The sequence below is a fragment of the Lemur catta genome, chromosome 5, assembly GCF_020740605.2.
Source record: "Lemur catta isolate mLemCat1 chromosome 5, mLemCat1.pri, whole genome shotgun sequence".
NCBI classification, from domain to species: domain Eukaryota; kingdom Metazoa; phylum Chordata; class Mammalia; order Primates; family Lemuridae; genus Lemur; species Lemur catta.
In genome coordinates, this window is record NC_059132.1 from 63,149,660 (window position 1) to 63,218,080 (window position 68,421).

The following is a 68,421-nucleotide window of genomic DNA, read 5'->3' on the forward strand; positions in this document are numbered from 1 at the left end:
ATTCCCGTTCAGATATATATTTCCATGAAAATAGGTAGTAAAGATGTCAGCCTTAGATTGTGGTAAAGTCAAAAGAGATTATACAAATTGAGTTCAATGATGAATGAGAAATAAAGTACCTTTTTGTAGACTAAGGTTTGACCCCCACTGTTTTATTAAATAACATTTGTTCAACAATTGGAAACAGTGTCTACTCCTGCTCAAGTCCTTTGGGAATTAACAGTCTAATGAGATTAGTGATGGATGAATTAGCAGCCATAGAAAAGCACTTTAGACTGGCTATCCCTCAGAGTGACTTTGGGTATAGGAATTGTTATAAATTATTGAAAGTATACAAACAACTGAAGCATGTTCATTGTACTAACATACTTCAGTAAAAGGAATAAAATAAGAACATGTCACTTGCTCTGATTCTACGGGCAATAAGCCACCTCCTCATCTGAAACTTAGCTAAGTGATTGTATCCACCAGGAAAACAGCTGTATGGAGTCTTGATTAGCTGGTCACTGGACCTCCTTTCACTATAAATTGGTGCCCTGGTTTATACATCATAGACATGTAAATTTGATTATGGTGATTCAGTTCTTTAATGTGATCATTCAGGTCAAATCAATCAAATCACATCTCTTCACATGCAAATCTGAAGTCCAAGTCCAGACCCCAAGTCACTAGGACAGCCAGCCACCACAGCCAGCCACCCAGAATCTTTCCACCCACCACCTGGCAGCATGGAAGAGGCCAGAAGGCAGAGAAACAAGTAACCCTTCCCCAGATCCCTTGTAACTTGTGTTGAGAAAAGTTAAACTTAAAAACAAGGCAAATATATTTCTTCATATCCCTCCAAGCTGTATTAGAGAATTGTCTAAAATGGCCTTTTATGGGTCATCTGATGCTATAAGGCAACACTAGACAATAACATAGACTGAATCATACGTAATTTTTAATTGTCTACTAGTCATATTTGAAAAAATAAAAAGAAAGAGGTGAAATCAATTTTAATGATATGTTTTATTTAACTTAATATACCTAAAATATTATCACTTCAACATGTAATCAATATTTTTAAAAATGAGATTGTTTACATTCTTTTTCTAATTGGTAAATTTTCAAAATATGGTGTGTTTTTTATACTTGTAGAACATTTTGATTCAGACTAGCTGCATCCCAAGTGCTCAATAACCACATGTAGCTAATAGCTACCACAATGGACAGCATAGCTCTAAGTAAAAATAACTTTGACTTAATATTTACTTTTCATTGAGCCCAGATTATGTAAAGTTAGATGTTCACTTATAGAAGATTAATAAATTAATAAGGCTTTGGCCTAGTAAAGATGCAAATAAATTATTTCCAGTAGACAAAAATAAACCCTTATGATTGTATTGCCTAACAGGACATTAACCAATTTTGTATCTGGTTTTTCAGTCTTCTAGCATTTGCTTTCCCTAAATACCTATTTTATTCTCATCCTCCTTTGACCTAATTTGTCATCCCTCATTAAGAGATTAAATCATATTTTGATCCATACACAAGCTTGCTACATACAGTACTTGTATGCCAGTCATATTTTTACTTTTTGCAAATTATACTGTGATACTTGGTTGGTCAGTTTGTCCTAAGAGCTCTGAATTAGAATCTTTAGGAGCCATTCTGAAAATCAGAAGACACAAAATTTTTGACCATCAACTCTCAAGCAACCTGAGATCTGGTAGGTATACCATGGAGTCTCAGATTTTGAAATGAGATTGAACAAGCCTTTGAACAACAAAAACATCTATTAAAATGAACTCCAGGGGAAAGTTCAGATTAAGGATGTGATTATCCCACTCCACATTGATGGCCTCAATTGGAGTAGGAAGATAGCCGCCAACAAATTGATGAGACAGTTAGTAAATATTGCAATGCAATATATGTATCTTGTATTTGTATACATCATGACTAGTATAGGTTGGCTAATTTTGTTTCATGCTTCACTCTTTAGACTCTGGAAACCCTAGTGGACAAAATTAAATATGTAGAGCAGAATGTCAAGTTCAAAAGGCATTAACAAAACTGGTGAGGGGGAGTCTCAAACAGCAAGACACACTCAAAGGAGACTAAGAGGAGTTGTTGGGACAAGTGTAAGGAGCAGGGCTCACCATTGAGTTTTCTTTCACTCCCTCCACCTACCATGCCAGAGATTTCTATCAGTGTTTGGAGGCAGCTAAACTAATCTTAATTAACTCTGTATAGGCCCCAACTTTGAATGATTAAAACCTGTTTTTTCCTGACTCACCAATGGATGAGGCTAATAACAGCCAGCCCTGTTGGTAGTGCCTGCCTCAAAGAATGTGAAGTGTCAGTGCTGCTGTCCATATGAGACCAAAAATATATAGGGCAGCCTGAGAAGAACTACACAAGAAGGGACTTCAGGAGATTTGCAGCCTAAATAAGATCATAGGCCCTCCAGTCTGTCGCCTCGCTTCAGCCCCACAAACTATGTTTAGAAATAATGCAGAGCAACATTTTTTGTTCTTTCTTCAATCTTTGTAGGCAAATGGCCAATAATTAGGACATTAAAACTGAGCCTAAATGTTTTCCCACCTCAAGGGCTGAAACCAAAGTTGCTGCATCTTTATTCCCTGACATACCCTGATGGAAAACATAGTTGCACATACATTAGTTCAATAAATACAGAGAAAATGTTGCAAAAGGAATAATACATTGCAAAACATATTTACCTAATATTGAAAGTGCCATTAGAATCATATACATGATGCAGCAAACTAGGTCATTAATAGCCATGTTATTCTTCAAGCTTGCTTTTGAATGACTTTAAACTGTTTCAAACAGTCAAATCTACCTTCAAAAAATAAGAATTTGTCAATTATGAGAATATACACATTTTTACACCTTCCCAGTCTAGGCCTATAATGATAAGCAATTATAAAGCACAAGATACAAATATTTATTAGGCAATAGCCTTAATCAGAATTAAGTACATGGTCTCACACAATGACTATTTTGGAGGAAACATGGAAATATAAATTTTAATAGATTTGTTAATAGATATTATTTTGTTATTCCTAGTCCTTCACTATGCTGTGCTTTTCACATACTTACTGAGCACTTGTTAAGCACAGGACACCAGGAGAGAAAATAAAAACAAAGATCAACCAAACAGTGTGTTCTCTTAAGAACTTATGCCTGGTAGGACTGACATAGACAAGCATAACTATCACATGGTGTGAAAAATCTGACAGGAAAAACACAGCCACCGAGAAAACAGAAGAGTAAGAAAACAAAAATATTAATGTGCTGGCAAAACCTCTGCCTTCAAGTACTTACCAATCCAGGTGGGAAAATAAGATATAAGAGTTTAGAACAGTGGTTCTTAAGCTTTTAGATTTCAGGACTTCCTTAGACTCCTAAAAGTTAGCAGACTGTCCAAAAATCTTTTGTTAATGTAGATTGTATCCATACATATTTACCACTTTGGAAAATGAAGCTGAACACTAAATGATGTAATAATTTAGATGAATAATCATGTATTTATAACCTTTAAAAATATTACAAAATTAATTGTATGTATTTATAATTGTATAGAATTTATATGTATGTATATAAAAATATAAGTTTACATGTAACTATTATATATTTATGTATTTGTATACTATATATTTATATACGTTTTATATAGATTTACATATGTAAATGTCAACTCCAGAGTTTCCCATTCCCTAGCTTATTCAAAACCCTGGCAGTTCTGCACTAATCTGAAACTTGTAAGGCTGCCTGCAGGTGGAGAACACAGCTGAGCTGGTGGTGCAGAGGACTGGAAAAATAGCAGCTTTGAAGCAGGAAACCTTGATTTTAATCCTAGTATTTCCACTCATCAGCTAGGTAACTCTGCCAAGTTTCCTCTCTGTAAAATGGGAATAACATTCACCTCCCACAGGAATATAGTGGAGTTTAAGTTATTAATAGAAAATATGCATACAGTTTCTGGGACTGAGGTGAGTACACAGTACCTTTCATTTGAGCTTTATTTCCATTAGATCTTTTCAGTATGAGAACCTCCTGTTTTTTGAGGATCTATTCCCACATTAGTGTCCTGGGGGCTCATTCTTTGTCCATCACTCAAGCTCGTGAAAACACACAATGGGAAAGGATTATGGTGACACTTACATAATCACCCAATCGCTGCCTACTGGATCCCAGGTGTGCATACTTTTGATGGCAGCCAAGTGTGACTGGCCAATACATAAGGACTATGGTATTCCATCACACGCATTTTTTACTACTGAATTCATCTCAACCGGCTCAAGTCAAACAAACCTTTTGATTGGGACCAAATTCTTACTATGTTTGCTTACCTAAGTATTTGTAACTATGTTTCAGTTGATGTATAGATTGCTTATACTTTTCATGGTTAACTGTAGCACTGATATTTTCCTCAAAATTTGACAAAATAATCCAGGAAAAATATGAGGCAGCTTAGTATATTAGTCAACATACTAATTTGACTGCCTTGAAAGCTGGAATGTCTGAATTCAAATTCAATTTTGCCATTTACCAGCTGTGTACACTTGGACAAGTTAATTAACCTCTGTATGCCTCAGTTTTCTCATATGTAAAGTGACAATAATAAGACTACTTCTTTCATAGGTTGTTAATGAGGATTAATGAGTTAATATTTAAATAGTTCTTAGAACAGCCTCTGGAATATTTTAAGTGCAAAAAATATGTTTGTTGAATTAATAATAATTGTTTCAAAATATTGTATATATAATCTTGTGTGTAAATTGGTGGTTTCTGAAACTGTTGTTTTTAAAGTGTCAATAACACCGTTAAAGATAATATTTAACTGAACCTTTCCTGTGCACCAGGCATTATATATGCACTGTTTTCATTCCGGCTACCAACATCCTATGAGATACCTACCATTGCAGTCATTATCATTCCACCAATAAGGAAATGGAGATAGAGAATTCGTACTTCTCCAAGATAGCGTTGCACACTGATTATAAATCATGTATCCTAAACACACAAATATTAAAACACCAACTGAACTAAAGTCAAACAAGATAAGGCTTTTTAATTTCTATCTGTAAAATGCATAAAATTAAAATATACCCCCGACTGTTAACTACTTATTAATACATTTAGTAAGTTTTGGGGGGAGGCGTTTTCACCTCTGCAAATACATCCTGCATCAACCAATCTCACACCTTACCCCTCAGAATCACAGGCATTTATAATATGTCTGGCTATTTTTCTGGTGGACACCAGATGGCGCTCCAAACTAGGAACTCTTATTTTTGAAGAGGCTCATGTTCCTATTTCTCCTGGCCTGGAGGTAATTTTTAACCTCTAGTTATACACTTAGTTTTCTGTCTCTTTCGGTGGACAGAAATTATTATCCTTCTTTGACAGATAATAATTACGAGGCACTGAGAAGCCATGAGACTGCAGTGATTTCATAGGCAAGCAAGAACATGGAACAAATTAAGTGCCATAGACTCTTGTCTAAGTGGTCTACGAAAATCATATTGGCTGATTCATTTATGCCACAAAGAATTAATCAACACTCAATAAGCCCAACACTGTGCTGACTTCAGAGGACAAGAAAGTAAATAAGACAGGCTCTACCTTCATGGTGCAGGTTGGGAAACAAGGACCTAGAAGAAGTTATGTAATAATGGCTGTGAAAAAAAGGTCAGAGTGGATATGAAAAGGAAGAATAATCAATTTTACCTGGGGGTGGAGGTTAAAAATAGAGTTTTTAAAGGGAAACATCAAAAATATTACATTAGTTCTTTTCATTTTTAAAATAAAATGACCACAGTGAGGAGGATAACAGAAGAAAATACTGCTGCACTAATATTGTAACACTGGAACTAGCTATTTCTTGATGGGGAGAAAAGTGATGAAATTCCTGATTAAGGTATATCAATAATGATGGAGATCATAGTAATAATAATAAACTTTTTAATCATTATATGCCAATAAGATACAGAGAATCAAGGGGTTTGTGACTTTACAATGTGCCTGGGATCAACTCAATATCTTGATTGTAACCCACATGCCCTTAAACACACCCTCCCCAAACAAGACCCTGAAAAACAGACTGCACTAAATGGAGATTGTATAAAAACCCAACAGAAAAAGCCCCCCCCCCATTGTTTCTTTATCTGTGAATGCAAAACATAAATTAATGAAATTGAAAACATCCAATTGCTAACAAGCACTTTCAAAGAGTTTTGGGTAGAGAATTAAACATAAAGGTTTTTTTTAAAAAAACTTTCAAAGTTTTCAAGACTAGCAGAACTGCTGAAAGATAACAAACAAAAAGTATATTTGTTTTGGCTTTAATGCTTCCCTGTCCAAGAGCATTTACAACGTAGGATGTTGTTTGTCCTGGTGGACACAAGATGGCGCTCCAAACCAAAACTCTCGGTAGTGGGACAGCTACTGACCAAGGCTGCCTAACGAATCATTAACTTTTGAGTTGACGTTGTATTACTTACCTAGTAGATTTCAAAAGTCATTCACATACAGAGTCTTTTGATGGTCAGAAATGATTATTACCCACAATTGACGATGACAGTATTGGGAAGCTGTGCTACTGCAGTACGGGCCCAGAGCAATCAATTACAGAGGCTTGCTCCCAGGAACTTTAGAGTTAATGTTATTTCTAAAGAGAAATAAATTGTCAAATTGACAGGATGCTCATGTGGGTCTATTCGTTCACTTCCCCAAACAATTATTAAGCAGAGGAAATTATAATGACCTTCATAGTGTGTACTGATTACAATAAAAGGGAAAGAATGGACAGTGATGTGTGATGTCTGCCGGTATAGGGTAGAGACCAAAAGAGGAAATGGTTAATTTTACCAAGTAATGGGAGTAGACATAGTTTCATGGAAAAGCCACTTCAATTGTGTCTTAAATGAGAGTAACAAATTAAGTGTAAGTACTTGTAGGGGCCAAGAGAAAACTTCCCCTTCACTCTCTGAAGTTTTGCTGAAAATCACTGACAAGAGGAAGATTAAAGGAGAAAAGGCATACAAGTTTATTAAAGTGTATATGGCAGCCTTCAGAATGAAGACCCAAGACACAAGAAGAACTGCCCATTTTTGCGCTTAGGTTCAACAAAATATGGATATCCACGTAGAAATGTAATTTGATCTAATGCTAACAGACTGAGTGGGGAAACCCAGCAAGGCCTGCCTATAGATTCTTCTTGGCCTCTCTGAGCATGCATTCCTTCCTTCTGGGGATGGGGCATGACCCTCTCTGGAATGGGGGTCTTATGATCTACAGTCAAACAAGGCAGTTCAGAGAATGTCTTTATGGTCAATCTTTAGTTAGAAAGGCAGAGGGAAAGTTAGAGTAATATTTTTACGTTTTGTGGCTGGCTTTGGGGAAAAGGGATTCTGATTTCTGTGACTTACCTTGGGAAGCAGGAATTCTAGTTAGTATGGGTATCCTCAAGGAAGAGTGGCACTGAGTTACAAGAGGGTAGGAGAAGGTCAGAGAAAAACTGTCTTTTGAGTGCTTCTAGATATTGTGAGGACTGCTTTGCACCTCTTCAGAGATGCCTTGTACATCCTTGGTTAAGTCATAACCTTGGTTTATAAAAGTTTTATCTTAGCTATAGCTTTATCTACTGGAAAAATCTACATGGCTATGTCAATGGAGTTTTATCCCTGGAAGATGGGATTGCAGGTGCTTTTTGCTTGTTTGGTTTCAGTTTTTCTCTCATAAACACATACTGAGTTTATAAATCAATTGTTATAATTAGAAGTATGCACAAAATCCATGGCAAACAGATAAATGATGTACATTTTAATACCAGTTGGAAGTTTTAGTGAGATATAGTTTGAGCTGCAGCTGCAAGGGTAAGAACTGAAATGCCATGGGCATGAAACTCACAGAAGGGAATGGAAGTTGATTTATTGGATTCTAGCCTTTCTCTGCCCAGCCCTTAATACTCCACAGATAAAATGAGAAACTGAAGGAACAATGATGTTCAAGTTTTATCGTGCATTGGATAACCTGGAATCTATAGGTAGGCTCCACTCCTACTGGTTGTATTTCAGTAGATTTGAAATTGGGCCTGGGAATTTGTATTTGTAACATGTTCCAGGGCGACGCTAACGCTCCTGGTCTGGGGAACACAATTTGAGATTTCTTCCTTTAAAGGATTCAATTCCCAGCCTCTTCCAGGTTTCTAGCGCTTCGCAGGTTGGCACAAGCCCACAGCAGGTAGGTGCGCAGACTCAATGTGTCTACAGGACAACAGAAGTTGCAATGCCTGGCCTAGGTGCTCCACTGAACTCGGAGCATCACTTTGGGAAAATTTAATCTGCATCATGACCACCACTGCTTTTCCTCTCATCTTTTCTGGCCCCATATGGAGCAAAGCCCTTTCAGAGTAGGGAATGGGTGAATTGCTGGCTGGAACCCCTTGCCCTCTTCCCACCCGCTCCAGATACCCTACTCCACTAGGACCTCATCTTAACCAGTTATATCGTCAATGACCTTATTCCAAATAGGGTCATATTCATAGGTACTGAGGGTTGGGACAATATATCTTTTTGGGAGATACAGTCCATCCCACAAATGAGTGGAAAAGGATGATTAACAAGTGGAATGTGGAAACAGTGTTTTGCATCGACATAGTGCCCACGCAATGTCTTTCTTCAACACATATTCATCACCCTATTCTGTATTAGGTTTATAAGGGAAACTAGCTCTTCAACCAACTAGCTCTTCAAAACTAGCTCTTTTTGAGGTGTGGATAAAATTTCCTTACTTCTGTTTTACAGATGGGGTGATCCACCTCAGTTCTTAACCTATGAACATAGCCTGTGCCAGTTCCCTTGATGCAGGGGCCTGTAAACTGACCTCCTCTCTAAGTGTACATGGAAACTTGAGTCCCCGCTAATATGGCCTAATTCTCATTCTGACATCCTCAGGAGTCATTTGGTGTCATGTCCAGTGTACCACCCTTTGTAAGTGTTGAATTCCAGTATTTCTGTGTGCTTGGAGCAGAAGGTGGGACCAGGGTCAAGTGACTCAATATTGGGTCAAAGGTTTCTTCCTCATCAGCTTAGTTAACTCTTTAGACCTGGAATTGTAACTTCCTACTTGCTCTCTTCATTCACCTTTAGACCATTTGCCCTCAGGTTTCCACTAAACTGTCTACGGTTGAAATCTAGGGTCTCTTAATGTCCAAATACAATGAGCAAATTTCAGATTGCATCTGACTTCATTTCTCTGCAGCTTTTGGTACAATAACTACTCTATGGTTTTCAGAATGTGGTTGATCATTTCTTTTTTGTTTATATGTCAACTGTTTATCCTTCTCTTGCCTGTCAACTGTTGGCAGGGACAAGAGTTCTGTTTTTGGCTAAAAAAAACCTCAAAAAGCTAAAATGCATTTGTTTCATATAAAAATCTAAAAACATACACAAAAATAGAATAGAATAAGTAGATCATAAAATTCATATGGAAATTCAACATACCCAGTATATCCAATAAAATCTTGAAAAAATATAACAAACTTAAGGAATCACACTTCTTGATTTCAGCTTACTATAAAGCTACAGTAATCAGGACAGTGTAGTCCTGACATAAAGATGGAAATATAGATCAATAGATTAAAATAGAGAGTCTAGACATAAATCCTTACATTTACAATCAATTGATTTTTGATAAGAGTTCCAAAACAATTCAATAAGGAAAGAATAGTCTTCTCAAAAATGGTTGTGTGACAACTGAATAATCACATGAAAAAGAATAAAGTTGGGCCCCTACTTCACACAATATATTAGTCAGAAGCTGGAGAACCAGGTAAGCCAGTGGTGAATTCCATCTGAGTCCAGAGGCCTGAGAAAGGGATGGAGGAGTCTGCTGGTGTTAAGTCCTGGAGCCCAAAGGCCTAAGAACCAGGAGTTCCAGTGGCTAAAGGCATCATAAGATAGATGTCCCAGCTCAAGAGGAAAGAGTAAATTTGCCCTTCCTGTGCTTTTTTGCTCTGTCTAAGGCCCTCATAGGATTGGATGATGCCTGCCCACATTTGCTGAGGGTGATCTTCTTTACTCAGTCTACTAATTCAAATTCTAATCTGTTTTGGAAACACCATCACAGACACACCCAGAAATAATATTTTACCAGCTGTCTGGGCATCCCTTAGCCCAGTCAAGTTGACACATAAAGTTAACCATCATATATACACAAAAAATTAACTTGAAATGGGTCAAAGACCTATATGTAAAAACTAAAACTATAAAACTCTTAAAAGAAATCATAGGCGTAAATCTTTGTGACCTTGGATTTGGCCTTTAGATATGACACCAAAACCATAAGTAACCAAAGAAAAAATAGGTAAATTGGATTTCATTAAAATTAAAAATATTGGCCGGGCGTGGTGGCTCACACCTGTAATCCTAGCACTCTCGGAGGCCCAGGCGGGTGGATTGCTCGAGGTCAGGAGTTTGAGACCAGCCTGAGCAAGAGCGAGACCCCTGTCTCTACTAAAAATAGAAAGAAATGATTTGGACAGCTAAAAGTATATAGAGAAAAAAACAAATTAGCCGGGCATGGTGGCACGTGCCTGTAGTCCCAGCTACTCGGGAGGCTGAGGCAGAAGGATTGCTTAAGCCCAGGAGTCTGAGGATGCTGTGAGCTAGGCTGATGCCAAGGCACTCTAGCCAGGGCAAAAGAGCAAGACTCTGTCTCAAAAAAAAAAAAAAAAAAAAAATTAAAAATATCTATGCTTCAAAGGACACCACTGAAAAAGTAAAAATATAACCCAATGAATTGAAGGAAATATTTCCATATCACATCTTGGATATGAGACTTATATCTAGAAAACACAAAGAACACATACAACTCAACAATAAAAGACAAAAACACAAATTTAAAAAAATGAGCAAAGGATTTGAATGGCCATTTCTCTGAAGGAGACTTACAAATGACCAACAAGCAGGTGAAAGAAAAGCTCAATATCACTGGTCATCAGGGAAATGGAAATCCAAACCACAATGAGACACTACTTCACACTCACTAGGATGATTAGGATTATAAAGATGGACAATGAGAGGTGTTGGAAAGGCAAAAACTTAGAGAAATCAGAACACCCTTACCCTGCTGATGGGAGGTTAAAATGCTATAGTTAACTTGGAAAACAGTATGGCAGTTCCTCTAAAGGTCAAATAGAGTTACCATAAGACCCAGCAAATCCACTCCAGATGTACACCGAAGAGAAATCAAAACATAAGTCCACACAAAAACGTATCCATGAATGTTTATAGCAGCATTATTCCCATTAGCCAAAAAATGGAAACAACCCAAATGTCCATCAGCTGATGAATGGATAAATAAAATGTGTTGTGGTATATCCTTACAACAGATATTATTGGTCTATAAAAAGCATTCATGAAGACGTTATGCTAAATGAGAGAAGTCAGTTGCCAAAAAAAGCTATATATTGTATGACTATGTATATGAAATATTCAGAATAGAAAGAAAGTAGATTAGTGATTGTGGAGGGCTGGGGAGGAGGGAGGATGGAGGGATGTGGGGAGCAATGACTAAAGGGTACAGGGTTTCTTTAGGGGGAGATGGAAATTGTTCTAAAATTGTGGTAATTGTTGCGTACCTCTGTAAATACAACTAAAACCCATTGATTTTTACATTTTAAATAGATGAACTGTATGGCATGTGAATTATATCTCAATAAACCTGTGACCACACACACACGCATACACACACAGAATAGTACAGTCATCAATCCCAATCTACCAGCTACCAATATTAAACATTTTTCCAATCTTATTCCATCTACATGCTTGTGTTAAGAGAGCTCCATTTTTAAGTTTTATTTTTCTTGAATTGTCAAAATTTACTACATGCTTAGAAAGGTATTGCTTGCTGAATTTGTTAGATAGATATTTAAAGGTTTGGGGCACTCAGATGTAACAAAGTTGTTAAATATGGTTTGAAATGTCTAAGGCAGTAATTCTCAAACTTTGTTGGAGGAAAGGGAAGCTTTTAAAATCCCAATGTCCAGCTGTCACCCCATGCCAATTAAATCAGAATGTCTGAGGAAGGCAAGAGAAGCAGGGCTTCAGTATGTTTAATGACACTCCAGGTAATTCCAACGTGCTGTAAAGTTTGTGAAACACTTGTCAGGTAATTCATTTACGTAAATTGTGAAAAGTGTTTCAGTAGGATCTATTATAATTTATTAATCTAATGATTTAATTAATTTCTAATCAAATAACAAAATGAAAAATCATATTTCTAAATCAAATAACAAAATCAGCAGGTTGGACTAAGCTTGAGATAAAAGTTTCAAAATGTACAATTGGCCAGGTGCGGTGGCTCATGCCCATAATCCCAGCACCTTTGGGAGGCAGAGGCAGGAAGATTACTTAAGGCCAGGAGTTTGAGACCAGCCTGAGCATAGTGAGACTCTGTTTCTACAAAAAATAATTAAAGAAAAAAAAATTAACCGGGCATGGTGGCATGTATTTGTAGTCCCAGCAACTCCAGAGGCTGAGGCAGGAGGATCCTTTGAGCCCAGGAGCTTGAGCTTGCAGTGAGCTATGATGTCGCCGCTGCATTCCAGGCTGGGCAACAGAGCGAGACTTTGTCTCAAAAAAAAAAAAAATGTATAATTGAATTTTGAAATTATTTAATATTTAGATCAGAAAATTGTGAAATATACTTTCCCCAATCAGCAACACCTCCTCAAGACTTAGAAACCAGGGGGACAGCTGGATCACTGTTTCACAAGCAGGTAACCTCTGCTGCAGAAGAGAGAAAATTCAAGTTCAGGAGACCCATTTCTTTTCACCAGTGCCCCAGAAAGAGATCTCAATCGCCAGGGAGTTTTATTGCGCATCCCCGGAGCCTCAGCAATGGCTCCAGGGTAACTTCTTGATCCCTCTCTGTTTCCCCGCCCCAGCAAGGAGGCGGGGACGCGCCGGGACTGGAGGTCCGAACCGGGAAAATGGGCCCGCGAGCGAGGCCAGCGCTTCTCCTCCTGATGTTCTTGCGGACCGCGGTCCCGCAGGGGCGACAGCTGCGTGAGTCCGAGGGCTGCGGGCCAGCTAAGGGCACGGCGGGGGAGGAAAAACCGAAACTAGCTTTCCTTAGCGTTTGGGAGTTTTCTAACTTTGGAGGACTTGTTCGGCCGCATCCGCAGTCCCTTCTCCCGACTTTCCAGAGCCCGGGAGGGGACGCTGCAGACGGGGTGCCCAGCGCCAGGGCCTGCCCACTCCCCCGAGCCCCCCTGTCCCCGCTCTTCCGAGTGACATGTGGAGCCACCCACTCCCTCCCCGAACCGTGACGCTTTTAAATAAATCTAATAGTTAATCACTTGAGCTGAGCTGAGCCTGGGGCTCTTTTGATTCCGATCTCGTTTTTGTTGCTGTTTTTTCTAAAGTCCGCTGTGCGGTTTTTTCCCCGGTTATCTCCAAACAGGAAGTTCTCACTGAGGGCGACCTGGGCCCGGCGCCCCCGGCGCAGCCTGAGCTAACCCGCAGCGGGACCGCGCGGTTTCCGCCTCCGCACGAGTCTCCCGGGCCGTGGGGCTGTGGACTGGGGTTGGGGTCTGAATTCTTCCCACCCCACCCCCTTTTGGCGAGGTGGCGGCCGCTGGGGCTGGGAGGCTGCTGAGAGAGGCCTACCTTGGGCCTTTCCCGACTCTTGGCGATTGTTCTTTTGACTGGAAAATTAAGTATATATTGTTTTTGAACCTTTGAACGGAACATAACAGTTCTCTTTTTCAGCCAGGCTTTGCTGACTTTGCAATGTGCTGTATAATTAACGGGCCTTTCTAAAGGATCCCAAAGTAATGATAACATTTAAGCAATGAAGTCAGTTTTAAATCACATTCATATGTGTGGTTTTATGTGACTCTCACTAGGCATTAGGAGGTAGGAGCTCTTAATAGGTTTATTTTACTAGTGGTTAACTGGCCCTCAGGTTAAGCAACTTTTTTTTTTTTTACAAAGAAGGTAAACAATCTGGTTTTCTGGTGTTAAATCAAATTCTACCACTGCTTCTGATCTTAGCTGACAGTGATTTTGCCCTGCAGTCCAGCACAGCGCTCTGCGATTTACATGCATTATCACAGTGGCCTGCATACTAGTAAGTGTTCTATGGTACACTGGACTTTGGTGGCAGAGCCCATGTCTCCATGTCACAGCTGTGATTTTCAGACATCACACTGTGTTAGAGGCTGAATAATAAAATTTGATGTTGAACAGAAATAGTCATTGTTCACAAGTGTAGAATGAGCCCAGCCATGTGCTGCACTGTTCTAGGCCCTGGGGGAGAGAGCAGGGAATCAAGTCTTTGCCCTCTGATATTTCGAATGCTAATGGGAGAGACGACAATAAACAAATGAGCAGAAAGATATACAATGTCAGGTAGTGATGGGTGCTGTGAAGACACGTGAAGCAGGGAGGTCAGGGCAAGCCTCTGTCTGATGCTGAATAGAGACCCGAAGGAAATAAAGGTGATGCTGACTGGGGGCCCACTTCCCATGCAACTGAGTGGGCCTGCCAAGTTGGGTTGAAGCAGGTTTTCTCAAAACTGCTGACGTTTTTTTTTATTGGTTGGGGGAAGGTGGGGGCTGTTGCGTGCATTGCAGGATGTCTAGCATCATCCCTGCCCCCTACTCAGGAGCAGCACTCCTTCAATTGTGACAATCAAAAATGTCCCCTGGAAGACAAAAGGTCCTAGTTAAGAGCCGTGAGGTTGAAAGAAGAGCAAGGAGTGTCAGGGCTGGAGGCAGAGAAGCAGATAAGGAGCTCAGAAGAGGAGTCACAAGCCAGGCCATGTGGGGCCTATAGGCTATGGTGTGGATTCTAGCCAAGGAGTGACATGATCTGCCACAGGTTTTAAAGAATGCTCTGGCTGCTATGTGGAAAACAGAATGAAAGGAGCAGCACTAAAAGCAGGGAACCCAGCCAGAGTGCTGTTACTCTAGTGCAGGCAAGAGGTAATGGAGTGGGCTGGGTGGGAGGAGAAGAGGGGGTGAGAAATGTTTGCATTCTGGATATATTTTGAAGGCAGTTCCTAAAGGATTCTGTGTTGTGTGAGAGAAGAGTCAAAATCGGCACTGTTAATTCTTTAATTTTAATTTTATTTTATTGGCCTGAGCAATGGGCTGATTGGTGATGCCATTCCAGAGATGGTGAAGGCAGAGGAAAGAGCAGTTTGCAGGGAAATCAGCTGCCTGGGTTTGGACATGTTAAGTTTGAATTCCAGTCAGGTATCTAAGCGTTGATGTCATATAGGCAGTTGGCTGTAGGAGTCTAGAGTTCAGGGCCAGAATTAAAAATCTAAGAGCCGTTGTTTATTCATTCTTCCAACAAGTATTTCTGAAGCACCTACTACGTGCCAGGTACTGTTCTAGGCACGGTATGCATTTCTGAACGCCCTTATTGTATAACTGAGGTAATGGAGGGCTCCCTCTGTGTGTGCTTGGGAACTGTTGTGACACTGAAAAGTTGCCCTGAGCTATTTATCAGCAGATCCTCCAGCATTTCACAGGAACATTTGCACATGAAAAGGTTTAGAGATGAAGTGGTAAAAAAGACACGAGCAAATTCCTCAGAACTTGGATCTAATTTGCTCTGAGCACAAACTCCTGAGCTCAACTACCATGGCTAGAGACGCCTTAGGATTTTCTGGAGTCTGTCCATTCCAGGGGAAACTGCTTGAACGAGTCAAGGTCTGGGGCAGCAAAGGGGTGGAAGCCACATGTGGCAGAGGGAGGTACACAAGGAGAGAGCATCCACGACTGTCATATGATGGAAGACAGGACTGTATCTCGCTTTTCACAGGGTGAGGACCAGACACAGCTGTTGGTATGAGGTGATTTCAGTGTGTGGCGCCTCTGCCTTCCAATCCCCTTGCTATGTGTGGCGAAGGCCTGTTGCTATCTCTCCAGGTTCGCACTCTCTGCACTACCTCTTCATGGGTGCCTCAGAGCTGGACTTTGGGCCTTCCCTGTTTGAGGCTTTGGGCTACGTGGATGACCAGCTGTTCGTGTACTATGATCATGAGAGTCGACGAGCAGAGCCCCGAGCCCCGTGGGTCTGGAATAGAACCTCAAGCCAACTGTGGCTGCAGCTGAGTCAAAGCCTCAAAGGGTGGGATCACATGTTCACTGTTGACTTCTGGACTATCATGGACAACGATAACCACAGCAAAGGTACGTGGAGAGGGGGCCTCACCTTCATGAGGTCATTGGAGCTTTTTACCACCTCAGGGCTGCATCTTGAGGGAGAGAGCTGGAAGTCTCAGGTCTGGGGGGCAGGGAAGAGGGGAGACATTTGCTTCCTGAGATCGTTTGGTCCTTGAGGATGGTGGAAACAGGGACCTACTCCTTTGGTTTCGGTAACAAGGCTGGGGGTGTTTCCAGAGTCCCATACCCTGCAGGTGATCCTGGGCTGTGAGATGCAAGAGGACAACAGCACCAGGGGCTTCTGGAAGTATGGGTATGATGGGCAGGACCACCTCGAATTCTGCCCTGAGATGCTGAATTGGAGAGCAGCAGAGCCCAGGGCTCAGGCCACCAAGCTGGAGTGGGAAGTGCACAAGATTCGGGCCAAGCAGAACAGGGTGTACCTGGAGAGGGACTGCCTTGAGCAGCTGCGGCAGTTGCTGGAGCTGGGGAGAGGTGTTCTGGACCAGCAAGGTATGGTGGAAACACCCTTCTGCACCCACACTCTAGTGGCAGAGTGAGGAGGATACAAGGCATGGGATCTCTGGCTGTGGTTTCAGAGGTGGCTGAGGTTGTGTGACTCTCCAAGTTCTGGGAAGGGACTTTGCCAATCCTAGGGTCTCCACCTTATAATTGAGATGTATGACACAGCCGTGAGTCATGGTTTTAATTTTTTTCTCCATGCATATGGCCAAAGAGGAAGTATCTATGGCCTTTTTTCTATTTAACCAACAATCCCATGTGTACTTATACATGTTAGGAATTCAGAGGTGTCAACTGTCACATGAATACCAAGATGAGGAAATGCAAGTGAGGTCACCCATCAGAGTAGCAGATTCCTTTAGGTTAAAGTTTTCTTTCACAGAACATAGCAATAATCACTGAAGCTGGCTCTCTTGCAAAGCCCCTTCTCACAAGAAGAATACCTACTAGGTTGAACCAGGTGAAATTGATAGTTTGTATTCAATCATTTTTGAGGCACATAAAAGGCAATTTCATCTGTCAGAACAGAGAACATGGGTAACAGAAATGCATATTTACTTAATGGACAAGAGAACAGGCTGACATGACTGTGACTGTGTTCCATGTGACACTGCATCAGAGCCCAGTCTTGGAATGAGTTTTAGGACACAAAATGGTATGTGTCTCTCCTGCAGCTTGTTTTTTTTTTTAGGGGGGGAAAGGGTATTTCCTTCCTCCAACCCGTAGAAGGAAGTGAAAGTTCCAGTCTTCCTGGCAAGGGTAAAAATATCCCTTCTCCTCATCCTTCCTCTTTTCTGTCCAGTGCCTCCTTTGGTGAAGGTGACTCATCATGTGACCTCTGCAGCGACCACTCTTCGGTGTCGGGCTTTGAACTTCTACCCCCAGAACATCACCATGAAGTGGCTAAGGGACAGGCAGCCACTGGATGCCAAGGAGGTTGAGCCTGAGGACGTACTGCCTAATGGGGATGGGACCTACCAGGGCTGGGTAGCCTTGGCTGTGCCCCCTGGGGAAGAGCACAGATACACTTGCCAGGTGGAGCACCCAGGCCTGGACCAGCCCCTCATTGCCACCTGGGGTATGTGACAGATGAGAGCCAAGAGCTGAGAAAATCTGTTGTGGGTAAAATGGGAAGGTGTGGGAGATAGGGGGAGAGGGCCCTGGGGGATCAACATGGCAGTGAGAGGAGGGTCTGCTCTTTGCTGGGGATTGGGCTGGGGGTGGCAGTCACAGGCTTTAACTTGCTTTCACTGTTTTAGAGCCCTTGCCATCTGACACCTTGGTCATTGGAGTCATCAGTGGGATTGCTGTTTGTGTCATTATTTTGTTTATTGGAGCTTTGTTCAGAATCTTAAGGAAGAGGCAGGCTTCAAGTGAGTAGAAACAAGGAGGAAGTTAGTACTTCTGCACCGAGGATACAGCTGTCCTCCTGCAAGAAGTGGAGCAGAGGGAGGGCAGAAGGGATTTGGTACCCAAGGGAAGGTTTCTTCTCTCTTATTTTCTTTGGGGACACTAGCACCTTCCTGGGAGCAGGAAAGGAATTAATGGTTTTTCTCAAATTGAAAGTTCCTAATTCAACAAACGTCTTTTGAGCACCTATTATTTTGCAAGTGCTGTTTAAGGTAGTGCAGGAGCTTTGCGGTTGAGAAAGTCACTGTTGCTATTCTCAGAACCCAAATCTAGTAGGGAATGAAGTCGGTGACAAGTAGATGCAGTTAAACAAGACCGTCTGAGGTCTTAAGGCAAGTAGGAAGCAGATACTTTGGGGTGTCAAAGGAAGGAATGATCATGTTCAGGTAGGGGTCAAGAAAGGCTTCTGATTATTGAAGGAGAAGTAGGATTTCTTCAGGTGAGGTTGAGGATGAGGGGAGGTCTACACAGGTAGAACAACCATGCCAAGTGAGAGAGTATTAGGCATATTGGGAGGTTAGAAGTAATTACTGTACCTTGTCCTGACTTTGTATACCTGTCACCACCAATTCTGCGTTTCTACCCCTTGAACATCTGTGGTGTAGGGAAAAGAGAGGCAGACAGAAGCCAGGGTATGTAGGGTCCTGGGGACTTTTGGGACATTATGTTATGATCACTGGGGATTCAATGAAGGGACATAAGCAAAAAGGGACACGGTCTCCCTTGTGTGCTGAATGGGTTGTTAGGAGGTGAGATGGGAGGTGAGGAGACCAGTTATCGGGTCAATAAGCAATTCCAGATGAAAGATAAATCCTATAGTGCTCCAGGATGGGAGTGGTCAAAGTTGAGATGGGTGAATGAGGAAGGTGAGGGACAGGGAAGAGGCAAGATGATACCTAGGTTTGTGATGCCTCTCTCCTGGGTCTCTTGTTTTCACAGGAGAAGCCATGGAGGACTATGTCCTAGCTGAATGTGATTGATGTGCAGCCTGAAGACTCATTGTGGGGAGGAGAAAAAACTAGAGACTCAAAGAGGGCCACACTTGTGGAGCTCTTCATGTTCAGGACAGAGTTGGACCTAACAGAGAGAAACTGCATGAAGAACTCTCTGCTTTTAGCCTTCCCCTTCATTTTCTCAAAAAGATTTCCTCATTTAGGTTTTTGAGTTCCTGCATGCCAGTGACCCCAGCTGTGACCTCTGCCCCAGAGCTGTCTCTCATGCATCTCAAACTGCGTATAGAGGCTTCCTTCATTTCCTCTGTCACCTCTGACCCATACGCCTATCTCATCTCCTACCTCTGGAAGAGGGCTGCTTAAATCTTGAGGACTCACAATTCATTTTAACATATGAAAAACATATGAGAAACATATGAGAAACACTATGAACCTTCTTCCCCCTGGGACATGCACAATCATATCCCTACCAGAATTTTGCACACATATCCAGGCATTTCCTGGACTCGTTCAACTTTCCTTTGAATCCTTTCTTTCTGTTATCCGGTAACTCATCTGTCACCAAGCCTTGGGGACTCTTCCATCAAAGTGTGATCTGGGTCATGGTGCAGATGTGAAGTCTGTGGACTGCACGACCTTTCCTAGAAAAGGCATCATGCATGTTTGTGTCTATTATGATGGGTGTTTTAGCAGGTGGGAGGAAAGTGTCTTGAAGGGCCTTGGGGAGGGGTGTCTTTTGCTAATTTGCACGGAGATGTCATATAGGCTTTCAAAGATTAATGATGCCTACATTTGCAATGCTGCTCTAGTATGCCAGACTGGAAGCACCATGATAATTTTCCAACTGGTCTCTGCTGACCCTCTCTTCTTGTTCCAATAATGAAAATCATGATAAAGATGGTGGTAATAATGATAATGTGGCTAATACTTATTAAAAATAAAAGCACTCAGTTGGTGCCAGATTCTGTTTGAAGCACCTACTTACATGCCTTACTACATGGTAGGTACTATTATCTCCATTTTTTTCTTTTTTCTTTGATGGAGAAAGTGAAGTACAGAGCATCTCATAACTTGCGGGGGATAGAGACAGGTTTCAAACTCAGTCATTCTTGCTGTTTGATCCATCTCACACCCCATTGCATTTTGGTGGTTTAGATGCACGGAGTAAATGGAGAGGGACGGAGATGGCTATGGAGATGGCTCTTCTCTTGTCTCATTGTGCTTCTCAGTGAGCTCGAAACAAATGAAGGGAAACAGCAGAAAATGAGCTACTGATCCTCAGATGCCATGTTTTCTTTCGAAGTCCCTGTGGGAAGGACCTGGAATGTGGCTCCTTTTCTCCTCTCTTGCTCTCTCTGGCATCTATATCTTCGGCCCCCACACAAGGACAGTGATTGGTGGGGACACTTAGTGGCTGTACTGAGCTTTAGACACAGTGTCCTCACTCAGTGCTTCCTGAGTGGTATTTCCCTCAATGAACTGGAGCAACCTGTCTCATTTTGAGATGGTTAAAACAGAAGCCACCAAATGGCTTGAAGGATGCCCAGGCATCATCTTGCTGGGATCACTGGGATTCTGGTTCTAATCTCCAATTGTGCACATTCAAAAAAATTCATCTAACCCAGCTACTCAGGAATTACTGGATACTGGGAAAGAGATTAATCTGACCGTGTTCAAAAGTCACATACATATATCTCCAGAGGGCACGCATTTACTTTATGCTACTACATATATTTGGCTGCAGAGCTGTGGTATAAGCACTCTGTCTTGGAGGGCAGATGCCCCTCAGGAGACCAAGTACAGCTCAGAAATTTGTTTTGTAGATACTGAATTTGGGTGAAGAGATTTCAACATTTTTTTTAATTAGCCAGTGATCAGCTTTATTAACAACTTGTATATTACCTGTTAGTATTATTGCCGCATTAAAATATATAAAATTAACAAATACATATATTTTAATAAATGTATAATTTTGTTGTGTGCTGCATGATTTTACTGATGTTCTCATCTATCTTATGTGTATACTTTAATCTGTCATTTTGAGAATATTTGTATTGCTTCTAATATTCTTACATTTTGTTTTATGGAATATTTTCATTGAAATGTGGTAGCTGAATTAATTGTTTTTCTTCACTGTAGGGACCTTATCGTCTAAGTTATAAGAAATTGGCTATTTTAACTCCAAACCGTGCTGGAAACACACTAACAAGTTCTTCCTCTCTAAATATCATCCTATATTCAAAGTGGACTTCCCAAAGGCTTCACTTGCTCTTCTACCTCATGAAGGATATGTTAACAATTAATTAGGTAACAGTTTGTTTTATATTGGTTTTATTTCACATGGGCTGAAATTTCAAGAAACACCCTGGTCTTCACAGTAATATATTTACTAAGCACCGGCAACTGTGGCCTGTTAATTTTATTGTTAAATAAAATTATAAATCATCATTCTTTCAATGTTTTTAAGCTTAATTTCTAATATTCTTAGCTTAATCTTTCTGTGTTCATTAATTCTTGAGGCCAACTACATTTGAAAACTCGAAGACCTGAATTTTAAATTCTGTATTTTATTTCCCCTTTGGCAAAACCACTCAGAGACAAAGCATGGTAGTAAGGAGAAGGGTGACACCTGGTGGTCATGGGTGGATGCAGCACAGCTGTCACGTGACCGGAGAGAGCCAAGGCTGGAGGTCTTCCTGAGGGTAACCGGCTGGACAAGGATGGTACCCTGGAAACCCCTGGTAGAGAAAAGCTGCTGAAAATTTGAGAAGACAAACAAGAAACTGCTTACCAGCTATTTGAATCATAGGCCACTGTTGAGCTGCCTGAACGGGGAACAGAACAAAAGGAAAACCAATAACTTTAGTAATCTTTGAGCCAAGTACAGCAGGTGACTAAGGCCTGCTAGGAGGAACAGGCCAAAATTCTTGTTATGCTACGTTATAATAATGTCATCTTAGGGTGCTGTGTATACTTTGTGTATTATAAAACATTCTTCATGGACACACACAGATTTAAAAACTAAGCATTTTCTCTAAAATGCCAAAATTTTTTATATGCTATCATTTTTAAACTACCATTTTTTTCTTAACCACACTCTGATTTAATAATGACTAGCACTCAGGCATGCATGGCTTTCAACATTGAAGATTTCCACATGGAGGCCGGTATTTGTAATTTTGATTCTCTTTATAGACTTTGGGTCATAATGTGTTCTTTTCCCTTTTGCATCAATGATTAACTTCTACACTCTAACATGTAGAATATTAAGACAATAAAGTATTTTATTAGAAAACCTGGGCTGCCTTGACATCCTGTGTACATTTGTCACTTGGTGTGGTGTGCATTCTGGTATCACAAGCATTCTCTTTCTGAGTAATCATTTAAGGTGTGGAAGAGATACATATGATGTGTTTTGAATAGATATTTCTGTATCTTCTATTTCTTGGCTGGATGAATTTGCATACTGAAGGTCTTTGGTGTAAATATTTTTCTCAAACTAATTTTTTCAGCTGATTATTATTAAATACTTACTAGATGTTAGGCTCTGTTCTATATCTTAATTTAATTCCTCCAAAGAATCCTGTGAGGCAGGAATTATTGTTATGTTATTGCCCTTATTTTGTTGTTATGAAAATCAAGGGACAGTGAGTTTAGTTAACTTGCTAGAGGTTACACAGGTGAACATGGTTGTGCTGGATTTTTATTCCAGCCATTCTGGCTCAGAGTCAAGTTCATAACCACTATACAATCTTATATTTGGGTCAAGAAAATACATGGTGTGGCATTATTACCATATTGTTGATATACTACTTGAAAAATATTTATTCTGCTGCCTGGTAGTAGCACCCATGATGTTTTCTGTAGGCTCCCTGTTATTTTTTCCTAAATATTTTGAAACATTTCTAAGGTGTGTTTTTAAATTTCAGAATGTTTTGTTTGGTTCATGCACACATTTTCAACTATTGAAATTCTCTTTACCATTCAGGGAGAAATTTGGGGATGGGTAGCTTGAAGCATCTCCAAATCATTTTATCCACTAGATTTGAGTACAAAATATTGTTCTAATTATTTTTTAAAGAACAAATTCTGGCTTTTGATCTGAAGATTCTAAAAAGAATTTTGGGGTCTTCAATCCACTCCTTGTGGGTTAAATATGATAAGTACCAATATTTGTATAAATTTCAGTGCAAGTGTTACTAGTTAACTTTATGAGTTAAGTAAATATCCTGAGTTTGTTTCTTAAACTGAGTTACCACAATGGCACTTTCATAAAACAATAATAGCCAACTTCATTACTGCCAAAAGAGTTTTACTTTGTATATGAAAACATCTGTTTTAAATATGGGTCTTTGTGTAAGTTTCAGTTCACAATTTCATCAATAAAACAAATGTAAAATACTTTGTATTTTCTGTGTGCAATTAGGAAAGTATTCAAGGGAATTCTGAAAATCAAATTTAGTTACCACCATGTTTAGAAAAATTTTGAACCAAATGTTTAAGAAAGGATAATGTTAGAATTCTCTGTCCAAATAACTTTTTTTAAAATAGGTCAAAATATATTAAGAGGGGTTGTGGAGACTGCCTACACAAGGACAGCAAGCCTAGCAAGTGCAAATGAAAAAACCTTTTAATAAAAGAGTTTAGACTGAAAAGGAAAAGCAGGAACATTTTCCTACAAGAGTAAGGAGTGGACGTAAGAAAAATATGCAGAGACATAGGATATGTGCTGTGGAACCAAAAAGGTTCAAATGGCAATTACAGTTCAGGAAAATTCAGGAAAAGTGAATAAGAAAATAAATATTCCTAACCAGAGTATAGGCTAGGTTGCTGAAAAAGAGAAATTCAGTGAATCCTTAGATGGGAGTGAGATAAATCTGTTATTGGCTAGAGAAGCTGTTTGCCCAAGACCAGGAGTGGTGTCCCCAAATGCCTGGAGATAACTGTTGGGATGTTATAAAGCTCCAGTCCAAGTTGGCTGGCACTGTACTTATGCATTCTCTCAACTGTAATATAGTACGAAAGTATCTCTACTCTGGGAGTTCTTTACTTTGTACTAAAGGAATTATACACTTAAAAGTGATGGCATGTGTTAAACGGACTGCTTGTGGTTCTCAGTGTTGGCAAGGTATTATTATTAGAATTGTTCATTGAATACGCAGGTGCCGTATACAGATGTATACTCACCCCCAAACAAACCATATGCCATCCCTGAATTCTGGTATTCTGATAGAGTTAGTCTGTGGAGGGTAAGTCAAGGCATTTCATATTTTTATGAGACCTCTGGATTAATATCTTGGTTTTATTTGTTTGAATGTTTTGTGTGTCCTATTAGCCACAACTTGTTTGCAGAGTTTTTATCTGAAGGACCTGTTGAATGAATGAGGTTCACCTGGAAAGTGAGAGGAAGATGAAAACGAAAGAACAGGAAGCCATATAGATTCAGGGGTGAGCCACTCTTCTCCCAAACCACATGATTGAGTAATACCTGTATTCTTCCCAGAGCGGAAGGATTCATTTTTAATATATATCCATATATATATATATCCTATATATTATATATATTATATATTACATTATATATATAATTACATATATATATGCCCCCTTTAAATTTCTGCCCTGACATTCTTTGTTTTTGAGTGACTGGTCATTGAGAAAAATTAGGAAGGGGGATATTAAAAGGAAAAAAATAAATGTCAAAATAAAAGTGATGGTAGCATTTGTGGTATAGTTGTGAGCATAGCTGTCTTCCAAAATAAAAGTGAGGTTTTATTAATGATACAATAGGCAAAATAAAGGAAAGACATCCTCGGCCTTTGGATTAAATGCAGATTAAACTTGCTGGGATGTGTTTCAGGGTGGTTCATACCATGTATTTTTGCATGAAATTATTGTATACACTATATTTTTATTTTTTTAATGAATCAAAAAGCACGTTGAGATTTCAGAGTTTCACGTATGATCTCAGTCCTTGCACTTTTTCTCTGTAAGGTTTGATATTCTTTCCTAACTAAGTCCCCTGTTTATAAGGTGTGTGTTTGTCTCGAGGAGTGCATAGTGAGAGTCAGGAACTTAAAATCTCTCAATTTAGGGTGGAAGAATTTAACCACTTAATTATTTCAGAAGTATTACAAACCATATGACATTTAGAGTGTTCCTGTCTTCTGTATCTTTTTTCTACCTCTCTGGGTCTCTTCATATGAGCAAGTCTGAGGTTATAATAAATCACAGGCCACATTCTCATTCTAAGTATCCACAATAGGCATTTATTTATTAACTGGGAGGTGGTAGTGATGGTGGGGGGTGATTTTTTGTTTATTTTTTAAACAGGAGTGGTTTTTACCATGCACATTTGCTAGAACTGCAGCAGGAAACTAAGGAGAAAATTTTGAATTGAGAAGTCTCTCTCTTCAAATCACATTCAGACCCAATTCTGTTGGGATTAGCCTTGTTTTAACATCAATAATCTTATCAAAGGCCTCCCAGACAAGGACCCTATAGGCTTTGAAATGACCTTAATCAAGGATTAGCCCTATACTTCAATTAATCCCCAACTCTACAAAACATTATGTTCTTGTCTCTAGAGCTGGAGCAAGTTGAAAGGGGATTATTAAAGGAGGGAAGGAAAGAGTTTGGAACACCAGACAGATAGATGCAGCAGGCCAGGAAGAGGGTCCAGGGGCCACCAATTATTTGTTTAGCTTTGTTTCTTGTCTCTCACACAGACTTTTGAAGAAAAAGGACTCACTCAATAAATATTTGAATCGAGGTAGGAAACGAAAAGAGGAAGAAGTTTGCACTGACGAAGTTTTAACTTGCAATTATTTGTCTATCTTTTTGTCTTCCCAAATATAGGACCTTTAGGGGCAGAGCTTCGTGGCCAGGCTCATACTTTGTTCAGCACAGAGAAGTTCATAAAAGTGCATCTGTTTAAATAGGAATATTAAAAGGACTGGAAGGGAAAGTCCTTTAACCTATATATTTGTACCTTCCCCGAGGAATTACTTAATTTACTGGTTACTAAGTGGAAATAAAAAGAAACGTGGAATGGGGTTCTTTGCTCAGCGTCATGCAGCTGATAGGAACACAGTACTTTAAACTTGTAGATGCGCGGGGACAGAACAATGCAAGACAAAAGAGAAACTAAGGCTTTGCAGCCCGACGAAATCTGTACCTTTCCTTCCCACCAAGAGCGAGGTTTCACTGGCCAATCAAAACATTGATATCCTAATGAAACATTTTTTTTTTCTTGCTCCACCCGCTTAGTGATCTAATTTGGACAAACTCTGCCAACACATTTTGTTTTCAGGCAGGTCCGCAAAAGAGGTATTTAAGGGACAATAATTTGTGCATTGTCATTGTTTTAGGAACCATGTCTGGTCGTGGTAAAGGCGGGAAGGGCTTAGGGAAAGGTGGTGCTAAGCGACACCGTAAGGTGCTGCGTGACAGCATCCAGGGCATCACCAAACCCGCAATCCGGCGTCTGGCCCGGCGCGGAGGTGTCAAGCGCATTTCTGGTCTCATCTGTGAGGAGACTCGGGGCGTGCTTAAGGTTTCTCTGGAGAACGTTATTAGAGACGCTGTCACCTACACAGAGCACGCTAAGCGCAAGACTGTTACGGCTATGGATGTGGTTTATGCGCTAAAACGCCAGGGGCGCACCTTTTAGGGCTTTGGAAGCTAAAAGGTAGGGTACGTCTACCTTGAAACCGGAAAAAAAAAAAAAAAAAGGCCCTTTTCAGGGCCTCCCACAAAGTCAGATAAAGGGCTGAAATGCGTTGCCAGAATGTTTTAAGTCAGTGACAATCTGCATAAAACCGTTGACAGGCAGGCATAGTTTTGTGGGGTTTTTTGTACTATAACTATGCCTATGTGATTTAGTGCCACCAAAGAAATTGAAATTGGTTTTTATTTTCAGAAAGAAAAGGCAGATCTCAAACTTCTGAAAGTGAGCGCGAACAAATGATGCCCATAAAATGGGCCCATAAAATGGCTTCATAAAGTACGCATTCGTGTTTGAGAGCCTTCCAAGAACTGTACCTTGGACTTAAGTTGGATGGTTTGAGGCATATGTTGCATAAAGGTCCTCATCGTTTGGCTCACAGTATGCAGCTACGCAGATGAAGCCTGTTTAGGGACAATCATTGGATCAGAAATAGTTTAGCATAGCGAAGGAATGGATTTTATGACCATTATTTAACTATTGGCCAAAACAAAGCGGTCTAATAGCCAACCTCCCCCCGAAACTGGAGGCAGAACTGTGGCTGGTTCTGCTTTTAACCCGACTCATGCCAGGTGCCGGAAGATGCAAGGAACAAAGGTGCACGAAGCCCTGTCTAGGTATTTCCATAGTGTTGGGTGACTGGCAAGCTGCTGGGCAAGGTCAGTAATTCATCCTCATCATCTGTGATGAGGGTTTGGAGTCCGCACACTGCTGGACACACCAGTTAGAAGGGCTCACTTTCTTGTCAAGCAAGTGAAACATACTGTTGCACCATCCTCACAACTCCAATCTCATAGAGAAGCAATGGCTATTATTAATATATCAAAGCAAGGAACGTGCTGTTTTGTATTTTAGGAGACAATTTTTTTTAAGAGGACTAATTATACAAATGAGTCTAGAAAGGCGAGGTCCTATTGAACCATTTGGACATGTTCATACATGAAATAATGCACTGCATAGTTTTGCAATAGGCTTTGTTCAAAGTCGCCCCAAATACCACAACCCAAAATAGATTAACATTAGTATAATTTTAATGTTTATGATTTTTAAGTAAAAATGGCATATAAGAAATTAAGGGAAAAGTGAAACTAGTTTTGTTCAAAATGTAAGAGAAAGGTACTTTAGCTCAGACCCAGATTTTCCTAATACAATTTTTATGATTTAGGAAGGTTGAATTCAGACCCTAACTGTGTAGCCTCAGACATTTCCATAAAAGTTTTGTGTTCTTAACATTTTTTCAGCCCGTGGAGCACTTTAAGAGTCAGATGAAGCCTAGACTCTTTTTGTAAATAAAATACGTAAAAATAATACATAGGATTACAATAGCATTAAAATAATCATTAAATCATTTTAAAAACATGACAGTAATATGTGGATCTTTGCTAATGTATCAAAAAACATAGTAATGGTATTTTAGAAATAATGAGCATAAACACTACTTCAAGTCCGTATACACCAGAGGTTAAAAAACCTGCTATAATGACACCACAGGAAAATGCAGACTGCAATGCACTTAAGTTTTAAAAATATAAAAACAAGCAAATCAAGCCATGTATATTTAGGCAAATAAACTCCACTCTTTTCGTTAACAAAATTGGTATTTGCAGAATTTAGACACAAGTCCTATTCCAGAACACTAGCTTCTCCGGATTGCACATCCGGGTATTTTAGTTGCTGGACTTCTGTAGGTCTACGTTATGTGTATTAACAGATCATTTATTTTACCCCTTTCGCAGTTTAGTTTTTGTTATAAATTAGGTTAACTTTACTTCTGTAAGGTTTCAGTGTTACACCCTTTTCAAGTTACTTGGGTGGCTCTTAAAAAAGCCTTTGGGTTCTTTGGCAATCAGTTTGAGGAAGCTCTTCACTTCTTAGATGTCGCTTTTCTAGGATTGGCTTTATGCTGGGTCAATTTCGGCGTCGCCACCTTAGGCTTTCCAGACCTCGCCTTTGCTGGGCTCTTCCGCTGTTGATTGGCCTGGGCTCCTTTAGCCTTCCTTCCGCTCCTCACAGCTTTTTTAGCTGCTGCTGACTTTGGCTTCTTGGCTTTTTTATTGGTCTTGGGACTCTTCGGTGGTTTCGAGTCCCTGGGTAAAACGAACTTTTTGGTCTTGTTAGAAGTTGACCTCTTGAGCCTGCCCTTGGTGGGTTCAGGGGCAGCCTTCTTGCTGAGCTTGAAGGAGCCAGAAGCACCGGTACCCCTGGTCTGCACCAGAACCCCCTTGCTCACCAAACGTCTAAGGCCTAGCTTGATACGGTTGTTATTCTTCTCCACGTCATAGCCAACGGCCGCCAGCGCCTTCTTGAGTGCAACCAAGGACACGCTTACTCGGTCCTGTGTCACAGACAGAGCTTCAATGATCAATTTAAACACAGAAGGAGTTGCGGACTTGCGACTTGTGACCGACTTCTTCCCTCGCTTTTTAGCTGAAAACTTCTCCATAGTAGCTGGAACAGAATAGGTTGGGAATGTAGTTGCCGTTTCAGGCAACTCAACCCAGAAAAAGCAAACTATAATAATCACGGACAAGCGTAAATTACCGTATGGGGTGGGGAGGGGGGGGGCCCTCAGGGCTTTATATAGGGCAAGGCGCGCTGTGATTGGTGTATTGCCTAAGCACCGCCCCCAACCCTCACAGAGGGAGCATTTGTGTTTCTTCTACCCTGATAAATTGAATCCTGCAAAATTCCTCTGTACCTAATCTTCTGGGTTCTACTGCTGAATGATCCGTGGGGACTCAGATTTTAAATACCTTTTCACCTTTTAATGAAAAATGACCCTGCACGCCAAAACTATTCAAGAAAGCTCTCGATTTTCGGCCAAATTCAAGGCCAAGAACAAAACTTCCTCTTTTCCTTGTAAAAGCAAAAGTAAGTTTTTACAGGATACTTATCTCATTTCTTCTGAGTGGTCTTCTAAATGGGTGGCTTGCAATGGGTGGGTAAAATAAATTATTCACGCCATGATTTCACTGAAAATAATTTATATATGTGAGGGAAGTAACACAGATCTCTTGGTTGTCTCACTGCGGAGTTATATGTATAGAATTGTCTAAAAACTGCAGATGACCTTATTTAGGTCAGTGCAACCTAATAAACCAGACTTTACAAGGCACAGGGTTGTCTGTAATTAAAGCCACTTCCCTGTCTCTGTAGCTTTATAGAAGACTCAAGGATGGTATCTGCTTGGCCAAAATCAGGCTACCCTGAGGTCTGGTGTCCTCAACTGAGTTTTGCTTCTGGTTTCATTGATTCAACACCCCTCCATTCTCCTTTTCCCTCAGATAAACAGACACAGTCCCTCCCCTCAATGAACTATAAAACCTGAGGCAGGAACCCTTGCCTGAAGAATCCAGGGGAAACCACAGAACCTGATATCTAAGACTGGGCCAGCAAGCATGGCTGCAGAGCTGTAGAAAAAGGGTTGTTGGGAAAATGTCCAATATGCTCCCCTGAGCTTCGACTGGCCTTTATGAGAAGTCTGGAGTTAAGAGTTTGCTCATGAAGGCCAAGGCCTTTCTGGAGGATGCTGAGGGAGCAGCATAGGGGGACCAGAGCCTTAGGGTTTCAGCAATGGGAAACCCTTTATAAGGGCCATTTTGTGAAGATCACCAAATACTCGTGTGAGAAATTTGGTAATTCTTCTGTGAGCCAGGAAGCCATTGGAGATTTTTAATTGGAGAGTTTGTTTTGTTATTGTTGTAGTTGTCTTGGATTTAGATTTATTGCATAAATCATTAGTGAGAAAGCCCAGCTTGGGAGTCTGTTGCAGTAGTCTCATATTACCAGAGGATTTGCCTAAGGAACAGTGTGGGAGAGGGGAGAGTCTACATTTGAAATATTTCTGAAGCAAAAGCCAAAGGATGAGACTTCTAACTTCTGATTGTTAAGTGAGGTAGAAAAGTCTCTTTCTCTCTATCTCAAACACAAACACACTCACACACACACATGTACAAACACCTCAAACAAAAATTCAGAAAACAATACTACCTTAAGCACAAAAATTTATGTACAAAGATGCATGATCTTTGTATGACCTATAATGCATAAAAATGAGATTCAATTGAAATAGCCAATAACAGAGAATTATATAAGTATTGACACATTCATAAATAAAATATTACAAATCCATAACAATTATTTGTCAGAATATTTAGTTACCTAAAAATATATAGAGCCTTACATCTAAATTTGCTTTATATACGACATATATTTATTGTATGTACATCATATGTATTCATATTCATGTATACATATATCTCACAAGCATATAAAAAGAATAGGAGATACTAGGAGTTAACTTTAATTTTTTTTCATATGTTTCTCTTTTCACAAATTTCTATGATGAACATTTAATATTTTTATACTTGGGGGAAAAAAAGCTAATGTTTTAGTCAGGTGTTTATTAATCCTTCCTTGAGTGTTCAAAAAAATGCCTTTGTTTATCCTCTTCTAGTATCACTCACGTTCATTGGTTTATTTGTCAGATAAAACAGTGTCTAGCAGTGACATGTAGTCAAAACGACATGTCTAAAGTCTGTTGCCTCCTCTTGTAAAAAGAGAGAGATTGATTGATTCACTTCTGTAATTCATTAGATACCTGATATTGTACTCGACTCTGACAATAACAATAATAATGATGGTGGCTAATGTTCACTGGGTGTTTCCTCCATGCCAGGCAGTATTCTAAGCACTTCATAGATATCAAATGCATTTAGTCACTGCAACGACTTATGAAGTAGCTGCTGTCATTCTGCCTGCTTTCTGTATGAGGAAACTAAGGCATTGAGTTTCCCAGGTAGTACAGCCTCTGAAGTAAACCCACATCCTCTAGCACTTAAGTCTGTGTATGCTCTTAAATACATGTCACATTCATTATGACCTAGTCAGTGTCTTGGAAGTTCTATTTGATCTAAGTCTTGAAGGGTAGAAATTGTCAGGTGAGAAAAAGAATTAGGGCTTTCACAAAGGAGACATAGCGACAAAGGCCAGCTGGTAAGGATTGTCCAAGATGGGAACATCTGTTTGGTGGTGAGCCCTGGGGAGCTGCCTGTGAGGGATACAGAAGGTCCCTACATGACAACAGGTTGAAGAGTTCATGCTTCTTATTCCCACATGGGCAGTTGTAACAGTTTCCAGAAACTTCCCTTCCCATCAGCTCATCCCTCTGCGCTGCTGGCAGAGAAAGTCACCCCCACGTTCTTCACCTCCACCTTCCTTTAAAATAAGTGAAGCCAAATGAAATATACCTAGTGGAAAAGCACCCAAATAAACATTTAGTCTGTTTCTTGGAGTGTTACAAAATACATTTTCCTCCTCGTCTTGACAAGTTAATAAAGGTAAAACTTTATGTTCTCCATGTGTCCAAATCCAACGCAGGGAAATGAATGAAGGGTCTGCTTAACAGGGAATCCTCTTTAATACCTGTGGGCTGACACATTAGTCTGGCCGGGAGATACAGGTTTCTGTGACAAGTGTTCACACATTCGCCTAATCTGATGAGGGCTTATAATTGCGATTCAAGCTTGACGGAGCTAACACCCAGACATCACTTCACTTTATAAAGACAGAAGTTTTTGCTATATCTTTTGCATGTACTTGAAAAACAATAGTCGAAGTCACATTTAGGTAGGTTTTAAAAAAGATCTCCCTGGAAACAAAGCCCGATGGTAGTGGGGGAGGGCATGGGGGAGGCAGTCCTCTCTGTTTAGTTGACGAGGGGCATGGTGTCTCCGACAAACCTTTGACCACCTCTGCTGACTCAAGGTGTGATGTTCCAAAGGTATCTATAATAGACTCACGGTTGGTTCAAATATAATAGTCTTAACAATTTCAAGTGTCACGTGTTCTCTTAAACGCTGTTGAAAAGGCACCAAATTTAAGGACTGTGCTGGAGGGAACTACAGCGCTCCCTCCATGTGCTCACACTCACTTTACACCTACTGGTACAAGCTCACACCCCTAATGAGGGCATTGACAATGGTACTAGAGAAGGAGAGAAAGGTACTCAAAATAGCTCAAAGGTAGAATCAATGGGGCTTTGATTTCTCTTCTTTACGACTGGTTCATCCCTGCAGGGATTCTTATGCACTTTCTTGAGTTAATATAGTAAACTGCTTAGAATAGTGCCTGGCACATACAAAGGGCCAGCTACTATTGTTATATTAAGCATTTACATTAATGTTAATATGAATATTACCCTGTCTACCACTATGCCTAATCCCCCTTTCCTGCTTTCCCTTTCCCCTTATCCTAGCACTTATCCTTTTTCACATTTTATATAATTACTCATAATAACTATTGTTTGCTGTCTGTCTTCCCCAGATGAGATGTAAGCTCCGTGAGGGTAGGGACTTTGTCCTTTTCCAAGGAGCCAGGCACTGAAGATGGCTCCTGAGCAGCTGAAGGTGTAAGAGCCAGATGATGGTACTTCACAGTGAGAGGGAAGAAACCCCTCCTTAGATCATCCCAAGACTCTATCTACGTTCTCTCTGTGCTAGATATTGTAACTGGCCGATGAGAAGTCATTGTGAGACCTTTTAAAAGGTACAGAGGGTTAGAGGAAGAGGGAAAAGGAAAAGCATAAGAGGTGAAGTACGAAGAACTGGGCAGGATGACACAGAATTTGCAGCCAGAAAATTCATCCATCAAAACGTGTCTGTTTTTTGGCCTGGGCACACAGCCAGTCTGCATTCCCTGCTGCCCTGGTGGGTAAGTGGGGCTGTGACTTAGTTCTGGCCCAAAGGTGGGCAGAAATGATATGTGCCACTTCCAGGCCTGACTTATGAAACTCTCTTTCATAAGTTTCATAAATTTTTCTTTCTTCCTCAGTCTGTGGTCCTGATGTTGAGGCTCCAGCAGAGATATTTGAGACCCCAAGATGCTGAAGGCACAAGATGGAAGGAGACCTTGTCCCTGAAAGACCATGGAAGTGAGCATTGTACAATATAATGGAGTAATAAACTTTTATTCTGTTTAGACTTAAGTTTGGGGGCTTGTTTAATACAACAGCAAGTATTACTTATTTTGTGTTTTGTTTTGTTTAAGAGATGGGATCTTGCTGTGTTGCCCAGGTCAGACTCAAACTCCTGAGCTCAAGGGGTCTTCCTGTTTCCGCCTCCCTGGTAGCTGGAACCACAGACACTTGCCACCATGCCTTGCTTACTTACCTTATTTTGATCTGAGGTTTAGCCATTGAAACAAACTCAACATGGCCATCCATAATAGCACAAATCCCCACCAGCCTATCTTGCCCAGGCCTTAATCCCGATCTAGTCTTCTATTTGATGAATAACATACATTATCCCCTAGCAAACCTCAGCACCTCAAAACTTTTGATACACTAGCTGGTTCCCTCGAGACCCTCAGCTATTGGGGTCTCACGCTCAGCATTTCATTCATTGGCTTATCATTGCAATTCCCCCACCGTTACATAGTCCTCATCTCCCTAATCCTGCTCTGTTTTGTTTTTCTCCATGACACTCACTGTGTAATAGACCAAATATTTTGCTTACTTATTATGTTTTTCTGTCTTACTCTACTAGAGTCCTAGCTCTCTGAGGGCAAAGACTTTGTGATGTTTTTCACTGACATATGCATATGTAGAAGAGTGCTTGACACATAGGAGGCATGCAAAAAATGTATAGAATGAGTTGATAAATTCAATCATTTTTGTGTACCAGTGATACAAAAATGTGGCTCAGTGATAGCCCCTAGGGATATTGCGGTGACCAAATCAGAGCTCAGAACCTCTTGAGGGTGACAACTAGACAAGTAATGACAATTGAGGGCAGATTGTGCAATGGTTACACAGAGCAGTTGGGAGGAGGTGGTCAGAAATACCACCCAGGGAAGGCAATGCCCAAGCTAATGCCTGCAGAGTGAGTAGGAGTTTGCGAGATGGGAAAGAGAAAAAATATACATATATCAAAAAAGGAGGTCCAGAACATGTGAAGAGCAGGAAACCAGAAAAAGCTGGGTGTGTGTACATGTGGCTGCTGTATAAGAGGCTCCAGAGAATGGGGAAGGGAAAAGCCTGTCAAGCCATGTTTGTGTTTGGAGTATCCTAAAGGCAAGATTAAGCTCTTTCAGGCCCCTTCGAGACCACCTATGATGCCCCTGCTCAAATGCAAGGGGGATGGAGGCCCTCTTGCCCCTTCTCCTCTTCTCCTCATTTCCAGCTGATTAAAATTCCCAATCCACTCAGCCTTATTGATGTCTAGAATTGACTGGGCCAAGTTCAGTCTCTGATTCTCAGAGCCTAGAACCCTGAGCACTCTACCCTCCAAGCTCTTACCCTGCTGCCTGCTGGGCATCTTTGAGCCACCCTTGAGACTAGCAGGTTTCTTCCATTCAAGATCGCAGAGCCTGTATTGTCTCCGTAGAACTCTTAAATACACAATTTTATTTTTTAATTTTTAGAAATATATTTCAGTGTATTAAAGCCCAAATGTGTGAGTGTTTTAAAATCTAGTACCCAAGGTCCATCACTCCAATTGTTTAAGTCCAGCAATAAAAAGGGCACATTATAATTTTCAGTATTTTTATATTCTATCCTGTAGCTGAGTTTGGGCCAGTAATAGTAGGGAAAAATGTGAGAGGAAAATTAAGGACAAGAAATAAAGGAAGAGAGAAAGGCAGGAGAGGAGGGAGAAAAGAAAAGTGAGGATTGGGAAAGGTGAACATGCCTGTATTCCTAGCACTTTGTGAGGCTGAGGTTGGAGGATTGATTGAGGCCAGAAGTTCGAGACCAGTATGAAAAACATAGTGAGAGCTCGTCTCCACAAAAAGAAAAATTTCTTTCCAAGTCAAGCAAGTGAAATTTAAATTTTTTGTTTTTTAAAAAATGAGAAAAGTTTATTCTTATTGCTCTTGCATCCAGTTCTTTTACTGTTGGGAGAACTTGATGTGGTCAGAGGACAAGTCTAGGGTTGTAACTGATAAGGACAAGATTTTACCCCAGGGTTGCCTCCTGTAGATGTGTCTGTCTCCTCATAGAATGAGATGAGCCCCATCATTTTTGTTCCATTATCCCTTCTGAGCCAGTAACAAGGAGATCTAATACCAAGGCATGAACGACCACAGCAAGATGTAGCCTTATCTATTAATCATTCTACAGACTGCTCATTGGATAATAAGATTACACAAGTCTCTAAATGAGCCAACCAAAGTCCCATTACTATTATTATTATTTTATTCCTTTTAAAACTGAGGTCAGAGGGTAGGAAGAAACTAGCTCATTGTCCACACTTATTACCTTTTTCCTAATTTATAATGAACCCACAGTACTTGAGAATATGTCAAGCTGATTTTCAGAGCCCAAAGAATTCCGTCAGATCTTAGAATATCTCTCAGGAAAGGTCACAGGCAGCTGTGTACTCTGTCAAATTTAATTTTATGCTTAGTCATCCAGGATTGCACAAGGTGAAAATTTGGAAAAGCTAATTTTTAATATCTTTTAATTTAGGACAACTGGGACTGTCTGGCAAAGTGCTAATTATATACACCCTTTTTTTCCCTCAACCTGTTGGACCAAGGTAAACACAATACAATCAGTTGGAATTTTTATATCAAACAATTTGTGAAATTCCTATCATTTACGAAAGGCCAACTCCTACCAAGGTCTTTAGTCATAAACTGCTTCAAGTTCTTTTAGGAGTATAGGATGATTATAAATAAAATTTGTCAAACAGGAGCAAACAGTGCTTTATAAGCATTAAAGATCTTTAATCCTGGCACATTTCTAGAATATGAGTGTTAGTACCACCATCCCCATGGTACAGAAGAGGGTACTGAGGCACAGAGAGATTAAATGACTCACCTTAAAGTCTCACAACTAATAAGCGGTGATCTGGGAGTCAAACTTGAAGATTCTGTGTTCAGAGACTTCACTTTTTTCATCATGGAGCAATGCTGTGAAGCCATGTTACTGGCATGATATCATTTCTGGGATAAATATTTTATATTTGCTACTTTATTCTCATCTCATCTTTATGTTTAGGTAATTATTACCACCCTAAAAGCTCAGGATGGTTGAGTTGGTTAAACAGTAACACATTTAGTTAATTATTAGCACACTGTTTACTTGTACACAAAATATATCAAGCAATCAATTGATTTGATACAACAAAATAAAAAAAAGAATAATTTGCATAATAGAAACAGTGAGAAAAACCTGTAGACGCTCTAGAAATAGGACATAGTATTTGCGTATATGCTCTAAAGGCATATTCCTAAGGACACAAATAAGGACATAAATAATGATTTTCAGTAGAAAAGACTTTGGTATGGATAGTCTGTCCTTGAATAAATGAAGAAAATTTTTAAAAGAAAACAATTAATGATTCTCTAGAAACTCTTTAAGATTGGTTGTGCAGCATTGTGACAAGCTGTGTCTGTAATATTTTCCACTGACACTAGAACATTTCTTAGGAGGGCTATAATAGAAATTTCTGGCACCAGCGTTTCTCAAGTCCCCCATTTTGGGCACAAAAAGAAGTGAGTCAAACCATGTGGGTTTTAGTCTTTTATTGACAATGGCTTTGTAACAACATATAATCACCTGTATATTAGACAAAGAAGAAGGGCCAAAAAATGTTAAATGAGTGCAATCACAAATATTATAAGAATTATTTGAAATCCTTATTGTCTTTAAGTATTTAATTAGCTTTTCTTAGCAGAATAGGTCTCAAAGGTCAGTTTGGTCAACTTCAGTTAAACAAGTTCAATTTTCCTGATTGACTATTTCAACTCTATTTCAGGCCATAGTCAGAAATAAATTTTGTAGCATACATTATTGTTTAGGAACTTTTAGTCAAGGTATAAAGGTCCTTGTGAAAAACATGTAAAAAGTTAGCATGCCAGACTCTTAAAGATTGAGACTCTAGAAAGACTAATAATGGAGAAAAGGATAAAACAGAATAGTACCACAGGAAAAAGAAGGAAGAGATTGTTTAGTGGAGATCTCATTTTGATCTATAGTCTTTCAAGAGGAAACTTCCTACTTCCAGAATTCTGAAGGTCTCTTCACGAGTCTCAAAATTTTATTTCCAATGGAAGTGTATATCCAAGTAGGATTCTAATTGTGTTTATACTGAGAAGCACATATCCATCTGTTCTGAAGCTTAAAAGCAATATTATCTGTTTAAAGTACTGAAAATGGCACTTTCTAGCATTGTTATAAAGTTGACATCTGTTGGTCTCTTTGAATATAGTCTTTAGCTGTATGATATGTACATGCTTTTTAGAAAGGTAGCTTGCATTTGTTGGATATATGACAGTATAGCTAAGGTGAAACATGTCAAAAGAGGTGAAAAACCAAGTCACATGGGTCTGTTAGTGCAATTTCAAATGGTGAGAATTTATAGGTATCTTTGGGTATAGACCATTATACCATTAGCATTATTACTAGGGTTAGGAGTAAAATTTTGGCACAGTAAATTTAAACTCTTTGGCAAATTTTACTTTAAATTATCTTGTGCAATCTTCTCAGTAGTTAGGAAACGATGTGGACTGATGTGATTTGTCTAGTAAGTATACTTTTATATATATATTAAAGTATGTTACCTATGATCTCATTTTTTTATCATTTATAAGTATTGAAGGCATTCTTAGCTGGAAAAAACAAAATTCATATCTCAAACTCCCAAACTGCTGGGATTATAGGTGTGAGCTACCGCACCCAGCCTGCTAATATTGTGGTTCTTGAGGTATGGCATTGAGTACTGCCCTGTCTTTATAGTTTTTCAATTTATAATAATTATAGCTAAGGGAAGATTCAGTTACTTGTCAAGTCTTTGGGCTAATCAACATTTTTATAAAATTTGAACTAGTTTGTCTTTGGTCTTGGAGTTATTTTTTGTTACATGATTATAAAGTCTGGAGACGGTTGGATGACACCAAGCAGTATGAGATATGAGATAGTTCATTTTTGTTAAGGGGGCTTGTCATATTGGATTTTATTTTTTTCTAATTTGGAAATCAGACTAGACAATTGTCATTATACTACTAATGGTGATAAAATCATTAGGGTTATTTTTTGCATAGGGCTATTTTTTTGCATAGAATTCAGGGCATTTTCTTTTGTATTGCCTTTAATTTTAACTACTGAGATTTCCTTTAGTTGTCCCTTTGTTTTCCACGAATCATTATCCACCTTCCCCCTATATTTACTGAGCTGTTGGAATAAGTTAGAAAACCCCTTTGTTCTCATACAAGTTAAAGTAATGAACAACCTCCAGACATATCTACTGTTAGTATATCTGTCGTTAAGCCTTGAGCAAAGGGACATTCTCATATCTGAGCTGTTAAGTGGACTGAGTTATAGTTTATGGAATATTTAAGTTAGCACATAACACTAAAATGTATATTTTAATTATTCAGATTGCAATTAGGGTTGAACATTAGACAAACCAGAATGAAACAGATTTAGTGGGATAACAGCTGTTAGAAAGTCATGAGAGCCACCTTTATCAGAAGGCGGTCTGGAAGCTGGATTTAGATTGGAACAACATTTAAGAGTTATGTAAAAAAAAGACTGAATAATAATTTTGCAAGTGAAATGTGAAAAATACAAATATGCCAAATTACCATCCATCCTTCCTTTCATTAATATATGGGAATAAATCATTGATTACCCAGTGGCTATCAAGGAAAATCCAGAGATAACTTTAGTGTAAAATGCATCTTAATAGTTTTACTACTTTGAATTTAGAGCTTGAATTTAGTATAAGTAAAAAATAAAATTGTAAGAAAATTGGTTATTACATTAAGACATGAACGTCAATCATGGTATGTAAAAACAAGAAAAAGATTGCAGTCTTAGATATATTTAGAATATATATATTTAGAATGACAATATATTAATTTCAATTTACTACATTAACAATAAAAATTTTCTTAAGAAATAAAGACTAAACATAGCCATTATGTTGTAGGCTCATGTGGGTTTCTCTGTAGCTAGAATAGTACCTGGTAGAGTCAGAGCTGTTTGGATTAACAGCTCTTTAATTATACAGAGGAGGTGACCGTGTTTCCTTAGACACAAGGAAAACGGGAGATGGTCACTCAGGACCTGCCTGGTCCTCTGGGGCCACACATATACATTACATATCCCTTTTACGAATCCAAAGTGGCAAAAGCTAGAGTATCTATTGTCATTTTTCTAAGGCAAACATATGTTCTCTAACCTGTTAACTGATGGTTCTAAACTGTGTAAAAATGGTACTGGCAAAGAGTAAACTTTTTAGTGATTTATATTTTGTCCCTCCAATTTAGAAATTGTCCAGGTATCCAAGATTGAACATTAATTTACTCAATTTAATATTCATCTAAATTCTTAAAGTTATCGTAGATTGTGAGTTCAGTATGTAAGCTGATAGACATATTGAGTCCTTATAATTTGTGACATGATAACAATTCCATTAGTTTTAATGCATAATTTACAATTTTAAAATTATAAATAAAGTGATGTTAATTCATCTAACCAGTAAACCTAGTGGAAGAAATTTAGCAAATTATAATTAATTAGTTTTTTGTTTGTTTGTTTGTTTGTTTGTTTGTTTTTACAAAATGAACCCTAGACTTGTGTAAACTAGAATATTATGGTAACATTATTTTTACATTATGATAATAATAAAAAAACTATTTTGAAAATTAAGCTAGAGAATTTGTCCAAAAAGTAATCTTGATTAGAAATATTATGTTTTTCCCTATAAAATTATATATCAAGTATTAAAATATTTAAGTTGTTTAAAAATAGTGTAGTATTTCTGTTTTTATTTCTTATTGTTTACCCTGTTAACTAAGACCACTAATTGAACTCACAGTTAAACTTTCCTTTAAAAGAGTTAATAAACAGCTGAGAATATAAATAAGTCTCTGATTCCTTTCTAAGAGTGGTAGAAAATGCTAGTTTCCAGTGCTATACACCTTACAATAGACTCATTAAGGTTTAGAAAATATTAAGTCTTTATTCTATATGGGTATTGGAAGCACTTTTTTTCTGATTCAATTGTTCAATTTATAATAACATCATATTTCTTCTCTCATTTCTAAGCTTACTTGAAGAGCCTGGAGGGACAATAATTTGGAATTACTGAATTGTAACCTTTAGAGCCTTTGGCATAGTAATTAAAGAGACAAGATATTAAGTTTCCTTGGTTTCTGTCTAGTCCTAAGTCTCTTGTTAGTCCTAAGATTTTCCTAAGGTCAAAAGTTACCACAGGCAGCCATTTTATATTATCTTTGACACAGAAATGCTATTTTTGCAGATATTGACAATTAGTTGGACTCAGAATGAGTAAACACGAAAAAAGTTTTGGAAGGAGGAAAGAAGCATACAAACACAAAACACCAAAGGTAGTGGATTTCATTAAAGGCCAGAAAGAAAAACAAATCTCTTACCCTGTGTTCTCAAATACAGAGAATATCAACATCCTTAAACACAAACAACCCAAAAAAGATTAATAAATGAGCCAGATTTCCTGTCCTTGCCACTGACTAATCACTTAATGATGTGGCCATAAAATCATAACTAAACTGCCACTACTGCTACCAATATGTACCCAATCAGCTAAGTGCAATCAGAATAACCAAGACAAGAAGCAAATTTGGGCAATAAAATTTTAGCGTGCAAAAGCCAGGGTAAGGTGGACAGAAAACTCAATGGGCCCAAGGCTCAACAAGGTGTGTTATCAGGCCACACATTTCTGTTGGCTCCTATTCCAGGAGTCAGGTAAACAATGTCTTGGTGGAACCTCCAGAAATAAATGGCCAAGGAGTTAATGATCAGCCTACTGTTTACTTGTATCAACGAGAGATTTCATCCAATACAGGCAAAAGCAGAATTTATATAAGAGTCAGGGGAAGGTAGGGGGCAAAAAACATTGGTCTAGGAACGGTGAATCTTGTTTGTAGTTTTTGGTTAAAATGATTAGTTGGCAGTTAGGAGAGAAGTCATTCAGGATTGGACACAAGTCCTTGAGTAGGACTCTTTTCTATGCCTAGAGGCATAGGAAAAAGAATTCAGTTGTGAGACTCTGGAAATCTTGAGTTTGGCTATGGAGCATGTGTGACAAGCATCTGTCAGTGTCCAGCATCTGAGCTACCACCTTAATTAGTTCAGTGCTGCAACAATTCTCATCAGAACTTCTCAAATAAGTCATTCAGGTAAGGTAGCTAGTGATTGCAGAGCAGTGTTCAATTGGAGGCTTGTCTGGCACCAAAGACTGGCCTTAGTTTATTATACTTTCCAGGTGTCAAATAAAACTGCAGATTTAAGATCACAGGGTTCTTAACGTTAAGCAATTTTGCAAACTAAATCACATAGTATTTATTTAAAATTGTTTTAAAAATTCTTTTTAAAGTAAATTATTTTCCATTTTTAATGGAGAAAGCAAACTTCAGTCTTAAATGCTGAAAATGTGTTCTAGGCTTGAATAAAATAGGTAAAGTGCTTCTCTTTCATCATAAAATCTTCGCCGGAAACAAAAATCACGAGTAAAGTGCTTCAGGGAAGATAGCATTTCCCAGCCTAAAAAGCGGCCTGCAGTTGCCCGGGAGGGGAAGGTTCTCTAAGGAGACAGACGGGGTGTGCCAAGTTTAATAGCTACTCCTTCCTTTTCTCCCACCTTCCGTCCAGCTTAATTGCCTTCAGTCACATCTCCAGTGGAGACTTGTCAATTCATCCAGCACTTTGAACTGGCCTCTCCTAAATGAGAGCTTTTCAACAATTTCTGCATTTTACCAGCCACCTACAAAGCTTAAATTTAAGACTCAAAGCTCAGACAACATCAGACCACTTTTGGCAGAGACTGCGCACTGGAGTTCAAAAAAACAAGCGTTGGTTTGAATCTTAAGTAGGACTAGGATAGATAAAGCAGCATCTGCCAACTGTTTACATCAAAATTAGTTCTGTACTGCTTTGGTCCCGCTAACAAAACTATTGAGAAAGAAGAATTAGGTTAAGAGACTTTATTACTGGAACAGTTTGCAAATCCAAGAGATGCAGCCTTGTTAAAGAACAAACATGTGCTCCAAAAGAACACAGCGGGGTTATGGGTATACGAAAAGTTCCTGCCCAGGTTCTCACTCCGGTCCGCTATGTAAATGAGTTAGACAAACTGCTTTCACAGCAACCTTTGTTTTAGGTGTAAACGGAAACAGCTATGGTACTCGTCACACAATGTGTGGCTTCTTGTGGGAATGCAGAGTACGTGTGTGGTGTCTAGTCAGTAAATGGCCGCTTGGCTCCATTTTGAATTTAGGCTGTTAGCCAGGTTATGATTCACTTTGAATAACTGCCTTTCAGGGTTGACGATTCATTTGAAATTACAAAAACAATGCTAACTCCCCTCCCCTCCCCAAACTAAATATACTGTCTGGTCACAGCTCTCTTTGTGGATATGGTGGTGGCTCTTAAAAGAGCCTTTGGAACTAAGGGAAAAGACGCTTACTTGGCTAATTTACTTGGAGCTGGTGTACTTCGTTACGGCCTTGGTGCCCTCGGACACAGCGTGCTTGGCCAGCTCTCCCGGCAGCAGCAGGCGCACGGCCGTCTGGATCTCCCGGGAAGTGATGGTCGATCGCTTGTTGTAATGCGCCAGGCGAGAGGCCTCACCCGCGATGCGCTCAAAGATGTCGTTGACGAAGGAATTCATAATGCCCATGGCCTTGGACGAGATGCCGGTGTCGGGGTGGACCTGCTTCAGCACCTTGTACACGTACACGGAGTAGCTCTCCTTGCGGCTGCGCTTGCGCTTCTTCCCGTCCTTCTTCTGGGCTTTGGTCACAGCCTTCTTGGAGCCCTTTTTCGGAGCAGGAGCGGACTTAGCTGGCTCAGGCATCTTATAAATCTTAAAACGCCAGAAGTGTGTGCGAAATGAGCAGATTTCTGGTACTTATAGGGCTTTTATGCTAATGAGGGATTCAGAGGCCGGCTTAGTTAATTGGAAGACAAACCGCGGAGTTGTCATCCAGGGGCTGAACTATGCAAATGAAGTGTGGAAATACAGTTTTTCTATTGGCTACTTGTTTGACTCTCTCTTCTAGCCAATCAGACAATCGGAGTTACTCCCCAGGAAATACCTATAAAAGCAGCCATGTTTTACATACTTCCAGATCTCACTTATTTTCGCGAGCTTAGGAGTGTGGTGTTCTGGTTTGTTTGCGATGTCTGGGCGAGGCAAGCAAGGAGGCAAAGCTCGCGCTAAAGCGAAATCTCGTTCTTCTCGTGCAGGCCTACAGTTCCCCGTGGGCCGTGTCCACCGTCTTCTCCGCAAGGGCAACTACGCAGAGCGTGTGGGGGCTGGCGCGCCAGTGTATCTGGCAGCAGTGCTGGAGTATCTGACCGCCGAGATCCTGGAGCTGGCTGGCAACGCGGCTCGTGACAACAAGAAGACTCGCATCATCCCGCGCCATTTACAGTTGGCCATCCGTAATGACGAGGAGCTCAACAAGCTTCTTGGCCGTGTGACTATTGCACAGGGTGGTGTCCTTCCCAACATCCAGGCCGTGCTGCTGCCCAAGAAGACCGAGAGCCATCATAAAGCCAAGGGCAAGTGATTTGACAGGCATCTGAACTTCCGGTAAAGGCTATCAAACCCAAAGGCTCTTTTAAGAGCCCCCCCCAACTCTCAAAGGAAGAGCTAAACTCACTGTTTAAATAAGAAAGAAAAGTATTAAGGTAAGTTAGCTATACCTAAAGCTAGGGCAACTAGTTATATTCCTGCTTTTGAGATTTTCGGAATAGGCTGAGTGTTAAACGGAAAATTGCTTTATCTGCAGGAAATAGTTAAAGATCTAGTGTTTGCGTGTACTTCATGTCTTCACGAAGCATAAGCGCTTTTCTGGACGCATTTTCCAAGGTTGAGTGGTTGATTATGGTCAGTAGTTCCTAACTACACCTTAAATGCGGATATGCCCTGTGATCTGAAACCTTCATTATTATTCCTTTAAATAAGTGTTCAGAAGTTGTAGAAGGCAACGTAACCGGTAACCTTTCCTGTTCTCTGACTAGAGCCTCTTGGATTTGTCCTCGTTTTAGGCTGCCGGCAGCCCGCCTTGTCTAATTATGTTAAGTTCCAAGGTCTACTTGTGTTAGTGCTGGAGATTTAAACAGTACCTTGAAAGGGGTCTCTAATTAAAACTGCTTCCTCGGATTTGGTATGTGGCATTTTACAATATACTGAACGTAGATTGGAATAGCAGCTCTTCCATTTACCAGTTGTAAGGTTCAGCCGATTTTTAACCTCTGAAACTCAAATTTTATCTGTAAATTGGGTGTAGATTGTGCCAGTTAAACAATCTAATACCCTTAACTTGGAAGAGTTTGACATTCAACGAACTGGAGTTAATACTATTATTGTCTGGAGTCTTGAGCTTAGGTTCCCAACGCAGCCGGAAAAGCAGGTAGAGTTGGGGCCACAGGCCTCCCCCAAACCTTTGCTGCTAGGGATCTGGAAACAGCTGCTCTAACCACAAGAAGAGATTATCCGGAACCGGGCAAGAACTGCTAGGGTCCTATTTTCCTGCATTTTTTGAGTCTCAGCAAGTTTTTCTTCTGGATGACTCGGTTTGTGCATTGGCAGGGAAAGGGTGGGCAGAGAAGAAGAGTGGGCAAGCCTTAACCAAGTCAACTGGGAGGTTAAGGCTTGCCCACGCTTCATCGTGCAGCTGCTCAGACTAGCCAAGCAGATGCAGCCACTTAGTCAAACGCTCCTGGAGCTCCACTGAAGCAGTTTGCCTGGAATCCCGAGTGTGTACTGGGAGAGATTTGTTTTTGTTTTTGTTTTTGTTTTTTATCAAAGGATATGCTTCCTGTGGACTGGCGTCCTATTTTCCAGATACTGATACCTGTTTGGGGCGGGTCCAGCCTCTTCCCCTCCTCCCTCTCTCCACCTCCTTCCACTGCAACCACCCTCAAAGGAAAAGGATTGGATGTCCAGGACTTAAGGTGAAGGCAAAGTGGCAGAAAAACAAGTGATCACCTTGCTGGCCACATGTTAGAATTTCTCTAGGAGTTTTTAAAGTTACAATGATTCTAATGAACAGCTGGGCTGAGTCATCAGACTTGGGAGGTCTGGCCTCACCAGGGTCTTGGGCAAGGTTGGCTGTGAGAACCAGATTCTTTCCTCCCAACATTTCCTTCATGTTGGAGAACGTAGATCCTTATGTCAGAATTGTTTCATACCAGCCTTGGGGTCCTTTTCATTTACATGTCAAATTGCATTTCAACACAGCTTCCAATAGGTACATGACCTTGGCAGAGTTGCTTAACCTTTTCCTGCTTCCATCTCTTCAGGCACACCTTTGCTCCCCTTTCCATGAAAAGAACCTAGCTCAGCAGTGTGGATTTTGAAATTAGAACACAGGCTGATCAAGAAAGATTATGTATTTAGATATTTACTGTGTGCTAGGCACATGTCTGTGTACTTCAGCATATTAATTTGTTTAATCTAACAATCTTAGAAGTAGGTTCTGGCTCTATTCTGAATTTAAAGATAAGGAAACTAAGGAACAGAACTTAAATTCTAAATTTGTTGTCTAAGTTGTCTAAATTCCAAGGCCAGGAAGCCAGTACTTCTAACTGCTGGCTGTTCTATAACCACCTCTCTCTTAAGAGATTATTGTCAGAAAGATGGAAACAGTAAAAAAAAAAAAAAAAAAAAAAGAAAGAAAAAGAAAAAACCATGATGGCTGAACTTTGTCCACATAGCAGAATGTTACTAATGGTATTTTAAACTGAAGAACTTAAGGGATGTGCCAGAGGTAATTTTCCCCAGAATCTACTTTAAAAGAAGAGAGGTAAATCTTGACAATGTGTTTATACTGTAAGCCCAGATAAAAAGCCAGTACACTTTTGATTTAAGGTATGACAAGTGAAACAAAGGAACAGGTAGAAAGATGATTTGGTAAAGAGCTACAGGAGTTGATAAACTGATCAATTGTGAGGAAAAGAGATAAGACTTGAGTTTGAATTGTTCTCTGGGATCCAATAACAAAACTTTGTATTTCATCTATTTAGTAGGTCAAATAAATATAAGTTATTTAACTTTAATACCTCCTAAAGGTCCTATTTCCAAATAGAATCACATTGGGGATTAGGGCTGCAGTATATGAATTTTGGGTGACACAGTTCATTCCATAACATTCCACCCTTGGCCCACCAAAACTTATGTCCGTCTTCCATCCAAGATCCATTCCTTCCATCCAAACAGCCCCCAACGTTTTAACTCATTCTAGCATCAATTCTAAAGTCCAAAGTGTCATCTAAATATCATCTAAATCAGATATGGGTGAGACTCAAGGCACAATTCATCCTGAGGTAAAATTTCTCTCCAGCTGTGAACCAGTGAAACCAGACAAGTTACATTCTTCTAAAATACAATGGTGGGACAGGTGTAGAATAGAGATTCCACATTCCAAAAGGGAGAAATAGAAAAGAAGGAAGGGGTGATGAGTCCTAATCAAGACTAAAACCTGGCAAGGCAAAGTCCATTAGATCTTAATGCTTGACAATAATCTTCTTTGACTCAATGCCCTGACTTCCAGGCCCATTGGTGTTGCAGGCCCATTGGTATTGCAGAATCACCTCCATGACTCTGGGGGGTGGCCTACTCCTTTTGCCTTGCCTGAAGCCCCACCCTTCAGTTTGGTGGGGTCCCACAGGGGAAGCTTTCTGTGAGGATGTCTCCCACATAGCTTTGTTGGGCATCCTCCATCCTTTCCTGAGGTGGAGTCAGCCTTTCCTACCCACTCCCACTCCTACCCTATCTCTGCCTGGGCACTCTGAGTCTGAGGTAGGGGTAGCAGCCCTAATGATCTCTGAATTGCCTTTGGGGTCCTTCTTCCCCTTTCTTGAAGGATAGTATATATTCGCTATCTGGCAGTGTCCTGTAGAATCCAAAAAGTCTAACAAACTGCTTCATTCCTTCCCATTTTCTCTAATTTAGTTCAAACTGGCAGTGTCTCTGCTGTTATAATCCCATTTCCCTTCCTGACTTCTGCTGAGATGCTGATTATGTCCATGAGTTGTACCCATTATCTCTTTATCAAATGGTTGTTCAACCATACCTCTTCAAGAAAAGCTTTCTCAATGTTTTTACAATACAGAGAGGGTGAGAATTTTCCAAATCTCCAAATTCTGATTCCTTTTTGCTTAAAAATTCCTTTTTCAATTCATCTCTTTTCTCCTACATTTTACTATAAGCAGTAAGGCAGACCTACACCACAACTTGAATACTTTGCTTAGAAATCTCTTCTGCTAAATATGTACTAGAACATACTTCAGCCAAGTTCTTTACCACTTTATAATAAGGATTACATTTCTTCCAGTTTTCAATAATCTGTCCCTCATTTCCATCTGAGACTTCACCAGAATGGCCTTTAATATTCATAGTTTAGCCAACATTCATTCATGATTATTTATGTATTCTCTAAGAAAATGGAAACTTTCTCTCTAGTTCTCTTCTTTTCTTTCTGCACCCTTACGGAATTGCCTTTAACATCCATATTTTTACTGATAGTCCCTTTGGCTTCTTCTAGCATGGACTTCAAAACTCATCTAGCTTCTACCCATCACTCAGTTCCAAAGCCACTTTCACATATTTAGGTATCTGTTGTAGCAACACTCCATTCTTGACCCAAATCTACCTTAGTCTCTTTGGGCTGCCATAAAAACATATCACATACCAGTGGCTTAAACCAGAAAAATTTATTTTCTTACAATTCTGGAGGCTGGAAGTCTGAGATCAAGGTGTCAGCAGGGTCATTTTCTGGTGAGGCTCTCTTCCTGGCATATAGGTAATCCTACGGATAACAGGCAGATGACCATGTCCATTCTTTCCTGTATTTGTTAATAGCCATAGCTGAAAGACCTTTATTCTACAACAAATTGTCCTTGCATTAAATATTCATGCCACAATGACTGGACTGTAATGTGCTTTAAATTTTAGAAACTTGGAACTTGTTTCTGGTTCCTGTTCTTTGCTTTGTCTCCTTGATGGGGTTCATTAATACTACACTTTCAAAGACTATCTAAATGCAATAAACCTCCAATTTTACATCTCCAGTCCTGATTCCTTCCCGAAATGCAAATATATGTATCTAAATTTTTACTTGACATCTTCATTTGGAACTCTTAACAGGTCTCTCAACATGAATACTTCCAAGACACAAGATTTAACATTATGATCCCTAGGCCTATTATACCTTCCAGTCCTCCCAACTCAGTAAATGACACTAACATAAATTCATTTATTCAATCCAACATTCTAGGAGTGAGACTTGCTGCTTTTCCTTCATCTCCATAAACATAAACTGTGAGTCACATCACCTACACCTTCATTCGATACATGTCTTAATTCATTCTTCATACTCCTTACCAGGACCTGAGGGATGACACATGACCACCTTTGGCCACTGTCCACCTTTCTGACTTCATCTCCTTTGCTTGTTCTAGCCATGTGGGTCTCTCTTTCCACCAAGCAGCTAAGTCTGCTGCCTCAAGATGTTCATATTATTGGACTCATTCTCTGAAATGCCTGTCCTCTGACTTTCCTTCTGGTGAGCTCATTTTCTCCCTTCAAGTCTCAGCTGTTTCTCAGACAAGCCTATGTAAAATAGACCTGCCTAGGTGTATTAAAGATCTAAAAATGTGAAATACAAATATCAGAAGACATTTTAGAAGATGCTTTATATACTCGTGTGTGTGTGTGTGTGTGTGTGTGTGTGTGTGTGTGTGTGTTGGGGAGAGAAACACAAAAGCTGTATAGGAAAAGACACAGATGGTATAGGCCAAAAAGAGGTTTAAGACACAATATATGGAAATAAAGTAGTAAAAAATGAGCAATAAATTGGGATAAAGGATTTGCAAAACATATATAAGGTTAATGACCTCAATTTACAAAGAAGAACTGCAAGCTGTTAGGAAAAAGGCAAACAACATGACATAAAATATGATTAAACAGGGTATTTTATGTCCTTTATTAAATTCAAATGGCCAATACATATGAAAAACAAACAAACAAACAAAAAAACGGTTAATCTTCCTAGTAGTTAAGTTATGCATATTAGTGCAACAAAGGGATACCATTTCTTACCTATAAATAGAAAACCACTAAAACCAGTAATATTCAGGACTGCTGAGGAAGAAGAAGAATTGCCAGTATCAAATGGTCTTTGAAAATTTGTCTTGGCAATATCTATTAAACTTTTTTAATAGACACTTGGGAAAGGGGAATGTCTACCATCTAGAAATAAAGACCACACTATGTAAGGTTATAGGTGTGAGGACTCTTTTTCAACACTATAATGAGAAACAAAACAAAAAAATTCTGATTTTACCTGTAAACCATCTAAATAACCATAACTGAGAATACTGTTGACTTAAGCAAACAGTGGAATATCCAATTATACTGTGGAATGAGATGCAGCTACCAAAAACAATCATGCAATGAGACAGAATCACACATACAACTGGTTAGAATAAATGAATATAGAGAAAGGTGTGGAAGAAAACCCATCATGTTAATTATCTCAGGGAGGTGAAATTAGAATTGGATGAAGAGAGATTAACTTTTATAAATATCTGTATGTGAAGTGTTAAGCATGTATTAACTTTGTAACTTAAAGTATTAAAAAGAGAAACCAAAAAGTTAGCTCCTTTTCTCCATTCCCCACCTCAAATTACATTCTATCAATCATCCTCTTTATATTCTTTAAAATACAGTCTGAGATTTTATTTATCAGAGCCCATGTTGTTTCTCTGTCCCCATTAGACTCTGCTCCATGAAGTAGGGACCTGTCCTGTCTATTCACTGTTTTTTTTTAATTTGTTTTGTTTTTATTATTATTACTATTATTGCTAAGACTGAGTCTCGCTGTGTTCCCCAGGCTAGAGTGCTGTGGCATCAGCCTAGCTCACAGCAACCTCCAACTCCTAGGCTCAAGCAATCCTCTTGCCTCATCCTCCCAAGTAGCTGGGACTACAGGTACATTCCACCATGCCCAAATAATTTTTTCTATTTTTGGTTGCCTGGATAATTTTTTTTTCCCCTATTCTTTTAGTAGAGACAGAGTCTCACTCTTTCTCAGGCTGGACTCAAACTCCTGACCTCAAGTGATCCTCCCGCCTTGGCCTCCCAGAGTACTAGGGATTATAGGAGTGAGCCACCATGCCCAGCCTCTTCACTGTTCTGTCTAGCAGAAGGCCTGACATTTAGTGAACTCTCAGATATCTGGTGAATGAACAAGAGAACAGATGTTTTGGCCCAGAAAGGTCTTTCGCTGCCCAGTGCATCATTATCTGAATTTCTGTATAAAAATGTCTGCTCACAAACCCCATTGTTAATACATTACCTCCTCAACCTACCCAGCCACCAGGAACACAGTGAAATTTCAAAGTACACCCCATTTGTTTTCCACACTCTCCCTGTTTTTGCAGTAATGTCTCCAAACATAGTGTGTCACAATAACCCTCAGTTGCCCAGATAGGCATTAATTCTTTGAGGGCCTGTTTTCTGCTGGCTGGTATCATGCATAAAATAATCAATCTTTAAGAAGCTCTGAGTCTATGGCTAACAGATGATTGCTTTAAATCACGGAAAGAAAAGGGTCACACAGCTGTTCTCCAATTAACATTCACCTACAGGGTGAGTTTGTAGAAGAATTCTACCTTACTCATCTCTGTACTCTGACCCTTCACATCCTTCCTATGTAATAGATCTTCAGTAAAGACTCAGAGCAAAAACTCAGAATGAATATGTTGACAACGAAACACGAGTGAGCGGAAATGGAGTAGTCACTGTCTAAACCACAGAGATTTGTGAGTTTATTCACCATTTTAACCACCACTCAATCTTAAATCCCAGTTGCTAGATTTGGAGGGAGTTACATGACTAGTTCTAGCACTGTGCTCTACAATACAATAGCCATTAGCCACATGTGATTTTTTACAATTTAAATTAAATAATTAAATTAAAACTTCAGTTTCTCAGTCTCCCTTACCACATTTCAGGTTGCTGGTGGCTACTTTTTTGAACAGTGCAGATATAGAATGTGTCTATCATCACAGAAAGTTGTATTGGATTGTACTGGGCTGGGTACTTCTTGTCCCTCTGGACTAATGAGTTCAAGAGCACATAACCACCTTCCTCCAGGTGGCATGTGAGGATAAGTTTGCCAGATAAAATACAGGATACCCAGTTATGTTTGAATTTCAGATAAACAACAAATAATTGTTTCAGTAGAAATATGTCCCCTAAATATTGTATGAGACATACTATACTAAAAAAAAAATGTTTATCTGAAATTCAAATTTAACTGGAAAATCTGTATTTTTATTTGTCAAATCTGGAAATTCTATCTGAACAGCAAAATCAGAGCATCTTCCCTGGGAGGCTGGCTTCTTTTACCACAGGGAATTATTCCGTGAGGAATTAAGAAGGGCTCATACCTGGAGAGAAGCTAACTTATTATGAGTAAAGAGATGTGTAAGTTTTTCTGTACATGTGAGGAAGACTGAGAAGGAGATTCCCAAATATGTTTACTTTTTCTTCTCTCTCTTAGGTTTCAAAAGCTTCTCATTACAGAGTGATGCGAGGATCCTGAGTGTCTGCCAAATCCTTCAATTCTCAGAAATAAATGGATGGACGGTGTTAATGTTTCTATGTCACTGATTGATTCTGCACCTGCAAATGTTTTCATATTAAAAACTTGCTCTAGGTTTATTTCTTTTTGTTTATGTATGTGGGGGAATATGGAGGGTGGAGGAGAGAGAAAGAATACCATTGAGGAAACGCTCTCTTTAGTACAAAATGTGCTTAATTTTTTGAATAAGTATTACATTCACAGAGTTCAAACAACTTAAGATATACTAACAAGGTGTGTATTGAGAATCCACCCCTCAACTTCCCCCAGTTGATCACTTTTTTTCCTTGTGTATCTGCCCAGTGTTAATTCATGCTGATGTCAGTCAATAATGAATATATTTTATCTCCACCCTTTTCCTTCATACAAGGTAGCAGACTGTATACAGTTGCACTGTTCATAACAGTATATCTTGGAGAACTTTCCATATGAGAACACACAGAGCTTCCCATACACAGTTGCATGGTATTGCCCTATAGGGATGTTTTGTAGTTTATGTAACTTGTGTCCTGTTGGTAGGCACTTGAATTGTTTCTAGTCTTTTGCTTTAAAACGTTTCTGGAATGATTAACTCTGATTTACAGCAAAATTGAAATTACTCTCCTATTCTGCTGGGGTGGTGGACAGCAAACTGAAATTCCAGTCACTCTTGGGTTGGACTCAAGGTTCTTCCTCTTAAAAATATGTGACTGTCACCAGGTCATTTTGAACCTCAATTTCTTTATCTGTAAAATGGAGGTGACTTAAGTGACTATGAGAATGAAAAAGATCATGTGTATGGATTGTTTGGAGCTCTAAAAATCAGCAGAAATAAAATTATTTCATTTTCAACACCTTTTGTATATGTGTGTAAGTTATATATGATACATTGTGATAGGAGCAGAATCCCCAAATTCCAGCCTGGCATGAGGAAATAAAGGGTGATACAAAGGGGGAGGAAGGCATTGCCATTAATTATCTGCCTAGGACACCTTCCCAATTAAATTGCCATTTCCTTTCCTCCCTGCATAGGAATTAGAAAACACATGCTCCTAACCTGCTTGCCCCCCTCATGCCTAATTTTTTACCTTCAGTCCAGATAAGGTTTTAAGAATGTCTCTGTTACTCCAGTAAGGAGGTTAGGAGCCAGCCTGTTTGGTCTACTCTGTATTCCCAACTCCCAGGACAGTGCCTAATGTTGTCTGGCATATAGTAGTTACTCAAGAAATAGCTAATGAATTCATGAGGCCTACTCTGGGTGGAGATTTCAATTCTGCCCCTGAATTTTCAGAAGCCAGTGGGAGAGTCACCCAATTTCACAGACTTAGTAGAAAGAAGGGGTTAAGTGGTTGTTAACTTATTCTTAACAAATAGCTACACAATAAATCTATAAAAAATGATTCTGTGTGTGTGTGTGTGTGTGTGTGTGTGTGTGAATACACATAGATAGACATGTAGTCAGGTGTTCTGGAAAGACAGGAATCTGGAGCTAAAATAGTTGAGCCTGTGTTCTAGCTCTGCCACTTAGTGTCTCACTGGGGGTTAGTCACCTGCCATCTCAGAAGATCAGGCTTGTCATCTACAGAATGAGATAATAGTACTTCCCAGAGCTGTGAAAAACTATCAGATAAAATGGCACTTGAGAAAGCACTTTGTTCCTGTAAAATCTGATATGATCATATACAGGATTATGTCTCTACCTATCTCCATCTACAGGATTATATCTCTATCTATCTCTATCTCTCTATCTATCTCCAAATGTTGAAAAATTAAAGCCAAAAAAGATGTTGGGATTTCCCTCAGGGATTTGCTGGCTTCTGTTTGCAGAGATTAAAGTAATTGGGATGGTTAAGCCAAAGCACTAACTGCTTCTGGCTGCAATATACTTCGGAATGAAGCCTGGTAGATGTGCCATGTTGGAATGGTGGTGGAGTATACCCACACACCTCCCACAGGCTCAACGCAGGGTTCAGGAGCAGCAGTCCTGGTGGTGTTTCATACTCAGCTGAGCCACCTTTCCGAGAGCAGAGGCTCCCGAGACAAGGATGCTCCACACTCTTCCCATTGTGCTTTTTGGTTCAACTTGACTTCCTCCCTTCAGGGAAGATATGGAGAATTCATCCCTACTAGGTACCTTAGCAACCTTGGCAGAGGAAAGAAAAATGAGAAAGGCCCTTAAGGAGAAGGGCCCTAGGTACCTTGTCTCTGTGGGAGGAAAGGATAAATGCAGAGCAGAGCACAGAAGGAAATTTTTATTTTCTTTAGCACAGTCCCTGCAGATTGAGGATGAAGCCACTAGGGCTCTGAACTAGTTGGTTTTGTGCATGGTCACAAAAACAGGTCAATAGTTTGTCCATGTTCACACTGAATTATATTTACGTCTTTGGTATAGTCATTTTCTCAGGTCTCCAACTGAAAATCTATGGTCATTTTCAATCCTTCCTTCCTTCTTTTCTACTGTGTGTTCAATGTAACATTGGTAGCCTGAAATTGGCCATAATGGCAGTATTTACACCATGGGAATCTGCAAATACTACAAATTAGGGGGTTTTGCTTTGTTTCTTGAGAACCTGTTGCTCAACATTTGCCAGCACACCACCATTGCTTTAAATATCCTCTGTTCCTTCCTGGTGATGATAGTCTCATCTCCCATCTCTCTCTCCCCCTCTTTCTCTCTCTCCCCCACCTCCCCATGCACATTGGCTCACTCTATTGTGCTGTTTTCCTACCTAGAAGGGTACTGTCTCACTTCCCAAATGACCCCTATGCATCTGGCATGATTCAAGTTCCACAGTCTCTCCTATCATCAGCACCCAGTGCATACATGTCTGTATTGTTTCTCACCTCCTCTATGTCTGCTTTCCAAATTTTATGAGGAATCCTGGAACACTCTTCTCACAGATACTCACCTGCCTCAATACTTTATTTCTGTCAGTCTTTTCCTCAAATTTCACCTTCTTAGTGAGGCCCTCCCTGATATTCCTCTCCTGCCACAGACGGAGAGATGCCTTCTAAAAGAATGGCTGTGGTCTGCCGGGTGGTGATACTGGGAGTGTGCACTGCCAGCAACAGCATGGCCAGGAATGCCATGAGCAAAGGCACTGTGAAGACAGAAGCAGAGCTGTTTAACTGATGACCCCAGGGACTTTCTCTGGGTTGCCTGGCAATGAAATAGGAACAAGGGCTGCTGCTTTCCCTGTGGGAGGATCAGCCAATGTTCCCAGATGCTGGGAGGCTGGCTTTCCCAGCTGACACCCACACAGAAAATGTTTGTTCTCCTTGTTCAAGTCTGCTCTCATGCTTTCTCTATGAAAAAGGAACAGCATGGGCTATATGTGGGTCCCCTTCTGGAGCACAGCCCCCTGTGTGTCAGGCCACCCGCTTCCCAGGCTCACAGATCTGCAGGCTGCAGGAGAACAGGCACTGTGCATCTGCTAACCTGTGTCTACGGGTTCCAGCTGGCACAAGTGACTATGCCTGCTGAAAGACAGACAGAAGGCAAGAGTGGGTAGAACTGTTTGGAGTTAAATTACCTCTAGAGGTGGCAGTCAGTGGAAATGAGTGGATACAAACTTTTATTATGGGGCTAGGATCTAACTTTTTAATCATTATTCTAACCATTTAGTATCTCATCTTCTCAAATGCTCTTAACAAAGCCCAAAACCAACAGCTCTTTCTGTAATCTTCCATTTATCCTCTTGCATGCCCACCTTTCTATTGTCCATTCTTTCCCTACTCTCTCTCTTTTTCCCCACCACCTAGCATCAGCGATTTTTAAAGGAGCATTTTGAAAAAGCTTTCCTATTTTCACACTAGGTAGTCAGCGTTGAAATATGTGGAGGCCCTACCTCTGCATTCCATGGATGCCCCAGTGGGACTCAATCATGCAGGACCTGAAAGTTGAGCTGCTGGTTTCTGGTGCCCCACATTTGCGTTGTGGAGTGGCACATGTGGACTGGTCCTCTGGCTCCATGTTTATGAACCAGACTACCTGGAACTAACTTTTGGCTCAGAAGCTGTGCCTCAGAATCAGATATTCCTTGTTGCCCAAATTTACTGCTATCCAAATGAGATTAGGATTGTAATGAATATACTTCTGCCTCATTTCATGAATTCGCTTAGGATGTTCACTATGTGCCAAGCATTAACTTGTGTTATTTAGCCCTCCTAATATGTTTATGAAGTATGTCCTATTATTACATTTTTTAGGTGAGAAGATTGAGGCACAGAGAAATGAAGTACCTTGCCCATGTCACATACCTCAAAAGATGGCAGGGGGTTGGGGGAGAAGTGGTGCAGGTAGGATTAAAACACAGGGGGCCAGGTTTATAGTGTTATTGAGAAAGTCCATGGAAAGGCCTGGAAGAGTGCCAAGCACAGAGGGAATTAATTCTCAAGAAATGCTAGTTGATGTTTGCTACTTGTTACTGTTGTTATCATGATAGTTATTATTTTATTACACAAAGATATCAGTGGTCTATTAGCCCAAAGAAACTAATGTTGGGGCCAAGGAAAAAGTTCCCCTTTGCCCTTTGAAATTTCACTGAAAAATCAACTCACAAAAGACAGCATAATTGGAGAAAAGGCATACACATTTATTTAGCATGGACACAGGAGATTTCAGAATGAAGACCCAAAGCGACAGGGAAAATTGTCCATTTTCATGCTTAAGTTCAACAAAGTATGGACAGCCATGTAGAATTATTGGACAAAAAGGGTATGATCTAATGCTATTAATAATAGACTGAGTGGGGGAATGCAGCAAAGCCTGTCTGTTCAGATTCTTCTTGGCCTTTCTGAATGTGCATTACTTCCTTCTGGGCATGGGTCACGTTCCTTTCTGGAGTGGGGGTCTTATGAACTACAGTCAAACAATGTAGTTCAGATAATTTCTTTATGGCCAATTTTTATACAGAAAGGTATGTGCAGGGGTGGGAGTTAGGTTTTATGGCTGACTTTGGGGAAAAGTGGCTCTGGTTTCTATGACTCACCTTTGGAGAAAAAGGATTCTAGTCTATCATTAGCCTCAAGAGTGGATGAGACAGAGAGACAAGAATCAGGAGAAGGTCAGAGAAAAAAGTTTGCTTTTGAGGCCTTCATTTTGCAGTATTGTTTTCTGCGTGCCAACACTAAGAATTGCCTGCCTCTTCAGAAGTTTTGTTTTATTTGGTTTCATTTGGTTATTTATTACTCCAATTTCATGTTGTACCCTGTACTATAGTCCTCAACAAAGAAATACCTGAAATAAGGCCCTAATCCTTTTTTATTTTTATGTTAGTTATGATGATCTGGGAGAGAAATAAATGAGGACTGGATTTTAATAAAGTGAGAAGACATTTGATTTTAAACAATTTGTTCTTTTTATTTGTATACTACCCAACCAGATGAGAGCAACTTTAAAGGCTGGTCATTTTGATTTTGGGAGCAGTGTGAGATAAAAGAAATAAAAGCACAGGTTTGACCATCCATCAGGTGCCTACTTTGCATCACAATGTGATCGAGAGTCAGTTATTTTCTCTTCTCATTTTTGGTTTCTTTGTTTGGAAAATGGAGCTAGTCATGATGATCCACCTCAGAGGATGGGTGTGAAAATTAAATGGGGATAATGTGCTTGGCACATAATAGACACTGAAAGCCATTCCTTGTCTATGGTTCACTTTCCCCTTATGGGTGTTTGGTTCATCTCTGGGTGTATTAATTATCTTATAGTGTGTCACAAATTTTCCCCAAACTTAGCAGCTTCAGTGTCTGGGCTCAGTCAACCTAATTCCTCTGGATCTCTCACAGGGCTGCAGCCAAGATGATGGCCAGACTGTAGTCATCTCAAAACTCAATGTAGAATTGATCCACTTCTAAGCCTACTTACATGGTTGTTGGCAAAATTCGGTTATTTCAGGGCTGTTAGACCAAGGGCCTCAAGTTCCCTTGTGGGTTTCTCCACAGGGCAGCTACTTTCTTCTAAAAGAAGGAACAAATGAGAGGCCCTAGACAAAAGCCACAATCTTTTGTAATCTAATCTCAAAAGTGACACACTGTCACTTTTGACACATTCTGTTTGTAAGAAGCAAGTCACTAGGTGCAGCACACACACAAAAAGGGGATAATGCAAGAGTATGAACACTCAGAGGCAGAGATCATCTTAGAGGATTCCTACCACACAGGGTAAATCACAACCTGTTTTAAATAAGGCAAAACTGTCTTCTTGATCCAGCATCTTTAAAAATTGAAGTGGACATCTGTCTTTTCTAGGGAGCCTGGTTGAGTGCAGGTACAGGGTCACATGCTTAAGCATCTGAAGTTGCAGAAATATTTGTGTTGAGTTTCTGCTTGTTTCTATCATTTGCCTGTTTACACTCTGATGCTGGTATATATCACTAAAAACTACATTTCCCAGGTTTCCTTGAGCTCTGGTTTCCAGTAGATTTAGCCAATGGGAGATGCTGATCAAAGATGCTCGTGGAGCCAGAGTATTTCTCCCCTTCCTGTTTATTATTATTATTATTATTATTTTATTTTTATTTTTTTGAGACAGAGTCTCGCTCTGTTGCCCGGGCTAGAGTGAGTACCGTGGCGTCAGCCTAGCTCACAGCAACCTCAAACTCCTGGGTTTAAGCAATTCTCCGGCCTCAGCCTCCCGAGTAGCTGGGACTACAGGCATACGCCACCATACCCGGCTAATTTTTTCTATATATATTTTTACTTGTCTAGATAATTTATTTCTATTTTTAGTAGAGACGGGGTCTCGCTCAGGCTGGTCTCGAACTCCTGACCTCGAGTGATCCAACCGCTTCGGCCTCCCAGAGGGCTAGGATTACCGGCGGGAGCCACCGCACCCGGCCCTGTTTATTATTATTTTTAATTAATTAATTAATTTATTTTTAGAGACAGAGTCTGTGTCTGTCCTCCAGGCTGAAGTGCCATGGCCCCATCATAGCTCACTGCAGCCTCAAAATGCTGGGCTCAAGTGATTCTTCTCTAGCCTTGGTACTCTAACTCCAGTCCCATCAGATAACCCATCTCTCCTGTGGACTCCATTCTGCCTTAGCCTGTTCTCTTCCCTCTTAACTGGGATGGGAGTTTCAGCGCCAATTCCTGCCAGCATCACTTCTTTCCTTTGTTCGTCTAGCACAAGGAGAGGTGGCAACTTTCTGCTGCAGCTTATCTTCGGGTTGTCCCCATGAACTCTCTTGGGTTTCTCAATTCTTTCATTATGTGCTTATCTAATAGTCTCTATTACATTCCTTCTATATAAAATCTCTACAGTAGTATCTCTTTGTTTATCTGGATTGTAGACTGACAAACATTAAGACTGAATACAACTGATGAACTTTGGCCTTTCCTGAGCAACTCATGTAACAAAGAGCTGTGTATGAAGTGTTTTCTAGTCCTAAATATCTGCCCTTGTCCTCCTACTGCTGGAGGTCCAGAGGGTGGACACTTCTTCAGGATGTACTTTCACCACTCTGGGTTCAAGTTTTCTGTTTTGTAAAGTGAGAGGCTTTGTGAAATCTGTGGTCCCTTAAATCTCTGAATATTGGGGACTCCAGAATTTCTCCATAGGGAAAGTTTAAAAATAGAATTCTGGTTGGAAAGGAAGTAGGGGCATTTCATATGAGACCAAAGTGGGAAGGTTAGGGAGGAAGAAAGGAAAGGAAAGGAAAAGAAAGGAAAGAAACAAATAGAAAACCCAAAACCCTGAAGTCCACGTTACAAATAGGGAGTGCCACTGGTGGAAACTACAAAGAAAGCTAACATGGACCATGCCATGTCTTCATAAAATAAGTACACTGTCCTACAGATTGCTTCCTGTTTTCTAGTCCTCTCCCTGATTTCTACCTTGCTCCCAAATCAAGGAAAAGTTCTTAGAAATAAAGTTAACAAACATGAAAATGACATTTCATTTTACTTGGGGCAATAATAATTTGCAAAGAATGGGAAAATTAATCATTGGAGAAATCAGGGAGGCAGGAAGGTAAGCTCTCTTAGCTTTAAGACCCTTAATATACTTAATATCTTATATACAGTTTTGTTTTTTGGAAAATGGTGGTAATAATAGTGCATAGAGTTATTATAAGGATTAAGTATTTGTCAAGTGCTTAGAAAAGACCCCGTCACATAGTATCTATTCCATATCAAACTTTATAAATATGTTGCAATAGTTTAAATTGTAACTGACTACACTATATTGTAACTGATGTAAATCATACAGGGATATTATACTTAGTATAAGTCTGTAGAGTCCAGGGAAGAAGAACTATGAGAAAAGAAATGTTGATAATTATCTAGAAAAAAAGAAGAGCTCATAGAATAGTGACTTGTTCAGTGTATCTTTTCCACAGAACACAAGACAGTACATCATGAATTCCTGGGTTAGAGGACCTGATTGATCGGAAGACCACTGCTTCGCAAAAATATCCCTGATTATAACTCTATACTCAGAAAGTATACCATAATCTGTGTCATGGTCTCCACACCAGAAAATAATGCAGTAACTACACTTATGATACTTATTTTTAATATCAAGTGTATCTTTCAATATATATTAATAAATTAATGACATGGATTATAAATCTATCTCATGTGAATTTAGGTCTGTATAATCATATTAATAGATAGCATGTATGGTTGCTCACTATGTGCCAGACATAGTTGTAAGCATTTCAAAAATATTATTAATATCTAATTCTAGCAAGAATCCTACTAAGTATGTGAAGGAATGCAGGGAGCTTCATCCAAAAATATGGCTCCTTGGTATAATGAGTACTTTGAATTAAAGGCCCTTAGATATCAGCAGACACTGGAAGAGACTTTTCCTCTGTCTAGATGAAGATCAGATAGACCCAGCAAAGAGAATAATTATTTGTCCTTCTCCTGCCTCCCTCAACCCTCAGTGTCTCCCAAAGCACAGGATGAAGTTGTTCTCTCAAGTTCTGCTATCTGCCTAAAGTCTGAACCTACCAAAGAAGAAAATAATTACCTCTGGTCCCTTTCATGAGTTTTCATTAATTGAACTCATATTGCAGGAAGAAAGACTGAAGTCTGTCAACAAATCTAGTAAGCAGACTTTTGCCACAAACCATTGCCTGCTCTGTGAACCCAGCAGACTCTGTCCCTGCCCATTGTATATTCGCAAGCCAATCGAATCCCCTTAAAAATAATTTATTACCCCTCTAAAATCATCTACAGTTCCCTGTCTACCTTTCCCTTAGGAAGTAGAGTATATAACCATCTGTACCCCATTGGGATAGTGGGTAATCACTCTGTGAATTTCCCTTGTGTGAACATGAATAAATGTGTATGCTTTTTTTTTCCAGTTAGTCTGCTTTTTGTGAGTTGATTTTTCAGTGAACCTCCAGAGAGTGAAGGGGAAGTTTTTCTCTTACGTAGGTAATAGTTGTATCAGTTAGGTTTTGGTAAATTATATAACCGACAATCCCCAGATCTTGGTGGATAACAACAGGAAGGGTCATATCAGAACCAAATTATATGTCTTTGTGGATCAGCAATGGCTTTGCTCCATATCTTCTTCATAGAGGGACCCAGGCTGAAAGATGATGACATACAGGGATCTCATTACTCTTAAAGGTTCTGCTGGAAAGTGGGCATATGTCATTTCTACCCATATTTTATTGATCAAAGCAACTCAGTGTGAAGACTGTTGTAGATGTAGTAGGAAAGAGTACTCCTCCCATAGGAAGGGATATTGTAAAACCATATCAATGAGCAGTGATGTTTAACACTCCTACAAAGGGCAGCAAAAAAATAGGGAGCAATGGTACAATCTACTGCAATATTCTCATCCAAATTTTAGGAATGAGAAAATTGAGAAATAGAATTTAGTATATTTCTTAATGTCACCTAGTAAATCATGGGATTGGGATTTGAAGTAGAGTCATCTACCTCCAGAACTGTGATATCGAGACAGCAAGACGGCCCCAGTAATTCTAACCTCCTAGTATTCACACACCTGTGTAGTTTTCTCCAAAACTGGATAGGTCTGATTTAGGGAGCTAACAGAATATTGTAACTTCAGAAGTTGGGTCATAATAGATATTGTGATGCCTGCTTTGCTCTCGCATGGATTACTCATTCTAGAAGAAACCAGCTACCATGTAGTGAGACTTCCTGAAGCCCTACAGAGAGTGTTGTACGTCTAGGAACAAAAGCCTTCTGCTGACAGCCAACACCAACCTGTCAGCCAGGTAAGCCATCTGGGAACCTTCTAGCCCCATTATTCAGCTTAAGTTGGCAGATGACTAAAGCCCCAGCTAATATCCTGACTCTAATCTCGTCAGAGATCCCCAGTCAAAACCACTGAATAAAGTCAACTATGGAAATTCCTGACCTATGGAAACTGTGGGAGTTAAAAAAAAAATGTTTATTATTATTTAAGGCCACTAAATTTTGAGATAATTATACAGCAATAGAGAACCATACAAGAGTCTCTCTGCTTAATCATCATGCTAAACTGCCCCCCACATATGAATTAATGATCCTATGTAAGTAGATAATCCTTTACAAACCAGGAAATCTTTATAACATAAGGGAAATGGAGAGGGAAAAGTAAAGGGATATTGAGGAAATAATAACAGAAAGTATGATAGAGGCTGGGTGTGGTGGCTCACACCTGTGATCCTAGCACTCTGAGATACCAAGGTGGGAGGATTGCTTGAGGTCAGGAGTTCAAGACCAGCCTGAGCAAGAGCGAGACGCCGTCTCTACTGAAAAATAGAAAGAAATTAACCGGACAACTAAAAATATATAGAAAAAGTTAGCCAGCCGGGCATGGAGGCACATGCCTGTAGTCCCAGCTACTAGGGAGGCTGAGGCAGTAGGATTGCTTGAGCCAGGAGTTTCAGGTTGCTGTGAGCTAGGATGATGCCACAGCACTCTAGCCCTGGTAACAGAGTAAGACTCTGTCTCAAAAACAACAACAAAAAAGAAAGTATAATAGAGAAAGAGAGAAACTGAAGAAGTGAGAAAAGATACACATGAGGGCCACATGCAATGTGTTCTTGTTCATAGAACTACCTCTTCTAAAGATACTAGCAAGATTTTTGAATAAATAGATGTTAAAGGGATTGATTAGGGAAATGATTATGGGTTCTGTATTAAGGTTAATGGAAAGGTAATTAATATTTTCTCAAGGGACCCTCTTTCTTTTTTCTTTAGAGACAAGAGTCTCACTGTGCTGCCTAGGCTGGAGTGCAGTGACGTGATGATAGCTAATTGTAACCCTGAATTTCTTGGCTCAAGGGATCCTCCCACCTTAGCCTCCCAGCACCACAATGCCTGGCTAAATTTTTTTTATTTTTGTAGAGATGGGGTCTCGTTTGTTGCCCATAGTGGTCTCAAACTCCTGGTCACATTATACAACCATGAGAATATCTATGAGGAGTAGACTAGGTAAGTAAATACACTGGGGCACATTTGTGATATTTAACAGCAATGGAAATCAACAACGAGCTTTTTGCATCAATATAATACAGAGGAATAGATTCTATTGAGGGGGAAAAAAGCAAGGCAAAAGATAATAAATACACTCTGGTTTTATAACATAAATTTTAAAAACAGGAAAAACTCAACCATATTTTTCATGGATATGTATGTAAAAGCTAAATCTATAAATTAAAAAAAGGAAACAATTTTCAATAAAAGTTTAGATAACAGAGAGAAAGAGAGCACAAGGTAGACAGTAATTGGATGTCTGGAATACTCAGCAGACATTTAAAAAAATAAACTTTATCATTCTTTTAAGAGAAACATGTTTGCAAATCATAAAGAAATTCATGCTTATGGTAGAAATTTTGAAAACATATAAGTTTAGACATAAGAATAAAAATAATTTGTATTTCTACCACTATAGAGAATCTATATTATACACTTTTCCCTTTCCCCATTTATGAAAAGTAGTATAATACGGTAAAATGTTAAAAGGATATTTTTTAAGAAAACTTTTTTATTTTGAACCTAAACTTGGTTTTACTGGAAAGTTGCAAAAATAGTACAAAAATTTCTTGTTCCCTCAACTGGCGTCCCCTAATGTTGATGTTTTACATAACTATATACAATTATCAGGAATAGAAATTAGACATTGGTAAAATATTAACTAAACTTCAAATCTTATCCAAATTTCACAAATTTTTACACTAATGTCCTTTTTCTGTTCCAGGATCCTATTCAGGATCCTATTCAGGATCCCACACAGAATTCCTCATTATTTTTTTCTTAGTCTTTTCTAGTCTATAAGAGTTCTGCAGTCTGTTCTTGTCTTTTATGACTTTCACACTTTTGAAGAGTGCTGATCAGTTATTTTGAATAATGTCCCTCAATTTACATTTGTCTGATGTTTTTCTCATGATTGAAACAAGTTTATGTATTTTTGCAAGGAAATACAACAAAAATGATGAAGTGTCTTTGTCATTGCAAGGAATTCATGATGGATATATGTGTTATTACATTGTGATGTTTACTTTAGTCAGTTAAGGTGGTGTCTGTGGAGATTTTTCAATGTAAACTTTCCCTTTGTAGCTATATTTTCCCTACTCCAGCCTTGGAATCAACCACTTATTTAAGAAGTCACATTTCCTTTTACTGGAGGATGGTATTGAAAACCAAAGAGTGTGTGTAAGGTGTGCTAATTGCTACTAGTAGGCCCTCTCAGCTGACAGAGCAAGAAGATATATGTGTGTATACTAACACATAAACATACACATACATACACAAATCTATGTTTCTCTATATAACTGTAGATTTATTTTTAAAAATTGGTTTATATTAATACCTCTGATTCTAATCCAGCACCACATGGTTAATTTTAGCCAAATACTTCTTTTTCCACCAATGAGAACGTTGACTCTCATTATCTACAGTATAGATAATTTTACTTATTTATTCAATTCTAATGTGCTCATAAAGTAGTTTCAGAATTGATAACCCATATCCATGAGAGACACACTTTTATTATATATATGTATATATATACACACACACTGTACTATATTAGACTACAATGTGAATATATAGACACATACATATATATGGTTTTTTTCCTTTAGCCTTACAGTATCCAGTCAATATTGTTTTCCACGGTTTCTTAAGTTAACTTTTATCTTCCTCAACCCCTTCAGTGTTATTATGTTATTAATTTGTCATTAATTTAATATATAGTTTGGTTCATTTGTTAGTGCTTGTATTCCATTTTGGATTTCCCCAATTTCTATTGGTTTTAATAGTTTGTTTATTTAATCGTTTATTTAGCTGGTATATAAAACATTACTCTAAGAGTCAGAATTATACAAACAGTTATACCAAAAAAAGTGTCACTCCCTTCTTACCCCTGCTACCCTCTTTCCATTCCTCCTTCTTTCTACCCTTTTCTTTCTCACCTACCTCCCATAAGGAAGCAATCTTTCTAGTTTTTGGTTTATCTTTCTTGTATTTCTTTTGTGCCAATTAACAGAAAATTGTGTGTTTTCTTACATTTCCTTATTTCTCACACAAGGTTATCATACTATGGATATTCTTTTGCACTTTGCTTTATCACTTAAATGTATACCATGGAATTGACTCTATATTAGTTCATATAGATCTTCCTCAGTCATTTTTGTAGCTACATATTACTTCACTGTGTGAATATGCCCTAGTTTATTTGATCAGTCTCTTATGTACATACATTAAAGTTGTTTTCAATATTTTATAATTCCAAACAATGCTGCAATGAATAACTCTGGGTATGCAACCCTCAATTTTAATTGTTGACTTAAAGAAAATCTATGTCTAAGATAATACATAGTTCCTTTGTATAGTATAAAGCACTTCTTTTCCAAACTCTGTATTTAATAAAACAATGATAGTAGCATCATACTAAAATAGCAAAGTCCAGAATTAAGCACTTGGAACCCAGAATTATGGAGTAAAAGAAACTAAACACAATCTTCCATTTCCTTTCAACTTTAATACAAATCATGTTGTTCCACCTAACACAGTTGATATCATTTTCAAAATAAAATGATCAAAAGTGTCCCGTTTTCTATCACTCAGGACTCCTTAGAGGTTTAAAAAATGTCAGTGATAGGAAGTTACTTTCTTGCGTTAATAAAAAATAACACACCTGAGAATATTTCATGACTACAAAAACTCAAAAAAGTGCATGAGGAAAACATACTAACTACTCTGGACATACAAGCCTACACAGTAAGAAGTGCCTTTTATATAGGAACCTAGCACACAAAGAGCTGTGAATATAACTAAAACTACATGCAATGAACTCTGGCATTTTCTATTCTATTCTAATTAATTAAAAAAAGAAATATTTCAGCCTTGCACAACTAACTAGATTTCACAACTTCTAATACTTGTTCAGACCTGCAGTCTGGAAAACACTGGTTAATAAGAGCATATGCTTTGAAGTCAGACCAACGTGAACTGGAATCTGGAATGTACCTCTTACCAACACTTATTCTCCAGAGAATTCCTTAACCTTTGCATATGCATTTCCTCCAGTGTAAAGTGGAGACACCATCTATATCAGAGGATTGTTGTGTTGACGAAGAATGTAGGGAGCACACAGTAGCCAATAAGTGGAAAAGATAATTATTATTAAGAATGTTAAAAATGAGATAAAGAGCAGAGATTCTGTAGTAGAGGATTCAGGTAGTCCATAGATAGCCAAGGTTCAGTCCATTCCTTGTGGATGGAAAATAATTAATTATTGGATGCTTAACTTTGCTCTCCTTTCTCCTTCTTAAGCCCACTACAGTTGCCAGTCAAGTGTGAATTCAAGGAAGTCAGGATTGGACTAATGCTGTTCCCATCCTCCCAATGTGTGGTTATAACCAGCATGAACATCTTTTCTAAGATCTCACAGGCAAGCCCAGAAATCCATGGGAGCACTCATATGTCAAGAAACACATTTGCCTTGTTGGTCACCTCTAGTGACAGCAGCAGTGATTCCCAAACTTGATTGGGCATGAGAGTGCCATAAGGATTTTGGTAAATACTGACATTCTGAGGAACCCCTGGAGAGTTACTAAATCAGAATCATCTGGAACAAGGCCTTGAAAGCTACATCTAAACACACACATGAACATGCATGTGCACACACACAATTTTGATATGGCCAGCCTATTGGTAGATCATTAAGAAAATGAAGCCTTTTGATATTGCTCCTATTTCATCATAAAGAAGTGTCAAGCAAATGCTTAATTTAACTGTGAGCAATCCTCAAGGTCTTCTCTAAGTCCAATTGCTTTATTTATCAGAAAATACACAGCACCACAGGGAGCAGGCAGAAGTGAGTTGAAAGATCCCAGAATTTGGAGATTTAAGTTCCTGCAAGGAGTAGGGAATATATAGGATAAAGTGAGGCATTTGAAAGCGAACTTCAACGTAGCATGCAAATTTCAGCCATTTAAAGGAGTGATTTTTGTTGTCATTAAAAATGGGTATAGGCAGGGCGTGGTGGCTCACACCTGTAATCCTAGCACTCTGGAAGGCCAAGGTGGGTGGATCATTCGAACTCAGGAGTTCGAGACCAGCCTTTGCAAGAGCGAGACCCTGTCTCTACTAAAAATAGAAAGAAATTATCTGGCCAACTAAAAATATATATAGAAAAAATTAGCCGGGTATGGTGGCATATGCCTGTAGTCCCAGCTACTCAGGAGGCTAAGGCCAGAGGATTGCTTAAGCCCAGGAGTTTGAGGTTGCTGTGAGCTAGGCTGACGCCATGGGCACTCACTCTAGCCCGGGCAACAGAGCAAGACTCTGTCTCAAAAAAAAAAAACAAACAAAAAAAACGGTATAATCCTACCATTCTGGAATCAAATGCTCACATACAGTTTCCCTAGTGTCTTTTGGAGATTTATCCACCTCCTTTTTTATTTCAATAAATACAAAAGGGCATATATATTTTGCCCTAGTGTGCACAAATTAAATTGAAAATGTTTACACATTGAGGCTTAAGAAACACTGATAATTTACATCACTTT

The 68,421-nt window shown here is 39.5% G+C and overlaps 5 protein-coding genes across 7 annotated transcripts; 3 read left to right on the top strand and 2 right to left on the bottom strand.

Moving 5' to 3' along the window:
* The first annotated feature begins 12,871 nt into the window (after positions 1-12,871).
* Positions 12,872-21,528, top strand: HFE (homeostatic iron regulator). 3 transcript variants are annotated; one of them, XM_045551978.1, is made up of 6 exons: positions 12,872-13,082; positions 15,959-16,222; positions 16,433-16,708; positions 17,520-17,795; positions 17,977-18,090; positions 19,067-21,528. In XM_045551978.1, the coding sequence occupies exons 1-6, from the start codon at positions 13,007-13,009 to the stop codon at positions 19,105-19,107; spliced, it is 1,047 nt and encodes a 348-aa protein (XP_045407934.1). In that variant the 5' UTR covers positions 12,872-13,006; the 3' UTR covers positions 19,108-21,528. The 3 variants fall into 3 exon arrangements, with proteins under 3 accessions (XP_045407934.1, XP_045407935.1, XP_045407936.1); XM_045551979.1 differs by lacking the exon at positions 17,977-18,090; XM_045551980.1 differs by lacking the exon at positions 16,433-16,708.
* A 4,927-nt stretch (positions 21,529-26,455) lies between these two features.
* On the top strand, positions 26,456-26,752 carry LOC123638411 (histone H4-like). Its single transcript, XM_045552027.1, has one exon. It carries the CDS (start codon positions 26,456-26,458, stop codon positions 26,750-26,752), a length of 297 nt encoding a protein of 98 aa, XP_045407983.1.
* A 289-nt stretch (positions 26,753-27,041) lies between these two features.
* On the bottom strand, positions 27,042-43,694 carry LOC123638397 (histone H2B type 1-C/E/F/G/I). Its single transcript, XM_045552013.1, has 2 exons — positions 43,261-43,694; positions 27,042-27,210 (listed from the first exon to the last, which is right to left on the bottom strand). The coding sequence occupies exon 1, from the start codon at positions 43,648-43,650 to the stop codon at positions 43,270-43,272; it is 381 nt and encodes a 126-aa protein (XP_045407969.1). The 5' UTR covers positions 43,651-43,694; the 3' UTR covers positions 27,042-27,210; positions 43,261-43,269.
* Positions 28,483-35,121, bottom strand: H1-6 (H1.6 linker histone, cluster member). The gene is made up of 2 exons (XM_045552615.1): positions 35,103-35,121; positions 28,483-29,419 (listed from the first exon to the last, which is right to left on the bottom strand). Exons 1-2 carry the CDS (start codon positions 35,119-35,121, stop codon positions 28,671-28,673), a joined length of 768 nt encoding a protein of 255 aa, XP_045408571.1. The 3' UTR covers positions 28,483-28,670.
* Positions 43,695-43,912: 218 nt separating the features above from the next.
* On the top strand, positions 43,913-53,284 carry LOC123638380 (histone H2A type 1-C). Its single transcript, XM_045551997.1, has 2 exons — positions 43,913-44,489; positions 52,373-53,284. The coding sequence occupies exon 1, from the start codon at positions 43,976-43,978 to the stop codon at positions 44,366-44,368; it is 393 nt and encodes a 130-aa protein (XP_045407953.1). The 5' UTR covers positions 43,913-43,975; the 3' UTR covers positions 44,369-44,489; positions 52,373-53,284.
* The last annotated feature ends 15,137 nt before the right edge of the window (positions 53,285-68,421 follow it).

What these genes read in the sequence shown, in the direction of transcription:
- HFE (XM_045551978.1), top strand. Translation starts at nt 13,007, where the DNA reads ATGGGCCCGCGAGCGAGGCCAGCGCTTCTCCTCCTGATGTTCTTGCGG. An exon ending in CAACGATAACCACAGCAAAG is followed by an intron (nt 16,223 to 16,432) that starts GTACGTGGAGAG and finishes GGGTGTTTCCAG; the next exon opens with AGTCCCATACCCTGCAGGTG. An exon ending in GCCCCTCATTGCCACCTGGG is followed by an intron (nt 17,796 to 17,976) that starts GTATGTGACAGA and finishes TCACTGTTTTAG; the next exon opens with AGCCCTTGCCATCTGACACC.
- LOC123638411 (XM_045552027.1), top strand. Translation starts at nt 26,456, where the DNA reads ATGTCTGGTCGTGGTAAAGGCGGGAAGGGCTTAGGGAAAGGTGGTGCT.
- LOC123638397 (XM_045552013.1), bottom strand. Translation starts at nt 43,650, where the DNA reads ATGCCTGAGCCAGCTAAGTCCGCTCCTGCTCCGAAAAAGGGCTCCAAG.
- LOC123638380 (XM_045551997.1), top strand. Translation starts at nt 43,976, where the DNA reads ATGTCTGGGCGAGGCAAGCAAGGAGGCAAAGCTCGCGCTAAAGCGAAA.